The sequence below is a fragment of the Nerophis lumbriciformis genome, linkage group LG01, assembly GCF_033978685.3.
Source record: "Nerophis lumbriciformis linkage group LG01, RoL_Nlum_v2.1, whole genome shotgun sequence".
Lineage (NCBI taxonomy): Eukaryota > Metazoa > Chordata > Actinopteri > Syngnathiformes > Syngnathidae > Nerophis > Nerophis lumbriciformis.
This window is the reverse complement of record NC_084548.2, coordinates 76,712,362-76,784,145: the sequence shown is the minus strand read 5'-3', so window position 1 is coordinate 76,784,145 and position 71,784 is coordinate 76,712,362. Positions and strand designations below refer to the sequence as shown.

Here is a 71,784-nt window from a genome sequence, read left to right as displayed (position 1 = left end):
CACTTAACCAATAAGAACCCGTTTGTTTGTAGCAAACAGGTGTACTACTGACCACCCGGCCCGCCCTAGGGCTTTCCTGCCATCCTCATGAACAATCTGACGCAACACCAGAGCTTTGTGTTTCTCAAAGTCCTTTCTTCTTTGGTCTTCTTCCACACTCGTGTTGACGGTTGACAATGTTCAAATGTTGCCGGAAACTTTGCTTGCACAGTTAACTCATGATGGCAACAATGTGACCCTTTAGTTATTTTTGTTTAATTTGCATCTCTTACAGGAAAGACTGTTTTACTTTCTTCTAAAATGACAGCCAATGATAGTCTAAAGTTGTTACTAAGCCGGTTTTAGGAATGCTGTTATTAATCATAGCAGTGTGCATGTTCCAGATTGAGGTTGTCTTCAACCAGTTTCTAGGTACGACAGAGAATGAAACCTTTGGCCTTGATGGGTGTTATATTTATTTGGGGTGTGACGATATACTGATTTATATTCCTAAGATTCAACTACATCGATCTGTGCTTGGCAAGTTTGCCTTCCGGAAGATAGGTATCGATTGTTTTAGAAGGCAATCGATCGATTTGATCAATGCAAGAAAAAGGAAAACATTGGATTGAAGAACGGCGGACTTTGTGTGAAGTTTAACACTTTTAATGATAAGGACGTTAAACGTTACTCAAATCTGTCTGCAAAACAAGAATAGCTGATACCTACAGTGGCCGAGAAAGGTCACAACACGCCAGAAGACTATACCATACATTACAACACAACAACTTTCAGCTACAGCATGATTGCAAAAGCCACAACAAAGACAAACGCCGCAAGGGTCTGTCTTGTCTCTTCATCACTTACCTTCCCCCCCTTGGCCATATCTTCCGTAAATTTAACATTCACTTTCACTGCTACGCTGATGACACCTAGCTCAACCTCTCCACCAAGCCCAATGCCACACCTCCTGCTTATTTGGAAAACATCCTGGTTCACCTCAATCTCCCTCAAATTAAACAGGAATACAACCAAAAGCCACTCTTTCCACAGTACACTGTTTCACCCGAACCATGGACAACTCCCCAGTGATGCCCTACCCTCAGGTTAAGAGTCTGGGTGTCATCCTGGATAGCATGCTCTCATTCCAGTCTCACATCAAAAACATCACTCACTCTGCCTATTTTCACCTTCCTATTACTAACCGGCTCCGCCCTTCTCTTACTGTCCATGATGCCTCCATCCTCCTTCTCTTTGGCCTCCCCCAGAAGTCCTTCCACAAGCTCCAACGAGTCTATAACTCTGCTGCTTGAATCATAACCAAAACCCCCTCATTCCATCATATCACACCCATCCTACAAAAACTTCACCGGCTTCCGGTCAGGCAAAGAATCAACTACAACTTCACCCCTCCTTATTTCCCGGACCTCCTCCACATCGTTGCTCCAGCCCATTCCCTCAGATCCTCCTCTTCCGTACACCTTGCTGTGCCATCAACCCGCCTCATCACCATGGGCAGTAGAGCTTTTAGTCACTATGCTCCCCAACTATGGAACTCTCTCCCACCTGACATTCGCAATATTAGCCACGTTTCCATTACCCCTAGAAATGCGCAGAACTTAAATATCACCATAAGAAACTGTTAACGGAAACACCCAGATTTTGAAAAACCTCTTAAATATTGCTCAAACATTTTTGCACTCTCATCAGGTGGTTTTGAAAAGCTTCGATATTGAAGTGTTTCGCAAAAGCATGACGGAAACACTTATTTTGGCATTCAGAGGTCACAAAAACACCGTGTCGGCGAGGAATATAGGGCAGACAGGTCGGCGGCGGGGGGGACTGAGGCGGCTCCACCGCACCGGGTTGTCTCGCAGGTTCCTTCCCGGCAATACAGGCCGACTCGTAGACTTGAAGGGACCCACTTGCCCAAACATGTGTCGAGGGGGCCGCAAGTCTCCGATCGGTTGGTTGTGAGAGGACCTTCCGACAACCGAACCCGCAGGCTCAGAGAGACCTACTGAACAAGTCTGAAGAGTAATGTCAAGGTGGCTGTAAGGACCTTGCCTTTAAGCAATCACTCGCTGCGTTCGCCTTCTATTGTCATCACGGCGACTGCCATGGCGGCAATACATTCCTCAAAGTGGAGTCTCGCGGGTTGAGATTTTTTTACGAGAATTACGCCTCATGACGTAAAACACTTTTAATTGGAACACCTACAAGTTGCAAATGTGCTTTGTCGAAATGTTAGAAATACCGCTTTTATTTTGTGAAAAACTCCAATAGAAACGCAGCTAGTGACTCCCTTCATGCATCCATCCATCCATCCATCTTCTTCTGCTTATCCGAGGTCGGGTCGCGGGGGCAGCAGCCTAAGCAGGGAAGCCCAGACTTCCCTCTCCCCAGCCACTTCGTCTAGCTCTTCCTGTGGGACCCCGAGGCGTTCCCAGGCCAGCCAGGAGACATAGTCTTCCCAACGTGTCCTGGGTCTTCCCCGCGGCCTCCTACCGGTCGGACGTGCCCTAAACACCTCCCTAGGGAGGCGCTCGGGTGGCATCCTGACCAGATGCCCGAACCACCTCATCTGGCTCCTTTTGATGTGAAGGAGCAGCGGCTTTACTTTGAGCTCCTCCCGGATGGCAGAGCTTCTCACCCTATCTCTAAGGGAGAGCCCCGCCACCTGGCGGAGGAAACTCATTTCGGCCGCTTGTACCCGTGATCTTGTCCTTTCGGTCATAACCCAAAGCTCATGACCATAGGTGAGGATGGGAACGTAGATCGACCGGTAAATAGAGAGCTTTGCCTTCCGGCTCAGCTCCTTCTTCACCACAACGGATCGATACAGCGTCCGCATTACTGAAGACGCCGCACCGATCCGCCTGTCGATCTCACGATCCACTCTTCCCTCACTCGTGAACAAGACTCCGAGGTACTTGAACTCCTCCACTTGGGGCAAGATCTCCTCCCCAACCCGGAGATGGCACTCCACCCTTTTACGGGCGACAACCATGGACTCGGACTTGGAGGTGCTGATTCTCATCCCAGTGGCTTCACACTCGGCTGCGAACCGATCCAGTGAGAGCTGAAGATCCTGGCCAGATGAAGCCATCAGGACCACATCATGTTTAAAAAGCAGAGACCTAATCCTGCAGCCACCAAACCAGATCCCCTCAACGCCTTGACTGCGCCTAGAAATTCTGTCCATAAAAATTATGAACAGAATCGGTGACAAAGGGCAGCCTTGGCGGAGTCCAACCCTCACTGGAAACATGTCCGACTTACTACCGGCAATGCGGACCAAGCTCTGACACTGATCGTACAGGGAGTGGACAGCCACAATCAGACAGTCCGATACCCCATACTCTCTGAGCACTCCCCACAGGACTTCCCTTCATGCATTCCAATTCAAATCACAATTGCATACTCGCTGTAACTGCATGCCGCGACACTGTCCGATGTTTGTCACATGTTGATTTCATCATTATTTATTACTTAATTTATCTGATATAAATGATCTTATCTGTATATTGTAAAGTGTTCTTGTTTTTTTGAAAGGCACTTATAAATGAAATGTGTTCTTATTATCGTTATTATATGAAGCCGCAACACAACTTTAAGCAACAAAGGACACGATGGGAGTGAAAAGCGGACGGACTAACTTCAACAAAGTATGATAGTATTATTGAAAAAAGTTACAAAAGTTTTTTATGACTGAAAAAGTGCTCACACTTAAGCTACTTTTCCAATCTCGCACATTGCAGCTTCCGTCCCAGGAAGTCGGTCCGTCGCCGAAACTTGTCCCTTGTCGCTTAAGTTGTATTTATATTGCAATGTTTTGCCTTCTCGTTGTTGTGTTACGGCTTTAGTTTGTTGTGTTTGCATTTGTTGTGACTCTTTCGGCCACTAGAGGTTGATTCAAATGAGCATACTGCAGGTCAAATAACCTGAAAACATTTGCTTGCACTTCATTTCTCAGGTAAATCTATTGTTAATTCAACCTGACGAGTCTTTGGTTGCATTTTATTTTTGATATGAATATTATGTTGAAAAACAAACGCAGAGGCAGCAGGTATTACTGTAATTTTATTGAAAAACTCTTGAATGCTGTTCTTGTTCTTGTTAAGTCAACCTAAAATGTTGGTTGCACTTTATTCAAATAAAACCTGAATTCATTGGCCATTAATTGTTGTTTGCTGGCTTGTTTGTACCCATAATTCATTTACAGGTAAAAGCCAGTAAATTAGAATATTTTGAAAAACTTGATTTATTTCAGTAATTGCATTCAAAAGGTGTAACTTGTACATTATATTTATTCATTGCACACAGACTGATGCACTCAAATGTGTATTTCATTTAATTTTGATGATTTGAAGTGGCAACAAATGAAAATCCAAAATTCCGTGTGTCACAAAATTAGAATATTACTTAAGGCTAATACAAAAAAGGGATTTTTAGAAATGTTGGCCAACTGAAAAGTATGAAAATGAAAAATATGAGCATGTACAATACTCAATACTTGGTTGGAGCTCCTTTTGCCTCAATTACTGCGTTAATGCGGCGTGGCATGGAGTCGATGAGTTTCTGGCATTGCTCAGGTGTTATGAGAGCCCAGGTTGCTCTGATAGTGGCCTTCAACTCTTCTGCGTTTTTGGGTCTGGCATTCTGCATCTTCCTTTTCACAATACCCCACAGATTTTCTATGGGGCTAAGGTCAGGGGAGTTGGCGGGCCAATTTAGAACAGAAATACCATGGTCCGTAAACCAGGCATGGGTAGATTTTGCGCTGTATGCAGGCGCCAAGTCCTGTTGGAACTTGAAATCTCCATCTCCATAGAGCAGGTCAGCAGCAGGAAGCATGAAGTGCTCTAAAACTTGCTGGTAGACGGCTGCGTTGACCCTGGATCTCAGGAAACAGAGTGGACCGACACCAGCAGATGACATGGCACCCCAAACCATCTCTGATGGTGGAAACTTTACACTAGACTTCAGGCAACGTGGATCCTGTGCCTCTCCTGTCTTCCTCCAGACTCTGGGACCTCGATTTCCAAAGGAAATGCAAAATGTGCATGGTTGGGTGATGGTTTGGTGTGCCATGTCATCTGCTGGTGTCGGTCCACTCTGTTTCCTGAGATCCAGGGTCAACGCAGCCGTCTACCAGCAAGTTTTAGAGCACTTCATGCTTCCTGCTGCTGACCTGCTCTATGGAGATGGAGATTTCAAGTTCCAACAGGACTTGGCGCCTGCACACAGCGCAAAATCTACCCGTGCCTGGTTTACGGACCATGGTATTTCTGTTCTAAATTGGCCCGCCAACTCCCCTGACCTTAGCCCCATAGAAAATCTGTGGGGTATTGTGAAAAGGAAGATGCAGAATGCCAGACCCAAAAACGCAGAAGAGTTGAAGGCCACTATCAGAGCAACCTGGGCTCTCATAACACCTGAGCAGTGCCAGAAACTCATCGACTCCATGCCACGCCGCATTAACGCAGTAATTGAGGCAAAAGGAGCTCCAACCAAGTATTGAGTATTGTACATGCTCATATTTTTCATTTTCATACTTTTCAGTTGGCCAACATTTCTAAAAATCCCTTTTTTGTATTAGCCTTAAGTAATATTATAATTTTGTGACACACAGAATTTTGGATTTTCATTTGTTGCCACTTCAAATCATCAAAATTAAAATAAATAAACATTTGAATGCATCAGTCTGTGTGCAATGAATAAATATAATGTACAAGTTACACCTTTTGAATGCAATTACTGAAATAAATCAAGTTTTTCAAAATATTCTAATTTACTGGCTTTTACCTGTATACCCAATACCCTGACAAGAAAGCGCGAGAGTGTCCAGTTTTGTAATGAGGATGTCCGGTATTATTGTATTAAAGGCAGAACTGTAATCCACAAAGAGCATCCGGACGTAGTTCTGCTGTTGCTCCAGGTGGTGTTGGGCAAAGTGGAGAGCCACGGAGATGGCATCCTCAGTGGATCTGTCCGCCCGATATGGAACTGGTAGGGCTTGAAATATTGGGGGAGATAGTCCTTAATGTGCTGTAGAACCAACCTCTCGAAGCACTTCATGATTACCGGGGTGAGGGCCACCGGGCGGTAATCAGTCAGGGGGATGACGGGAGACTTCTTTGGCATCGGGATTATTATAACTGATTTCAGGCAGGACGGGATGACTGCCTGGGCCAGGGAGAGATTGAAGATCTTGGTAAAGGTGGAGGTGAGCTGGTGGGTGTATGCTCTTAGCACCCTGCCAGGAACTCCGTCTGGGCCAGCAGCTTTCCTGGGGTTCACTGCTAGGAGCACCCCTCTGACATCATGCTCCTGTAAAGTCAGTGGGGTGGTGGAGGAGCCTGGTGGAGATGGGGGCTGGGCTGGAACAGATGAGTGCTGCTGTGGTGTCTCGAAGTGAGCAAAGAAGCTATTTACCTCCTCTGCTAGCGGCGCACTCAGGTCTGCTGTTGATACATCACAGCCGCTGAAGTTGATGTGGTGTATGCCCCGCCACACCTCTCGTGAGTTGTTGCTGAACAGGTGGGACCTTAACTTTTTTAATTCATTTCTTCAGGCCAGCTCGAGCAGCCCTGTACAGAGCTCTGTCACCTGACCTGAAAGCGGCGTCGCGGGCCCTAAGGAGTGAGCGGACCTGGCTGGTCATCCAGGGTTTCTCGTTAATGATTTAATCGACAGTCACATTCCCAATGCAGAACTTGATATAGTCCAGTACCGTTCCTTTGTAAGTCTCCAGATCCTGGTGTTCAAATAAGTCCCAGTCTGTTCGGCTGAAACAGTCCTGTAGGTCTGACAGAGCATTTACAGGCCAGGTTGTAATTGTCTTTATGGTGGGTCTGACTCTGCGTCTGAGGGGGGAGTAGGCTGGAGAGAGCAGGAGGGAAAGATGGTCTGAACGGCCGAGATGGGGGAAGAGTATACTCTGTATGCGTGCCTGATATTGTTGTCAACATGATCCAGAGTGTTCTCTCCCCTAGTAGAACACTTTACTTGTTGGTAAAACTTTGGCAGTAGTCTTTAAATTGGCCTTAATAAAGTCCCCTGCGATAACGTGAACACCATCGGGGTGGACCCGCTGCTGTTCATTTACGGCATTCAGCAGGAGAGAGAGCGCTGTGTTCACGTTGGCGTCGGGTGGGATGTAAACACAAGTTTTACATAGGAAACCACGTCAATCAAAATAATCTGTTCTACACCCAATTATGTTAGCATAAACACTTTTATGATAGAACAGTTGCAATAATGGATTAGATTAATATTGTGATTTTCATGACACTCAAAGCGCTTCACACAGAACTGAGATCCCATCATTCATTTACTTATTGATGGTGGTAAGCTACATTTGTAGCCACAGCTGCCCTGGTGTGGACTGGCGGAAGCCTGACTGCCACCACCAAATAAAGGAGATAATTCACATAAAAAGCACCACTTTCCACCAAAATCTACCTCTTTACCATTCACAAAAACAATACATTTCTTCAGTAGGTCTGTAGCCACACACCACATCATCAAACATGCTCCCAAAGAAAGCCATTAGAATTGTCAACCAAGCAGACTATTACTGACCAATCAATCCACTCTTCATCAAACTCAACACCTTCAAAGTTCCCGACCTGGTCGAGCTAAACACGGCGATTGCCATGTTTGATAAAGAACTTCTGATTCTGATTCTGATTCTGATTAAGGCACACAATCACATGCTTCCAAACTGTATCTACGAAATGTGCAAGCCAAGAGAGAGTCAACACAGTTTAAGAGGTGCTGCAATTTTCCAAAAAACACAAATACGGACTACCCCAAAAAGCATGCGTATTTCAGTTAAAGAAGTTTTGATTGATTGATTGATTGAGACTTTTATTAGTAGGTTGCACAGTGAAGTACATATTCCCTACAATTGACCACTAAATGGTAACACCCCAATAAGTTTTTACACTTGTTTAAGTCGGGGTCCACTTAAATTGATTCATGATACAGATATATACTATCATCATAATACAGTCATCACACAAGATAATCATCAGGGTGTATGCATTGAATAATTTACATTATTTACAATTCGGAGTGGGGGGTAGGTTGGGTTGATATCATCATTCATCAACAATTGAGAACAGAGAAATGGATATTGAAACAGTGTAGGTCTGACTTGGTAGGATATGTACAGCAAGTAGTGGACACAGAGAGAGAGAGAGAGATCAGAAGGCATAAGAAAAGTATCTACATTTGATTGTTTACATTTGATTATTAACAATCCGGGGAGGGTGTTAGTCAAGGGTTGAAGTTGCCTGGAGGTGTACTTTTATTGCGGTTTTGAAGGAGGATAGAGATGCCCTTTCTTTTATACCTGTTGGGAGTGCATTCCACATTGATGTGGCATAGAAAGAGAATGAGTTAAGACCTTTGTTAGATGGGAATCTGGGTTTAACGTGGTTAGTGGAGCTCCCCCTGGTGTTGTGGTTATGGCGGTCATTTACGTTAAGGAAGTAGTTTGACATGTACTTGGGTATCAGGGAGGTGTAGCGGATTTCATAGACTAGGCTCAGTGCAAGTTGTTTTACTCTGTCCTCCACCCTGAGCCAGCCCACTTTGGAGAAGTGGGTAGGAGTGAGGTGTGATCTGGGGTGGAGGTCTAGAAGTAATCTGACTAGCTTGTTCTGGGATGTTTGGAGTCTAGATTTGAGGGTTTTGGAGGTGCTAGGGTACCAGGAGGTGCATGCGTAATGGAAAAAGGTTTGAACGAGAGTTCCCGCTAGAATCCTCATGGTGCTTTTGTTGACCAGAGAGGAGATTCTGTAGAGAAATCTTGTTCGTTGGTTGACCTTTTTGATGACCTTGGTTGCCATTTTATCACAGGAAAGATTAGCCTCTAGAATGGAACCTAGGTAGGTGACCTCATCTTTCCTGGTGATAACAATGTCACCAACTTTTATAGTGAAGTCATTGACTTTCTTAAGGTTGATGTGGGACCCAAATAGGGTGAATTCAGTTTTACCCAAGTGTATGGATAGCTTGTTGTCAGCGAGCCAGGTGCAAGTTCTACAGAGTTCAGCACTGAGGATTTTCTCCACCTGTGACTTGTCCTTGTCTGATACCAGCAGGGCCGAGTCATCCGCAAACAGGAACAATTCACAGTCGCATGCTGATGACATGTCGTTTATGTATACTAGGAACAGTAAAGGCCCCAATATACTGTGGGGGGGCACGGTGCCGTTCACCTCTACCACCTGTTCCCTCCCCCCCAAGTAAGATTGCATCCAGCTTGATGAGGTTTTGTTAAATCCGATTGCTCTGAGCTTATCCAACAGTATAACGTGGTCAACGGTGTCAAAAGCCTTCTGAAGGTCCAGCATGACCATGCCGCAGTCCACCTCATGTTTGATGTGGTCGCTCAGATAGAGAAGGCATGTGTCAGTGGAGTGGTTAGTTCTGAAGTCAGATAGAGAAGGCATGTGTCAGTGGAGTGGTTAGTTCTGAAGTCAGATAGAGAAGGCATGTGTCAGTGGAGTGGTTAGTTCTGAAGTCAGACAGAGAAGGCATGTGTCAGTGGAGTGGTTAGTTCTGAAGCCGGATTGGAATTTGTACATGAGTTTATTGGTGGCAAGGTAACCATCAACCTATGGAACAGTCTGGATGTTTTCCACAATTATGCATTATTAATTGACTTAAGTGATGTTGGTGATAATGTTATGTATTGATCACATTTTTGAGTTGCATTGTTGGGATAATGAGTGGGACTTTGGGATGAACGTGACTCAGTCTGGCCTTCTCTGGGCTTCTGCCTGGTTGTTGGGGGGTTTGGTCCTTTCTGCATGTTTCGCTGTACCCTGGTTGGAGGCTGGGCGGCCAGGCATCAACTGCCTGCTGGTGGTGCTAAATGGAGCTCTGGGCTTAGTAGCCATTTACCCCTGGGAGAGGTCGGGCTGGGCCCTTGTAATGGCGAGGAACTGAATATGGATCTTGGTCACGGCATGTCAAGATGTGACCGACACGACAAACAGTGCTGTTTGAAGTGTCAATACTAACAGAGCTAGCAGTTTTCTTGGACCAGTCATGGTATGCACACCTTGAGGTGTTTACATGGAGGCTTGGAGGCAGTGGGATATGTGGGGGGCGCTGGGCAATGGAATTTTGGACATGTGTGGCTGGGGTTTGGGTTTGAGTTCATTTGTGAAGGCGGGGCTGCACTCACGTTCCGTCCCAAAGGTTTGCTTTGAAAGCCAATGTGTAAAAACTTTTATACTGAACACAAGAATTGAATAAACCTAGATTTATATATTGTGCTTGCTGATGTTCTCAACGTTCATGAAAACACGGCATTCCGTTGGAAACGTGGTCTCCCACAAGCTAGCTTTGATCCAACAAAGACATTTCTGGTAGTTTTTCTTCGGTTTTGGAAATGGGTTGGGAATCTCTTTGAATATCGTATGTCCAAATTACAAGCACACCCTGAGCATAATACTACCACCACCATGCTTGATGGTAGGGATAGTGTACGTGGGATTAAAGGCCTCACCTTTTCAACCTCCGAACATATTCCTGGGTATTGTGGCCGAACAGCTCAATTTCTTATCTTTCTCCATGTGATGTCAGATGAAACAACAATTGAGCTGTTTGGCCACCATGATATGATGATGGGTGTATGTGTATTGTGCATGTATGTAGTATAACTAAATATTGAGAAATCATAGAAGATATAGATAATAGTCTTTGTTAAATGTCCTCCTTAGAGCCCTCATCACTCCTTTTACAGGGCACATGAGTTAATTATGGTTGACCATGGTTAACTTTGGATCACAGTCGTAGAAACATGGCTGGCACGAAGGCTGAGCCAATACTCAAGTCGACTCAAACATACAAAGATCAAGACTTGAAGAAGTCATGACAGTCTGAGGAAATGCTACAAGACAGAGCCAAATGGTATGACGATAAGGATGTTCGAGGTTGGCCGATCGCCAAAGACCCCTGCCGATCAAAGCTTGCTTCAGACTACATGAGAGGTGCGGAGACTGAGAGAGAACATACTTCATCATGCTGACCGACTGCTTGGTTTGTTTGCTGATAATGTCTCCTTCTATTCTTTTTTCACTCAATCTCATTGTGAAATAAATCTAAGACGGCGAGTCTGAAAATTGACAACGACTTGGTGAGCTTTATTATAGATCAAACGAACACGCGGAGGATAAAAAGTTCTCCCTTCAGGTGCCAGTTTTTGGTTTTTTTTAGAAATACTTTATTAATCCCTTCCATGATGAACTACATTCCTCCATAGAATAGATGAACAGCTGTCATAGATTTCTATATGACTTCAAAGAAAACTGGTTTTGTTTGATAAAATGCTACCCAAACATTTGATAAAAACAAATACAAACACGGCAACAAATATCCAACTCTTCTCTTTTCTAAAGTAAATCTGTACAGCAGATACAGATCATCAGCAACAATATGGTTTTCCTGAGTGGCTGGACAGGACAGTGTCAGGTTTAAGCACCAAACTATATATTAAACAGAACAAGAAGCAAGGAATCAGGCAGAGACAGAGTTCAATTTTGCTCATGAGGAGAACGCATGGATCTGTACTCAGTTACAGTCTCCCCCTACGCTCTGAGGAACAGACCACGCTCCCCCCATTTTATTCATGACTTCTCTAGTTACATCGCTGAGGCTGCTTCCAAGAGGGGTCACACATTATGCAAGCAGCTCAGTACGCACAATACGTGATTATTCAGAACGGAAATGTGCTGGGGGCCTTGTGATTGCGCCCTGTCTCTGCTTTGTCTGCCTGCTATTGCCTTATCTTCGTTGAGGTGCTTGAGGTCCGTCCTTGGCTGTTAGCAGGCTGAAAGACAGAAACATCTGCGGCGAGGCAACTCCTAACTTGCAGTGGAAGATAACAAGTTGTGTGCCTTTGCACAAAAATAAAAGTGCAGCTTGAGCACCATAGATAACTAGAGCAACGGCCTTTAAGCATAAGAGTTGTGTGATAACTTATATAGAATTATTCTAACAGTTTGGGTTTTTTTTATAAATTTTTTATTTTTAAATTTTTTTTAAATCGATTTAGAATCGTTGCATTATTTAAAAAAACAATACACTGACAATAAATATGTTGTACTAATGTATTGTTGGTCGATACACAGATAGTCCATATGGGTCCAGAGTAGTTGGCTCGGTCCTGATGACGCCCACTTTTCTGATTTTGATCGTCAGAAGTTGCTATTTTTGTAACCAATTACAGCAAATAACAACTTAATTGTCCTAATTAATAACGTACGTAAGCAAATAGCATGGAATCGTCACTCTTTGTAGCCGGCAGAGTTTTTATCTCTTTGTTTTTCTTACCTTATTTTCCTTCACACCTTTCACCAGCTTGGGTCAACTGTTGACTCGTGGCTCAGAAGTATTCAATCTGATCATAATTCGGAGTAGAACGTTACAAAAATGTCCTTCCAATATTTTTGTATTCAATGTAAACATGATAGACGTACTGGATGGTCTGATGTACTCTGTCTATATGTACTTCAAAGAGCAACTTGTTATGTGGACATAATCAGTCTCTTCACTTCACACGTCTCCACCAACAAAGAAGACCAAAGAGCTGTCAAAGGACCTCATGAACAAGATTGTAGACCTGCACAAGACTGGAATGGGCTCTACAAAGACAATCAACAAGTAGCTTTCACCTCGTGGGGTGAAAATGATTCTAAGAAAAGTGAGGGATCAGCGGATGCAACTAGTCCATGTGGGTCCAAAGCAGATGGGTTTTTCCCACCGATCACAACGTCCTTGATTCTGAGGGTTAGAAGTTGGCATTTCTGCAACTAATCAAAACAAACAACTTAATTGTCCTAATTAATGACACACCCAGCCAACGGCCTGGGACCATCCAGCTCAGTGGCCCTGTTTACTTTTTGTTATTGTTACCTGACCTACCTTTACACCTTTCACCAGCTTGGATCAACTGTTGACTATTTCCAGCCAGTGGCTCAGAAGCCACGTGGACACGGGAAACATTTATTAAATCTGATCATAATTTGGAGTAGAATGTTACTGTGTGCATAGACCCTGAAAAAATAATCAGATTTTGAGGTGCATTTTAATGCATTACAGTTTAAATCAGAATACTTTGTATTGACATGCGCAGTACGTTGTGTAAACAGAAGTAGAATAAGAAGAAGCAGTGACTTCTGCTGTAAACAAACATGGCTCTGTGCATTTTTTGCTTGTTCGACGTTATTTATCTATAAATTGTTCCTACTACTACATTTGTTTTACCTCTCTTTTTCAAGCGGAGCTGTTCTGTGCCCTCCATATTGTGATATGCGTGGGTTGTTTTCATGTTATGACACTCTGTGTACGTGCCTGAGGCTAGCAGTTAGCACTTGAAACAGCTTGTTGAGACGACAATTGGATCCCTCCTATTATTGTTACATCCACACATGACACCAAAGACCATACTTTAGTTTGTGCTAGTCTTGGATTTAGAGCAACAAACTCAACAGTATATAACGCTACTTCTGTACACTTTGAATGGGGGGTTTCAGCATCAAAACAATCACTTCATTCCGAGAATATTCAATTTAGTGCCCCTCCCCCACTAAAGAACAGCTGACATCACAGACATGTAAGGATAATTTTGACCCGGACTTTGGCAGAAGTGTTGTCATGCGCTATAAATGACTCAGTGGCGGGCCGTGCGTTTCCCACCTAGGCCTTCAGGGATGTCCGACTTCAATGATGACCTCTCAAAATACCATAAATGATGTCCTCACATGACCAAGGCTGGAGAAATACTATACAGGAACACATTTACGCACTACTGCGCATTGAACCACCACCAACAGTGTACAAAACGGGTTATTTTCTGGCGCATTTAAAAATCAATAAACCCGCATCAGCAATTACAACATATCTTATGTGGTGCTGTCAAAATTAAAATTGTAAAAAAAGTGAAAAAATAAAGAAATACAATATTTACCCTCACAATTTGTAGCACCCATTCGACGCCATATAGCCCCTCGTAGTCGGTTGATTCGAGTGGAAATGGCGGGCGTTTCCCCATTTCATCGCCGACATTGTCTCACAGGATGTAGCTTCTCTTTAAATATCCTTCTTGAAAATGGCCTTGCAAATACATATCGGCCACCTAATCAGCGTTTTTGTTCTCCTTCTTTGTGGGTCAACACTTCCCGCTTCCTGCTAAATTGCAACTTGTGATTGGATACTCACTTTGGAGTGACAAGTGCGTATCCAATCCCAGTCTCGTTGACATCAGGCTACGCTTGTTGCGTTTTGGACCAGTTGTTCCTCCCAGGGAATTCAAGTCACAAGTCGCTCCCAAGCTCTTTACGACACTTAAAGCTGAGTTGAAAAACCACCAGAGACAGAATAGGTATTTTGTAATATATTGGCAAAGCTTTGCAGATATACATTTGAGACCAGTCCAGCATAGAACATTCTATCGCGCCGCCAAAATGGTCTGTCTTTCCGACCCCAAAACCCTCTCTCCTCTCTCCTCTCTCTAGTCAAAACACATGCTAGTCAAAACACATTCCAAAGATTTCAAGGTTAACACACACAGTTTACTTGCAGAGAAACAGAAAGAACACGAGCTGTTTTCAAATATGACTATGAAAGAAAATAAGTAACACTAAAATTCGGATATATGTAAATATCTGCCTCCGACACTACCTAGATAGCCTACTGTCAACAACTTGTGATCTGATTGGCTATCACAACTGTCTATCAACTGTATGTGCTCTCAAATGTATCCGCTAACGGTCCCGGTGAGTATCCAATCACAGGATACACAAATGTCATGTTCAAGGTGAGGCCAGCTAGAAGACCTTACTGACAACAACTCGTGATCTGATTGGCGATGGCAATTATCTATCAAGTGTATGTGCCCGTTCACTTACAGTGCACAGACATTGTTGACTCTGATTGGATAAAAACTGTAAGCTAAAAACAACAGCACCGGAAGGAGAATAATATGACATGAAGAGAATATGAATACTTTTACATTGTTAGAGAAAGTCAATTAAAAATGACTTTTATCTTTAATTATGATGATGATTTCTGGTTATGTTAGGCCAGCAGAGAAGGTCTTGCTGGCCCTGACAACACACCACTGGAATGGCTGACTATTGGCATAAACCAACCGTTTGGATTGGAATGAAATTTTGATCCGGACCGTCGGGTCCAATCGGGTCAGAATATTCCAAATGCCGTGTTCACATGAAGCATTTTCATTCCGGTTCGGCTGTCAATCCAATGAATTGTGTCCATGTGTGCATAGCTTGTGTGCTCATGACCTTCTGCTGCTTATTTTATGACTACTGCAAAAATGTCTTTGCAATTATGGTTTTATTCAATGTAAACATGATAGACGTACTGGATGGTCTGATGTACTCGGTCTATATGTACTTGGAAGATCAACTTGTTATGGTCTCCACCAACAAGGAGAAGACCAAAGAGCTGACACTCACAAGCAACGTCCTTGATTCTGAGTGTCAGAAGTTGGCATTTCTGCAACTAATCAAAACAAACAACTTAATTGTCCTAATTAATGACACACCCAGCCAACGGCCTTAGGACCATCCAGCTCAGCGGCCCTGTTTACTTTTAGTTTTTGTTACCTGACGTACCTGTACACCTTTCACCAGCTTGGATCAGCTGAAACAGATTCTTTGTGTCTTTGTGACCTCTGTACTCAAAAAAGTCTCTCACACAGAAGTTTTTCAAGAAATCATCCAATGACTCAGCGTTGTTATGGTTTCTAATGTGACATACCAAAGCATATAAAAGGTGTCTCTTAGTTGTCCTCAGCAGAGAGCATCACAACTGCAAAGGTAACTCGACACAACTTTGCATCCTACGCGCCTAATTTTGTTGTTCTTATTTGTATGAAAGTGTTTGTCTGTCGTTGCACAGATGGCATACACTCGCGGCGTCTTCTTCCTCCTTTTTGGAATCAGTGGACTGTTGACTGGAGCCGTAAGTCCAAATCTAACATTTTTAAGTGTAGATTTTCAGTCATCCAGCTCATTAAAATCAATATCAATCTGGAGGTTGTGTCCTTGTTTTAAAAAAGTGCTTTTGTCTTTCAGTGGTCTTGGCCTCGTTTTAACGACAAAGGTTGGTAGACGTGGCTTATTTACTCTTTTCCAAGTGAAGTTTTCAGGTTTAGCCCATTTTAGACCCATTTCTGAGCTGCCTTTCCTCTCAAAGTTCTTGGAGCAGATTGTTTTTACCCAGTTAAACACTTTTTTAGAGGACTGTGATATTTTAGAAGTCTTTCAGTCTGGGTTTAAACCCCTCCATAGTACCGAGTCAGCTTTATTAAGGGTTTTTAATGACATCCTTCGAGCAACAGATTTAGAAGTCTTTCAGTCTGGGTTTAAACCCCTCCATAGTACTGAGTCTGCATTATTAAGGGTTTTTAATGACATCCTTCGAGCAACAGATTTAGGTGACCATGTGATTTTAGTTTTACTCGATCTAACAGCAGCATTTGATACGGTGAACCATAATATTTTAATTAGCCACCTACAGCATCAGGTGGGCATTTGTGGTACTGCTTTGAGTAGCTGAAGTCATATTTGACTAACAGGACCTTCTCTGTAAATGTTGCTGGTTCTCAATCCTCTGTTGCTCCCTTGACATGTGGGGTCCCACAGAGCTCAGTTTTAGGACCACTTCTCTTTTCTATTTATTTACTTCCCCTGGACTCAATCCTAAGAAAGCATGATATTTCTTTTCATGACTCTTCCGTTGAAGAGAAATCATGCCTCCTCAATGCAGCCACTACTTGCTTGTCTTGATGATACCAAAGCCTGGATGGCCCTAAACGTCTTACATTTCAATGGGAAGAAGACAGAAGTAATAGTGTTTGGACCTAGTGGTACCTGTGAGCTCCCCCTGTTGACTTTGACCTCTTAGCTTTGCATGTTAGACCATGGTCACCAACCTGGGCTTTGGTATTGACAGTGATTTTAACTTGGAGCGTCAGATTGGCACAGTGGTGAAAGCCAGCTTTTTTTTTTGTTTACGTCAGCTGGCCAAGGTTCAATCAATCAATCAATCAATCGATGTTTATTTATATAGCCCTAAATCACAAGTGTCTCAAAGGGCTGCACAAGCCACAACGACATCCTCGGTACAGAGCCCACAAGGTTAAAAAACTTCTTTCTAGGCAACAGTTCGAGACAGTAATTCATGCCTTTATCACATTTGGGCTGGATTACTGTAACTCTTTGTATTTTGGAATTAGTCGGTTCAACTGTTTTTAACGTTTTAACTGCTTTTTGTCTAACAAATAGATTTTAGGGTAATTTGTATTAGCTTTTTCAATGTGTTTATGTGTTATTTTTTAGTCTGTCCTTTGCCTCTATATCTTTGTGGTGTACAGCCCTTTGTTCTTCAACGGTGGTTGTTTTTAAAGGGCTTTATAAATAAAGTTGGTATGGTATGAAGAATTTCTTACTTTCAGTTTTTCTACCAAAAATATGAATTCAGCTGCAGGTGGCTGCTGTCCTAGTGGATGGACTTTGCTGGATCATCACTGTTACATCTTCCAAGGTGATCCCAGGACATTTGCAGATGCAGAGGTACGGTGTGCAGAAACCGACACAGAACAAAAACTTAAAGCCGCACCCTTTTGTTTTGCTTCCATTTATCATAAGCTGAACTCTTAACACCTGAAACATTTGTTGAGACAATCCACCTCACTGGTGTGGCATATCGAGAAGGGAATTCTGACGGGTGTGCTTTAGGTTAGCCACAATAAGAGGTCGAAAGTTGCAGTTTTTCTTTAATAGGGCACCGGAGAGGTCAGAAAACCAGTCTGGATTTGGTGTGACCGCCATTCATCTCATGCAGTGCAACATCTTTTCACATGGTCGATTTCAGATTATTGATTTTGGCCTGTGAAAATGTTGTCCTCTCTCTTGAATGGCGGTACAAAGTTGCAGGTTATTGACAGGAACTGGAACACCTGTGCGTTATAAAGTGATGGCTGTGGATGAATGGCACAACAATGGGCCTTACTTAGGTTCTCTTCACAGTATCTTTGTGTATACAAAATTCCATTAATACATTGCATGTGTCGGTGGCAAGGCCCCGGGGGTGGATGAGATCCGCCCGGAGTTCCTTAAGGCTCTGGATGTTGTGGGGCTGTCTTGGTTGACAAGACTCTGCAACTTCGCGTGGACATCGGGGGCGGTACCTCTGGATTGGCAGACCGGGGTGGTGGTTCCTCTCTTTAAGAAGGAGAACCGGAGGGTGTGTTCCAACTATCGTGGGATCACACTCCTCAGCCTTCCCGGTAAGGTCTATTCAGGTGTACTGGAGAGGAGGCTACGCCGGATAGTCGAACCTCGGATTCAGGAGGAACAGTGTGGTTTTCGTCCTGGTCGTGGAACTGTGGACCAGCTCTATACTCTCGGCAGGGTCCTTGAGGGTGCATGGGAGTTTGCCCAACCAGTCTACATGTGCTTTGTGGACTTGGAGAAGGCATTCGACCGTGTACCCCGGGAAGTCCTGTGGGGAGTGCTCAGAGAGTATGGGGTAACGGACTGTCTTATTGTGGCAGTTCGCTCCCTGTATAATCAGTGTCAGAGCTTGGTCCGCATTGCCGGCAGTAAGTCGGACACGTTTCCAGTGAGGGTTGGACTCCGCCAAGGCTGCCCTTTGTCACCGATTCTGTTCATAACCTTTATGGACAGAATTTCTAGGCGCAGTCAGGGCGTTGAGGGGATCTGGTTTGGTGGCTGCAGGATTAGGTCACTGCTATTTGCAGATGATGTGGTCCTGATGGCTTCCTCGGCCAAGATCTTCAGCTCTCACTGGATCGGTTCGCAGCCGAGTGTGAAGCGACTGGGATGGGAATCAGCACCTCCAAGTCCGAGTCCATGGTTCTCTCCCGGAAAAGGGTGGAGTGCCATCTCCGGGTTGGGGAGGAGATCTTGCCCCAAGTGGAGGAGTTCAAGTACCTCGGAGTCTTGTTCACGAGTGAGGGAAGAGTGGATCGTGAGATGGACAGGCGGATCGGTGCGGCGTCTTCAGTAATGCGGACGCTGTATCGATCCGTTGTGGTGAAGAAGGAGCTGAGCCGGAAGGCAAAGCTCTCGATTTACCGGTCGATCTACGTTCCCATCCTCACCTATGGTCATGAGCTTTGGGTCATGACCGAAAGGACAAGATCACGGGTACAAGCGGCCGAAATGAGTTTCCTCCGCCGGGTGGCGGGGCTCTCCCTTAGAGATAGGGTGAGAAGCTCTGTCATTCGGGGGGAGCTCAAAGTAAAGCCGCTGCTCCTCCACATGGAGAGGAGCCAGATGAGGTGGTTCGGGCATCTGGTCAGGATGCCACCCGAACGCCTCCTTAGGAAGGTGTTTCGGGCACGTCCGACCGGTAGGAGGCCACGGGGAAGACCCAGGACACGCTGGGAAGACTATCTCTCCCGGCTGGCCTGGGAACGCCTCGGGATCCCCCGGGAGGAGCTGGACGAAGTGGCTGGGGAGAGGGAAGTCTGGGCTTCCCTGCTTAAGCTGCTGCCCCCGCCACCCGACCTCGGATAAGCGGAAGAAGATGGATGGATGGATGGATGGCATTGCATGTGTTAATTGTCCATAATATACACCCGACATGACCCCACCGCCACCATAGGGCACTCTATCTGCAAGGTTGACATGCCAATCCTAGCCCACACATTGCCATACACGCTGCCTACAATCTGCCCTGAACACTGAAAACTGGAAATGATCCATGAAAACTCCTCTCAAAAGTGCCGGATGCCATCGAATGTGAGCATTTGCTCACTTAAGTCAGTTATGATGACAAAGTGCAGTAAGGTTGGGACCCGGGTGAGGACTACCAACATGCAGATGGTGTCTGACAGTTTGCATTGAAATGATTTGCTTATTAAAACCGATTGTTGCAGCGACTGCCCGGTTGGATGGTCTCAGATGATCTTGGAGTTTTAGATGCTAGTTGATGAGGTTCTGTGGTGATGTGGTGACACACAGTATGCGGTTGTGAGGATGGTTGAACTAACTGCCAAATCTCTGAAACACCTTTGGAGACGGATTTTGGTAAATAAATGTACTTTAAATTCACTGGTAACAGCTTTGGTGGACATTTATGCAGTTAACATGCCTTTTGCACACTCCCTACTGTATATAATTGTGACAGCTGTGTGATAATCTCGTCAAAGAAAAGTGTTCACTAACACAGGTTCAGAAACATTTGTCCAAAAAAAGCCTTTAGTGTACAAAAAAGTTTTAGATGTATTAGTTCACCTAATGAAAATGGTTGCAAAAACAAAAGTGTTAATATTTTTGTTTCGAGTCGCTCTATATCAGTTATTAGAGAAATATCATCTGTTCCATCTGCTGATCCATCCATCTGTTCATCCCATTAGAGCGTTTGCAACATTCTAGGTGGGAATCTGGTCTCCATCCGCAGTTACGTGGACAATTTGTTGGTTGTGGGACTGGTCAAAGAGGGCGGTGTGGACTTTGCCTGGATTGGACTGCATGATGCTATCCAGGTAATACTTTACTTGTAGCAAACGTCATCTTGTGCTCAGTGGAAATATTTGTTGTAATTGAATGTGTCCTCCAGACAACTAGACATTTAGTTCACATTGTAGTATCTTCAATTGTAATAACGGCCACCTAACTCATACTTGCCAACCCTTCCGATTTTCCCGGGAGAGTCCCAAATTTCAGTGCCCCTCCCGAAAATCTCCCGGGGCAACCATTCCCACGAATTTCTCCTGATTTCCACCCGGACAACAATATTGGGGGTGTGCCTTTAGTGGCCTCTCTCACCTGAAACCTTCATCCTTTAACGGCCGCATGCTGTCCTCAGTCACGTCCGCTTTTCCTCCATATAAACAGTCACATAACATCTATGGCTTTTGGAACTCAGTGCACACACAACAACCTATCTGGATTCCATAAGGAATCGGTTCGATAAGAGGATTCGTTAATGACATCGACATCGATAAAATTAACTAACTAACTTTAGATTCCAAGCTTGGAAGTTTGGAGGACAATGTAGTTTGACCAATCATCAGCACTTATATCATGGTATTGTAACATGTTGTGTTGTTGTTTTTAGGAGTGATTAGTTCAAAAAGTGACTTTGTCTTCCAGGAAGGAGATTTTCTTTGGACTGACGGCACAGACTTTGATTTCAATAATTTTCAAATTGGAGAGCCTGACGGCACTGGTGCCTGTGTGGAGCTTTATGCTGCTGGTATCAGTACAATCCATTATCCAACTTGCTGAATGATTAAATGTTGTATCAAAATTCATCATTTTTTTTCCCCTCACAGATGGAACTTTTTTCGATGAGGACTGCGCCGTCGAGCACGCTTATGTTTGCATCAGAGATAGGGGCTGTGACAGTCACTAATCAGCATCCGTCCTGTACCATCACGTCACCTTGAATGATGTCTTTTACTAATCTGGATCAATGTACTCAAACAATATCAAAATGGTGCGGTTTTATTTGGATCTCTGGTTTCACTACCATTTTCTTTTCTTCTCCTTTTACACTGTTCAGTTGTCACAGTTACCTGACAGTCAACATATTTGAAACCTCACATATCACCTCTCTACTAAATAAAGAAACATGTCTGCATCAAAGATGTCTTATTGTATTATATGCTTTTTTAGTATTCATTATCAAACTTGGGCAGTAACCAGTCAAATAAAGAAAGTGGAGGAAATAACAATTACACACTACATGGGCAACCAGTGGACAATTGTCTTCAATCAAAGAAGGTGGAGGAAAACAACATTGATGAATACGTTCAACTGTCCCGATGAAATTGCAACATCACATTAATCTGTATTAAGTTTAGCAACAAGACAAAACAGCAGAAGCTTGGGATTAAGTTAAAAGGAACAAATTGACAAACATTGAGAAGATTATGAACAGATTCACATTGAATCTTGGAGAAGAACCTCCTGGCCTCACACAGAACACTGAAGGTGGCCATAGGTGGGTCTTCCAATTCGAAAATGACCCGAAATACATGACCAGGGCAGCAAAGGTGTGCACCACCAGCATGCAGACGGTTTGACAGTTTGCTTAGAAATGGTTTGGTTATTAAAACCGATTGTTGCAGCAGCTGTCCGGGTAGATGGTCTCAGACGATATTTGAGTTCAAGATGCTGGTTGACTCCTCTCTGAGCTGCCACCTTACCGTGGTAGAGGAGTTTGCGTGTCCCAATGATCCTCGGAGCTATGTTGTCCAGGGGCTTTATGCCCCCTGGTAGGGTCTCCCAAGGCAAACTGGTCCGAGGTGAGGGATCAGACAAAGAGCAGCTCGAAGACCTCCATGAAGAATAAAAACAAAGGACCCAGATTTCCCTCGCCCGGACGCGGGTCACCGGGGCCCCCCTCTGGAGCCAGGCCCGGGGTGGGGCACGATGGCGAGCGCCTGGTGGCCGGGCCTGCCCCCATGGGGCCCGGCCGGGCACAGCCCGAAGAGGCAACGTGGATCCCCTCTCCAATGGGCTCACCACCCATAGCAGGGGCCATAGAGGTCAGGTGCAATGTGAGCTGGGCGGCAGCCGAAGGCAGTGCACTTGGCGGTCCGATCCTCGGCTACAGAAGCTAGCTCTTGGGACGTGGAACGTCATCTCGCTGGGGGGGAAGGAGCCTGAGCTAGTGCGCGAGGCGTAGAAGTTCCGGCTAGATATAGTCGAACTCACTTTGACGCACAGCAAGGGCTCTGGAACCAGTTCTCCTGGGAAGAGCTGGACAAAGTGACTGGGGAGAGGGAAGTCTGGGCTTCCCTGCTTAGGCTGCTGCCCCCGCGACCCAACCTCGGATAAGCGGAAGAAGATGGATGGATGGACGGATGGATGCTGGCTGATGAGGTTCTGTGGTAAAGTGGTGACACACGGGATGCGATTGTGAGGATTGTTGAACTAACTGCCAAGTTCTCTGAAACACCTTTGGAGACGGATTTGTGTAAATAAATGTACTTTTAGTTCACAGGTAACAGCTATTGTGGACATTCATGCAGTTAACATGACAGTCAATCCTATTTGCTTATAATTGAGAGTAACAACATTCTTAGAACTTTTTCCTTACGCTCCTAAAATCTGGACTAGTCTTCTTGAGGATGTGAGACATCCTGTAAAGCAGTTTGAATTGCCTGGTGTACCAATTGTGCTCTATAAATACAATTGCATTGCCTTTTTGTTGGTAAATAGTTTGTTAACAGTCACATGTTTTTAATCACTGATACTTGCTGCTGTGGCAGACACCTCAACACGTTCTATAACAACTAGAGTATCGATCTTATTCATCTCAATCACTCCACGTAGACAATATTAAACCAACTGTCACTCAAACATATTTCAAACCTCAAATATCTAAATTCCTAGATCCCTTTTAACTAGAGGAACATGGTGGAGTTACACTGCAACTCATCTTCTATGCAGTTTACAATAACCACAAAACAAGACAATAAAGTTACCAGGAGGTGGCTTCTTCTTCCTTCAAAGTATTACTGATGCACTTGTACTGGAAAACACAATACAATAACACTGAAATAATTCACAACCAGAAAAATACTTCCTTTTAAACATTTATCCAGTTTTACCCACATACGATCGCAAAAAGCCGCTGCCTGACCAGGGTTTTGTAAATCTGCAAAGACTCCTGCCACCCCCCACCAAGGACTGTTTTCACTGCTGGACTCTAGAAGGAGGTTCCGCAGCCTCCGAAGCAGAACCTCCAGGTTCTGTAACAGCTTCTTCCCTCAGGCCGTAAGACTCTTGAACGCATCATAATTAAATTAAATTATCACCTCAACTCCCCCCAAAATGGATTAACTGGCTGGAATAAAAAAGACAATATAACATACATCCATAAAGGTGGACGCATGTGAAAAAGTGCAATATATTTATCTGTACAGTAATCTATTTATTTATTTACATATATTTATTTATTTTATATATATTGTTTATATATATTTATTTATTTATATATGCACGTCTTCCTATGAGGAAGCAGTGCCTGGGGAGTCTGTGGTGGGCTCTCCTATTTCTGGGGCTGAGGTTGCTGAGGTAGTTAAAAAGCTCCTCGGTGGCAAGGCCCCAAGGGTAGATGAGATCCGCCCGGAGTTCCTTAAGGCTCTGGATGCTGTGGGGCTGTCTTGGTTGACAAGACTCTGCAGCATCGCGTGGACATCGGGGGCGGTACCACTGGATTGGCAGACCGGGGTGGTGGTTCCTCTCTTTAAGAAGGGGAACCGGAGGGTGTGTTCTAACTATCGTGGGATCACACTCCTCAGCCTTCCCGGTAAGGTCTATTCAGGTGTACTGGAGAGGAGGCTATGCCGGATAGTCGAACCTCGGATTCAGGAGGAACAGTGTGGTTTTTGTCCTGGTCATGGAACTGTGGACCAGCTCTATACTCTCGGCAGGGTCCTTGAGGGTGCATGGGAGTTTGCCCAACCAGTCTACATGTGTTTTGTGGACTTGGAGAAGGCATTCGACCGTGTCCCTCGGGAAGTCCTGTGGGGAGTGCTCAGAGAGTATGGGGTATCGGACTGTCTGATTGTGGCAGTTCGCTCCCTGTATGATCAGTGCCAGAGCTTGGTCCGCATTGCCGGTAGTAAGTCGGACACGTTTCCAGTGAGGGTTGGACTCCGCCAAGGCTGCCCTTTGTCACCCATTCTGTTCATAACTTTTATGGACAGAATTACTAGGCGCAGTCAAGGCGTTGAGGGGATCTGATTTGGTGGCTGCAGGATTAGGTCTCTGCTTTTTGCAGATGATGTGGTCCTGATGGCTTCATCTGGCCAGGATCTTCAGCTCTCACTGGATCGGTTCGCAGCCGAGTGTGAAGCGACTGGGATGAGAATCAGCACCTCCAAGTCCGAGTCCATGGTTCTCGCCCGGAAAAGGGTGGAGTGCAATCTCCGGGTTGGGGAGGAGATCTTGCCCCAAGTGGAGGAGTTCAAGTACCTCGGAGTCTTGTTCACGAGTGAGGGAAGAGTGGATCGTGAGATCGACAGGCGGATCTATGTCTCCCGGCTGGCCTGGGAACGCCTCGGGGTCCCACAGGAAGAGCTGGACGAAGTGGCTGGGGAAAGGGAAGTCTGGGCTTCCCTGCTTAGGCTGCTTCCCCCGCGACCCGACCTTGGATAAGCGGAAGAAGATGGATGGATGGATGGATCTTGCACTACCATGAGCTTATGTAACCAAATTTCTTTCTTATCTGTGCTGTAAAGTTCACATTTGAATGACAATAAAAAGGAAGTCGAAGTCTAAGTCTACTCCATCTTTATAAATCCACATTTTAAAATACATTGACAAATCCCCAAATGAGCTAAAAAATACTGTGCTATTGTGCTTTTAACCATTTTTTCATTGACTGTTTTATCCTATTTTCTACTACTCTTCTGAACTGTATTCAATAAACTAAATCTATTTCAAACCAATGTTTCTTACTATTGTCCTATTCCTGAAATGAAATGATGATGTTTTACACATCATCTTCCACTCACTTTCTGACACTCGCTTCAGGATGCGTGTTATTTACGTGCCTCCACTTCGACAGCGTCGTCTCCCCGTCATCTTTGTTGTAGCGGTGTAGCGTGCAAGGACGGGAGTGTAAGAAGTGTCAAAAGATTGCGCTAACTGTTTTAATGACATTCAGACTTTAATTCAATCAATAACGGAGCAGCATCTCCTCATCTGTGGCTCACGAGTGCGACAACAACACCCGAGATGTGTACAATGAAAAAAACGTCCGACCGGAACTCTCTAATAAGTAAAGTTCCTTGGGTGAATAATGTAAAGTCACTACATGGGTATGTTTTAGTGCTTTCATGGTGAGTTTACTGACAGATATAAGTAAGAACTTTACACTATTTTATATTAGAAATGGCAACAGTGGAGGATGAATGTCACATAACAAGAAGAAGCTTATCCACGACGAGGTCGTCACGGACTACAAAGGCGGACACGCGCACATTTTCAGGATTTGTGCAGATCCAAAATACAGATCAGCAGGTACCAGAAGGTAAGAAAAGTTGCTTTTGCATAATGTTGTGAAACAAAAGGCCAGATAAAATGTCTTACCTTATACACACAGCATAATAATACTCCTATGTTGAAGCACAGTACAATCCATCAAGCGGTGTGGCTTCATAGCTTACCAAAGTCCAACTAAAACATTTTGATAGATTTTTGAGCGCCGTGTGTAATGTTCTATACTTTCAATGGAACATTTACAATTTTGGTGTTGTTTACTTGAGTCATATTGCCATCATATTGCAGTCTACACGCATCTCTTATGCTTGACTGGTCACAATTATCATTACACCATGTACCAAATAAAATAGCTTTGAGGTCGGTAAGCAAAACCAGAATTATTCCGTACATTAGGCGCACCGGGTTATAAGGCGCACTGTCGAGTTTTGAGAAAATGAAAGGATTTTAAGTGCGCTTTATAGTCCGGAAAATACGGTAATCCGCTATTTTTGGTATAACAAAGAAACAGGTCACTTTAACGAGAGGTACCAGGTGTCCTCTGCTGGTGAAAACATATATTGCATTATACAAAATAGACCCTGCGACCCGCGAATTGGACAAGTGGTAGAAAACGGATGGATGGACAGTACGCTCTTGGATCAATCATCAAAATGGTAAGACCAGTTGAAAAATTGCGAAAAATATTCTTATTTTGCAGTGATGGAACTAAAGAAGGTTCCAAGTAGAGCCTCAAAGTGCATGGCGGAGGTCCGCTGTGACTATGCACACACCTGTTGAAAAACTTATTTGGGTGTTACCATTTAGTGGTCAATTGTACGAAATATGTACTTCACTGTGCAATCTGCTAATAAAAGTCTCATTCAATCAATCAAAATGTAAAAGTATGTTTGGGCATTAAGACAAGAGGCCTCAGCTTTAAGATGAATTCATTCTGCAGCTTAAAGACACTTCACAGAAACAATCTCCTCCATGTACCGTATTTTCCGCACCATAAGGCGCCCTGGGTTAAAAGCCGCGCCTTCAATGAACGGCATATTTCAAAACTTTGTCCACCTATAAGCCGCCCCGTGTTATAAGCCGCATCTAACTGCGCTAAAGGAATGTCAAAAAAACAGTCAGATAGGTCAGTCAAACTTTAATAATATATTAAAAACCAGCGTTCTAACAACTCTGTTCACTCCCAAAATGTACGCAAATGTGCAATCACAAACATACGTATATCAACATGGACAGAGCTGCGTGAAAAAAGCCACCCGGCCTCTTCGCGTAAACTTAAACTTACCTTAACCACTCGCTCATCTTTTCTTCATCCATCCCTTCGAGGTAGCTTTTATGATGACGCCGGCTGGAAAGGTCTCTTTTGGCAAGGTCTTCCTTTTGAATATCACCATGGGTGGAAGTTTCTGGCCATTAGCATGGCAAGCTAGAACCACAGTGAAGGATGACTTCTCATTCCCTGTGGTGCGAATATTCACCGTACGTGCTCCCGTTGTATCCACAGTGCGGTTCACAGGAATATCAGTTGCTGTGAAATAGTACCGGTAATCCGTGTGCAGATGGAGAGATTGCGTCTTTTCATGAACCGGATCCCTGTCGTTTAGTAGGAGCCATTTTGTGGTCTTTACAGATGTAAACACACAAAGGAAATGAAACGTACGGTGATATCCGCGCGCTTTTTCTTCTTCTACGCAGGCGGGTGGTTGCTTACAGTAGAAGAAGAAGCGCTTCCTGTTCTAGCGCTTCCTGTTCTATGGGGGCGGGTGCTTACTGCTTACCTTGGCGGTTGCTTGCGTAGAAGAAGAAGCGCTTCCTGTTCTACCGGGAAAAAAGATGGCGGCTGTTTACCGAAGTTGCGAGATCGAAACTTTATGAAAATGAATCTTAATATTTATCCATATATAAAGCGCACCGGGTTAAAAGGCGCACTGTCAGCTTTTGAGAAAATGTGTGGTTTTTAGGTGCGGCTAATAGTGCGGAAAATACGGTAAACCTCTCCACCACAAGACCAAAAGATTATAGACCTGCAGAAGACTGTTTCGAGCGCCAAGACCATCAACAAAAAGCTCATAAAGAAAGAGACAATAACTGTAAAAATGGAACAAATACAAGATCAGTCAATCACTGTCACTCTGCAGGGTTCTGACCTCGTAAAGATGATTCTAAGAAAGTTGAGGAACAATTAGTGAATATGGCTCCAAAGCACACTTCTTTGATTCTGATTGTCAGAAGTTACTCCAACTAATTAAAGCCAAACAGGCAAACGGTCCTGATTAAAGATGCACTAGGTGAATGGTCTGGAACTATTACTTCTCATGGCCTACTTAGCTCCAACTCTTTGTTTGTGTCACTTTAATTTCCCTGGCACCTTTCACCCGCTTAGATCATCTGATGCTGGTTTGTAGCCAGTGTCTACGTCACCGCTGCATTTGTTTGAAGGAAATCCACTTTTAAATACATTTTCCAACACGTCGGTGCAGTTATATCATGTGACATGAATATATTCAACAGTCAAGTTAGCATATAAAAGGATGTCTCTGGGTTGCATGGAGCATCACAACTTTAGTTTGTGCTATTCTAATTCCATTGGGACATTTCAAATATAACATAGTTTGTCTATCATTGCACAGATGGCATTTGCTCTTCACGTGTTCTTCCTCCTTTGTGGGATCAATGGACTGATGACTGGAGCTGTAAGTCACCATCTCAGTTGCTAACAAAAACTTGTAACTTCTCAGCCTTCCAGGTCATGGTAGTCAGTATGTCTCTGCTGGTTGTTTCCTCATTTTAAACACGTGCTTTTCTTCTTCTTCTTCACAGAGGTCTTGGCCTAGTGGTGAGGACAAAGGTTGGTAATTGTTGCATACTCACACTTTTTTCTTTCTTTAGTTTATTTGGAACATGAACACACTTACAGTATAATACATCACACAATTTCATATCATTTCATTTTACATCATGCCCGAAAAGGAGTAGGAAGAAGCAAAGCTTATTTAATGCTACCCCTTTCCCACTTCAGAGCGTTTACAAATATATAGAATCATTTACTGACCTTTTTATATAATAAAATAACATCTGTGAATTAGTATACACAACAGTTTTGTAATATTTAATTCATTAATTCAGTCATTATTAACATACTGAGATGAAGAATATCTTATTTCCAATAAGGTTGGAAATATGTCTCATAATTCTTCTTCTTTGTACTTTGTAAGCACTATTATTTTGAACAAGTGGATCATATCAGTACAATTTTTCACTTCTTTACTTCATCCATTCCATCATTTAATTCCACATACTGATATGCTAAAGGTTCTAAGTGTTGTACGTGCATATAAATGTTTTCAATTATTATTTCCTCTAAGGTTATATTTCTCCTCTTTAGTTGAGAATTGTTGTACATTATTGGCTAGCAGGTTATAGTTTGCTTTGTACATCATTTTAGCTCTTTGCAATTTGACCAAATCACCCAACTTTAATATTTTTGACTCAATAAATAAAGTGTTTGTATGTTCTCTATATCCAACATGATGTATTATTATAACTGATCTTTTTTGTAACACGGTTAGCGAATGTAGCGCACATTTGTAGTTATTTCCCATATTTCTGCACAATAAGTCAGATATGTAACACTAGCGAGCAGTAGACAATATGAAGTCATTTTTGGCCCAGGACATATTTTGCTTTATTCATTATTTAAAAATGTGTTGCCACCTTATGTTGTATGTTTTGTATATAAGATTTCCAGTTCATTTGATCATCTATTAATACTCCCAAAAATCTGCTTTCTTTTACCCTTTCGATGTCTTCTCCGTCTATTTGTATTTGTGTATGATGCTCTTTTCTACTGCTACCAAATAGCATTATTTTACTTTTACTGAGACTCAAAGATAGTCTGTTTTTGTCAAAGCATCTTTTTAATTTGTTCATTTCTTCTGTTATTATTGGTATGATCTTCTGTGTGTTCTCTCCTGAACAGAAAGCAGTTGTGTCGTCCGCAAATAAAACTAACTTTAAGTCCTTTGTTACTTTACAAATGTGGTTTATATAAAGATGAAACAATCTTGGTCCCAGTATTGATCCCTGGGGTACACCACAGGATATATCTAGCCGTGTTGACATATTTTCGCCCATCTTCACATATTGCTTCCTGTTGGTTAAAGGGGAACATTATCAGCAGACCTATGTAAGCGTCAATATATACCTTGATGTTGCAGAAAAAAGACCATATATTTTTTTAACCGATTTCCAAACTCTAAATGGGTGAATTTTGGCGAATTAAACGCCTTTCTATTATTCGTTCTCGGAGCGATGACGTCACATCGGGAAGCAATCCGCCATTTTCTCAAACACCGAGTCAAATCAGCTCTGTTATTTTCCGTTTTTTCGACTGTTTTCCGTACCTTGGAGACATCATGCCTCGTCGGTGTGTTGTCGGAGGGTGTAACAACACAAACAGGGACGGATTCAAGTTGCACCAGTGGCCCAAAGATGCGAAATTGGACGTTTGTTCCGCACACTTTACCGACGAAAGCTATGCTACGACAGAGATGGCAAGAATGTGTGGATATCCTGCGACACTCAAAGCAGATGCATTTCCAACCATAAAGTCAAAGAAATCTGCCGCCAGACCCCCATTGAATCTGCCGCAGTGTGTGAGCAATTCAGGGACAAAGGACCTCGGTAGCACGGCAAGCAATGGCGGCAGTTTGTTCCCGCAGACGAGCGAGCTAAACCCCCTATCGACCCTAGCTTCCCTGGCCTGCTGACATCAACTCCAAAACTGGACAGATCAGCTTTCAGGAAAAGAGCGCGGATGAGGGTATGTCTACAGAATATATTAATTGATGAAAATTGGGCTGTCTGCACTCTCAAAGTGTATGTATGTTGTTGCCAAATGTATTTCATATGCTGTAAACCTAGTTCATAGTTGTTAGTTTCCTTTAATGCCAAACAAACACATACCAATCGTTGGTTAGAAGGCGATCGCCGAATTCGTCCTCGCTTTCTCCCGTGTCGCTGGCTGTCGTGTCGTTTTCGTTTGCATACGGTTCAAACCGATATGGCTCAATAGCTTCAGTTTCTTCTTCAATTTGGTTTTCGCTACCTGCCTCCACACTACAACCATCCGTTTCAATACATGCGTAATCTGTTGAATCGCTTAAGTCGCTGAAATCCGAGTCTGAATCCGAGCTAATGTCGCTATAGCTTGCTGCTCTTTCCGCCATGTTTGTTTGTGTTGGCTTCACTATGTGACGTCACAGGAAAATGGACGGGTGTTTATAACGATGGTTAAAATCAGGCACTTTGAAGCTTTTTTTTAGGGATATTGCGTGATGGGTAAAATTTTGAAAAAAACTTCGAAAAATATAATAAGCCACTGGGAACTGATTTTTAATGGTTTTAACAATTCTGAAGTTGTGATAATGTTCCCCTTTAAACAGCTTCTTACCCAATTCAAGACCAAACCTCTGATGCCATATCGTTCTAATTTTCGTATGAAAATATCATGATTAATTGTGTCAAATGCTTTAGTTAAGTCCATGAATGCTGCGGCCGCACATTCTTTACCATCTATTGCATTGCTCATTTCCTCTGTTATTTGGATTAATGCTATTGATATTTGCTTGGAATCCATATTGGTTCTCCACGAGTGTCACACTTTTGTTAATAAATCAATCTAATCGACTCTTGAATATTTTTTCCATGATTTTGGAGAATTGAAGAAGTGAACAATTTCTTAGTGTTTTGCTAGTAAAGTGGAAAAAAAAAATGGTGTTGCAGATGGTTGCTGTCCTAAGGACTGGACTCAGTTTGATGACCACTGTTACATTTTCCAAGATGATACCAGAACTTTTGCAGATGCAGAGGTATGGTATATGTAGCTGTGATGTAGCTCTAAACCATCTGGATGCTATTAGAACCAGTGAATTATTATTATTGTTATTTTCTTCCATTAAGAGCGTTTGCAACAATCTTGGTGGGAATCTGGCCTCCATCCGCAGTTATGTGGAAAATCTGGCCATTGTGGGACTGGTTAAAGATGGCGGTGCGGAGTTCACCTGGATTGGACTCCATGATGCCATTGAGGTGAAACTTTACTAGTAGAAAAGTTGTTTTGTGCTTAGTGGATGGAAAGTTAATCCTGTAAATATTCTCATCAATTTGAAGTAGGCTGTGTAGAGTTGAGTGTCATCAAACAAGGTGGACTCAAACATATCCTCTGGCTCCACCTACAGACTGACATGTGTTACTACCCTTGGTTAAAGTTTGTCAAGAAACTTTTCTGCCAGGATAAATTGTAACATTTGTTTTATGACCACCTGACTTGGTCCTCCCAACTTTTAGCTCAGAACTAAAACATAACATTTGTAATTATTTCATGATGTTGTAACATCTGGTCTTGTTGTGTGTAGGTGTGATTCATTTCAAAATAAATGTGTCTTCCAGAAAGGAGACTTCATTTGGACTGATGGTACAGACTTTGATTTTGATCATTTTGCCCTCGGAGAACCCGACGACACGGGCGACTGTGTTGATCTAAGTGCAGCTGGTATGAGAATAACCAAAGCATGAATCTACCTTGCTGAACTGTTGAATGTATCACAAGTCATGATATTTTTCCCTCACAGATGGAACTTTCTTTGATGAAGACTGCACCTTGGAAAAGCCATATGTTTGCATCAGAGACACTTTCTACTGTGGCGGACACTAATTAGCCCTCTTACCGTAATATGTCAAGTGAAGTGAATTATATTTATATAGCGCTTTTTCTCTAGTGACTCAAAGCGCTTTACATAGTGAAAGCCAATATCTAAGTTCCATTTAAAGCAGTGTGGGTGGCACTGGGAGCAGGTGGGTAAAGTGTCTTGCCCAAGGACACAACGGCAGTGACTAGGATGGCGGAAGCGGGGATCGAACCTGGAACTCTCAAGTTGCTGGCACGGCCGCTCTACCAACCGAGCTATACCGCCCCATATATATATGTATATATATATATATATATATATATATATATATATATATATATATATATATACACATATATATATATATATATATATATATATATATATATATATATATATATATATATATATATATATATATATATATATATATACATATGTATATATATATATATATATATATATATAGTCTGATGGTGTTTTTAAACATCATATATATATATATATATATATATATATATATATATATATATATATATATACATATATATATATATATATGTCTTAATTAGATTATCAAAAAAAATAGTGCTCGATACCGTGGTAGAGCGTAATATATGTATGTGTGTGAAAAAATAAATAAAAATAGTCTTGTGATTTTTTCCCACACATATATATATATATATATATATATATATATATATATATATATATATACCGTATTTTCCGCACTATTAGCCGCACCTAAAAACCACAAATTTACTCAAAAGCTGACAGTGCGGCTTATAACCCGGTGCGCTTTATATATGGATTAATATTAAGATTCATTTTCATAAAGTTTCGGTCTCGCAACTACGGTAAACAGCCGCCATCTTTTTTCCCCGTAGAAGAGGAAGTGCTTCTTCTTCTACGCAAGCAACCGCCAAGGTAAGCACCCGCCCCCATAGAACAGGAAGCGCTTCTTCTTCTACTGTAAGCAACCACCCGCCCGCGTAGAAGAAGAAGAAGCGCGCGGATATTACGTTTCATTTCCTTTGTGTGTTTACATCTGTAAAGACCACAAAATGGCTCCTACTAAGCGACAGGTTTCCGGTTCATGAAAAGACGCAATCTCTCCATCCGCACACGGACTACTATTTCACAGCAACTGCCTAAAGACTTTCAAGAAAAGCTGGCTACTTTCCGTGCATATTGTAAAAACAAGATAGCTGAAAAAAAGATCCGGCCAGAGAACATTATCAACATGGACGAGGTTCCACTGACTTTTGATATTCCTGTGAACCGCACTGTGGATACAACGGGAGCACGTACGGTGAATATTCGCACCACAGGGAATGAGAAGTCATCCTTCACTGTGGTTCTAGCTTGCCATGCTAATGGCCAGAAACTTCCACCCATGGTGATATTCAAAAGGAAGACCTTGCCAAAAGAGACCTTTCCAGCCGGCGTCATCATAAAAGCTAACTCGAAGGGATGGATGGATGAAGAAAAGATGAGCGAGTGGTTAAGGTAAGTTTACGTGAAGAGGCCGGGTGGCTTTTTTCACGCAGCTCCGTCCATGTTGATATACGACTCCATGCGCGCCCACATCACGCTGGTTTTTAATATATTATTAAAGTTTGACTGACCTATCTGACTGTTTTTTTGACATTCCTTTAGCGCAGTTAGATGCGGCTTATAACACGGGGCGGCTTATAGGTGGACAAAGTTTTGAAATATGCCGTTCATTGAAGGCGCGGCTTATAACCCAGGGCGCCTTATGGTGCGGAAAATACGGTGTATGTATATATATATATATATATATATATTGTTGCGTTTGGCCCAGTTGTTCCTCCCAGGGAATTCAAGCCGCTGGTCGCTCCCAAACTCTTTACGACAGTACAGCTGAGTAGAAGAACCACCAGAGACAGAATAGGTATTTTGTCATTTTATCTCCAAAGCTTTGGAAATATAACGAGACCAGTCCAGCGTAGAACATTCAATCGCGCAGCTAAGATGGTCTGATCTAAAATATGGAAACCTTCTATTCTATAAAGTCTCTCTCCCTCCCACCCTCGCTGTCTTGTCTTTCCAGCCCAAACACATGCCCATTGTCCTCCGCAGCTGGACACAAGAAGAGATAAGGAGAAGGAGTATCTCTCCTCCTTACATTCCATAGTCAAGGTTAGCACACAGTATTTGCAGACAACCAAAAGACCACAATTGGAAGAAAAACACTAGCTGTTTTGTAATATGATTAGGAAAATAAAGAAGTAACACTTAAATACGGATATATGTAAATATCTGCCTCCAACTGTCTTTTCCCAATCATGCTGAATCTACTCAGACAATATCAAACCTTAGTAGTGTCTTTGTATCTCTGGGTTGACTAGCAATTGGGGATGTCCGATAATGGCTTTTTGCGATATCCGATATTGTCCAACTCTTTAATTACCGATACCGATATCAACCGATACAGATATCAACCGATATATACAGTCGTGGAATTAACACATTATTATGCCTAATTTGGACAACCAGGTATGGTGAAGATAAGGTACTTTTAAAAAAATTAAATAAGATAAATAAATTAAAAAAAATTTCTTGAATAAAAAAGAAAGTAAAACAATATAAAAACAGTTACATAGAAACTAGTAATTAATAAAAATGAGTAAAATGAAGTGTTAAAGGTTAGTACTATTAGTGGACCAGCAGCACGCACAATCATGTGTGCTTACGGACTGTATCCCTGCAGACTGTATTGATATATATTGATATATAATGTAGGAACCTACCACAATATTAATAACAGAAAGAAACAACCCTTTTGTGTGAATGAGCGTAAATGGGGGAGGGAGGTTTTTTGGGTTGGTGCACTAATTGTAAGTGTATCTTGTGTTTTTGATGATGATTTAATTAAAAAAAATTTATAAAAAAAAAAAAAACTCCAAAAAACCCGATACTGATAATAAAAAAAACGATACCGGACCAGAACACAGCAATCGTATTTAACTTTACTCTGTGGCATCATTGTACATTTGATATTGTTTGTGTTTATTTTACATTTGTGGATAAAGTAGCAGTCAAACAAAACAGTACATCAACTAATAAATAAATAATTTGTATTTGATTCATATACAGCATATATATTGCATCCAATACAAAAGCTACCAAGCCTAATGACCCCCACAGACCGGTTATGCTTTCATGAAGAACACAGATTTGTCTTGTCCCTTCAAGAACGTTTTTGTGGAACTTCCAATAACAAACCCCTCGCCATCACAATTGAACAGTTGTTGTATCTTTATGTCTGGCAGGCTCTTATAGCAACACTGTGTGTTTATATAATTAGTGCAGATTAAGGGCCCAATCTGTTTCCTGTAGCTTCAAACATCAACATGGCTCCGTCACGACCCCTGGTGGCAGCACGAGTAATTACAATGACAGTGTAATAACTCGTCACCTTGTAGCGCCCCGACAGAGTCTGATGGTGTTTTTAAACTTGATTAGTAACCTTAACAAAAATCCCAAGTCCCAGCAATGTTTACATGCTTCTTCTCCACACCAACTTTTCTTCTATGTCCACCTTGCACAGTACTAAGGAGCTTTCAAGAACACCAGAATTTTGGACAACAAACTGTCATAATAATACTCTTCCTTCATGATGAAGGGAATGTGAGGTTGGCTGAAGAACATCTAGCGTCCTATGCTGGGCTCCTTCCCAGATAAAGCAGTGGCTAGTGTAAAGCTTCACAGTTTGCTTACGTTTTAAAAGTGAGCAAGTTTACAACTTAAGACCATCCACCCTTTGAGGTGAAGTGGGGTATACTCAGGATGTGAAATGGTGGAGGGAATATTTCAAAGACCTCTTGGATATCACCAGAAGTCTTGCAGTGAGGAAGTGCTGCCAGGGCACCCTACGTTGGACTCTCCCATATCTGGGGTGAGGTTGGTTAAAAAGTTTGCTGGCAGGATCCCAGGGGGTGCGCAAGATCCGCCCCAAAACTAATGAAGACCCTGGATGCTGTGGGCAGTCTTGGTTGACATGACACAGCATCTCGTGAAGATCGGAGGCAATGCCTTTGGATTGGCAGAGAATAGTTGAACTTGTCATATGCTCAGCAGCGTCCTGTTCAGTTTTCAGCTGAATAAGGGCCGGATAGCAATTAGCTCCAAATCTGAGGACATGGTTACTGCCTGGAAAAGTATGACGTGCAATGTCCGGGATGTGATCCTGCCCAAAGTGGAGAACTTCGGATATATTTTCTGAGAAAAGTATAAAGCACGAGATTGGTACGACATCCATAGTGATGCACACTCTGCATTGTTTTGTCATGATACAAAGGGAAGGTAAATCTCTCACTTTACAAGTAGATTTAGGTTCCTATCCTCACCCATAGTCATGACCTTTGGGTGGGGATCAAAAGGACAAGATCACGGGTATGAGCAGCTAAAATGAGTTTTTTCCATAGGGTTGCTGGGCTCTGTCTTAGAGGCATCATCATCAGTCATTTGGGAGGAAATGTGTCTGATAAAATGTTTTAAATATTGTATTTCAAGTGTTGCTGCTCTTGGGGAATCATCTTCAAATAATAAAAAAATCAATCACAGGGCAAAAACAAATGATGGCGTTATTCTGCTCTGAATGTGTTATCCTATTTATATTCCACTCTGCATCGGGTCTGCAAATAGCCCACAATAAAATGATACATACACTTGCTGTTTCATGATTCCTTTTAATTGCCAGAAATGCTCTTAAATAATGAAATGACAGACTGAATGAGCGCATTACGTTAAGACAAAGTAGTTTACACCAATCACATTTCATTTAGACGTCTTAAAGATGGAGTTACTTAACACTGTGTTCTGGTTAATGATATACATTACCTCACTACTAAAGAATCAAAAGTATCCATATTTTGATCTTACAATCAATATTAGCGCATAAAGATCTGGTATTGTCTGTATCAATATGTCATTATCGATCTGTGCGACACTCGTTCAGGGGTACTTGGCTGAAAACAATGTCGCAGAAGGGGGTACTTCAATGAAAATGTTGAGAACCACTGTTTATTGTATATTGGAGTTTATTCTATTCTTTGGTTTGTTTTATGTGCGGCTAGTTTATACGAGTCCAAAACAGTTGGGCAACTTCTCTAATGTTGAAAGTTGGCATTTCAGCAACTAATTAAAACAAACAACAAAAACGTAATTGTCTTAATTAATCACACACCCAAGCAAATGCTCAATCAACCTCTGCAAACTTAATTTTCAACTCTTTGTGTTTTTACCTTAAGTTCCCTCACATTTCACTGGCTTGTATCATCTTATGACGAATCCCAGCCACCGCCCCAGAGTCTACGTGACCTCTGCTGCTACAGCAAAAGTGGAATTTTTCACAAACAGAATAGACTTGTTAAATTGTTTGATGTTGTCTGTCTCTATATCTATCAGTTTATGCTGTTTTCTGTACTTTGAAACTCAACTCATTGAAAAAAGACACAGAAACAGTCTTCTCCAGACTGCAGGCAAGACTTGACTGGATGACAAGAGTGTCAGCAAGAGGTTTGGTAAGTAAAAGACCAGTGTTGGCTCGATAACCTCAAAATAGCAATCATTTGCCCTCGCTGTTGAGTTCCAAGCAAGCTATTACCTTGATGATTTTAAGAAAGGTGAGATACCGACAGATACAAGTAGTTCATATAGGTCCAAAGATGCTAAATTGTACCCTTAACCCCAACTTTATTGATTGTGATTGTCTAAAGTTGGCATTTTTTTAACTAATTAAATCAAACAAGAAAAATGTAATTGTCCTAATTAGTAACACACCCAAGCAAACATTCAATCTATGTGGGCTGCTTAGTCGCCAACTCATTGTTTTTGTTACTTTGTTTCCTCACACCTTTTACGGACTTGGTTGAGCGTAGGCCGATTCCCAGCCAGCGCCCCGAGTGCCTATGTGACTTCTTCTAAAGAAATCAGGCCCACACAGAAAGTATTCAACTACTCAGTGTTGTTCTGATGTGTCATGTTGCATTAATATGAGTGACACAGTCAATAGTGGAGGGCTGTCAAGATAGCATATAAAAGGTTGGCTCCTGGTTGTTCTGAGCATCAAGCATCACCACTGCAAAGGTGAAACGACACAACTTTACAGTCGACTTTCCTCACTTTGTGATGTTTTTAATATAACAGTGTTTTTTTGCACAGATGGCATTTTCTCTCAGTGTATTCGTCCTCCTTTGTGGGATCAGTGGAGTGTTGACTGCCGGTGTAAGTCCAGATATATTTAAAACAGTGTTCCATGTACTGAGTTCTTCATATTTGTCAGTGTCTAGCAGTGTGTTTTCAACAAAGTGTTTTTCTTCCTCACAGGGGTCTCCGTCTAACCTTTATGATTATGGTAGGTAGCTGTGATTTAATGACACTTTTTCAAATGAAAACATTCTTTATTCAACACATGTTTTGCAGCTGGCTGCTGTCCTAAGGGCTGGACTCAGTATAATGACCACTGTTACAGCCTCAAACAGCCCAAGACGTTCGAATTTGCAGAGGTATGCAAGGATTTTGCACAGTGGTTGGGGTTACGATTCATATGACTTCATATGTCCACTCTGTTTATCCCATTAGCTTGTATGCAGCACTCTTGGTGGCCACCTGGTCTCTATTCACAGTTACCTGGAAAATCAGGTGGTTCGCGGACTGCTAGCAGAAGCGGATGCAAAGTTTGCCTGGATTGGACTCCATGATCCTGCTGCGGTAAAACCTGTAGCAGTAGCAAAGTTGTCTTGTACTCAGTAGAATATTTATTTGCACATAAAAAATGAATGTGTCCCAATATTCATCGATTTAAAAGAAGAAAAATATCTATATATATATATATTTGCTACACATCCACTTCAGTTATAGTTTGTACAGAAATCCACTTTTTCTGTTAGGATAAATCTTAATTATTTTATTGACCGCCGTACTTTTTCCTCCACACTCATATCTAATAATCTAGTAGGGCCTCAAACATCAGCTCTAACTTTATGATGATAATGTTAATGATTTGTAGGTCTTTTTATTCCTATGTTAAAAATTAGTTTTATGCTTTTGCTTTGATGCTTTGCTTTATTTGTACTCGTTTGTGGGGTGCATCCCTTTGTTTTGATCAACTCTGGTTGTTTAGAATAAAAAGTTGGTTTGGTAATATTTAACATCATCAAGATTATGTTATGTTTGTCTGTCGGAGTGACTCCTTCAAATGTGACTGTCTTCCAGGATGGAGACTATAAATGGACTGACGGCACAAACGTTGATTTTCTCAAGTTTGCCAAGCGACAGCCGGATCATAATGGTGGCTGTGTGGGCATTTATGCAGCTGGTATAAGTATAATCAGTGAATCTGTTTACTTGTGACTGTAATGTTATTCTTAAAACTTGTTTTTGTTCTAGGTTCATGGTTTGTTCATGACTGCAACACCAAGGAGCCATACGTTTGCATCAGAGATGCACAGTGCTGTGGCATCCACTAATCAGCCCTCATATAACCATGTCTTTCCTTACTGACAATGACAATGTTAAATTTTATTGGGGTCTCTACATCTCTGGGTTTACTTATCAAGTCTTTGTTTCCTCCTCTTTCACAAACCTCAAAGATCATCTCTAAATAAAAGAACATCCCTGCATCAAAAACATATCTTTGTCTGGTCATTTCTCCTTCAAGATTAGTTTCCGACTTGGGAAGTGCATTGATCAGTTAAAGAACCAACAACAGTATAGAGGGACATAATTACATACACTCTTGTAAAATATTGTTTATGCTACCATACTCAACTTTATGACATCACTTTACATAGGATAGACTGTATTGATCCCATTTCTACTTACAGCTAAAAAGCAAAAAATTAGCAAAAAATAAGAAATACTGTCCACATACGATTGTACTATGCATAGACATATAATAAAACAAAAACACCATTTCAACATCCACATACTGTACACCGCGGTAGCCTGTGCAGTACTACACACCATTGTCTGCTGAGGTTTGGGGCAGCACGGCTGGAGACAGGAACAGACCCAACAATGCAACTAAGAAAGCCTCCCCATTAAGGTCAAGCTGGTCCCAATCGACAGTCCAGCTATGTTCCGACGATGCCATCCTCACCTCCAGTGGGTCTTCCGACGACGCCACTTACGCCTCAAGTGGGTTTTCCAACAACGCCTACGGCTCTTCCAGCAGGTCTTCCAATGACAGCAACAGAGCTTCCAATGGGACTTCTGAAAACATCACCAGCTCTTCCATTAGTTCTTCCGATGACGCCATCAGCTCTTCCTCCAGTCTTGTCCCCAGCTTCAGCCCAGCAGCCTGTTTGACCTCCAGCCTAGCAGCTTTCTCACCTGGCGTGGAAGCGCCCGTCAAGTGCTGGCGGCCTTACTCCTCATCAGCTGCAAGGATGACCGTTACATGGACGCCCCCCGTGCCATCAGCATCCATGCCCAGAATTTGGGATTTGGTCCTGCTCACGTCTGCGTCCTTGTCGGATAGGAATGTGGCCAGTCCATGGACTAGAAGAGAAGGTCTTTTAGACTTCGATGAGGACTGTTTCAGTGCTGAGGTGGGAAGTGAAACCAAACTGGAATGGCTTGTAGAGGTGTGTTGCTATGTGGCTAGCCAATGCACGATCCATTATTTTTACAAAGAAAGGGAAGTTTTAAAATTGGATGAACGTTGCAGATGGCTTCAGTGTCAAGTCCAGGTTTCTTGGAGATGGGTGTGACTGAGACAATTTTGAATGAGGGGGCAACTCAGCCGGTGGTAGGTACGAGTTTTAATTATATTAGTGATCAGTGGGTGATGGACAAGAGGCGGTTTAGGGATGAGGTCAAGGGTGCATTTGCAGTGCTTGAATTTGTTTATGAGGTTTACTTTATCAGTCTAGGACATCGGTGCGAAGTGTGGTAAAGGCGGACAGTTGATGAGTGGGGTGGGAGTTGTAGATCAGGGACGTGCGGTCAGGGTAGGCAGGTGAGCCTGTTTGATGTTTTTAATGTAATGTATTCTTGATCATCTAAAATGGAAAAAAAAGGGAATTTGCAGGCTTAGGTCTTCCAATGTCTAAGACGTACTGTGTTTTACCAAACTGTGAGAAGTGGGCGCGCTTGAGCTAGCAGACGCATGTCTCTACAATGTTTAACCAGTGAGGAAGCCAGCGTTTTTTATTTAAAAAACAATATGGCATTTGTAACTGGGTATTGTGGCCAATTGTTGTTTCATCTGACCACAGAATCATCAGCCCGGAGGTTGGGTCTTGGGCGCAGTTGGGTGTTCCAACAGGACAATAACCACAAACACACCTCAAAAGTGGTAAAGGAATGGCTAAATCAGGCTAGAATGAAGGTTTTAGAATGGCCTTCCCAAAGTCCTGACTTAACAATGTGGACAATGCTGAAGAAACAAGTCCATGTCAGAAAAGCAACACATTTAGCTGAACTGCAGCAATTTAGTGGTCAAGTGGTCAAGCAGAAGCTTGTGGATGGCTACCAAAAGCGCCTTATTGCAGGTAAACTTGCCAAGGGACATGTAAGCAAATATTAACATTGCTGTATGTATACTTTTCACCCTCACATTTTCAGTAGAGCCATAATAAATTCATAAAAGAAGCAAACTTCATGAATGTTTTTTGTGACCAACAAGTATGTGCTCCAATCACTCTACCACAAAAAATAAGAGTTGTAGAAATGATTGGAAACTCAAGACAGCCATGACATGATGTTCTTTACACGTGCAAATACTTCTCTAAACTGGACTTAAAGACAAAAAAATGTGTATGTTTTTACCGGCTAAGTGAGTGCTGCTTTTAATACAAATACAGAAAGGTAAGAAACACCCCAATTATTGTATTTATTTCATCAAAGCAAATGGGACTAAAGAGAATTTGATAACCACGTCATACTCAAAGAGTCAAGGAATTGGTTAAAGAAAAGAAAAGAAAAAAAAACTCTAAAGGTATTTATGCCTCACCTGGGGTAAAGGTCGGTGTACACCACTGTGCTGGATGGAACTGACAGAAATGAAGTGCGTTCATCAGTTGTGGATGAGACTGTGGATACGTTTGAGGAGATGGTTTCATTGTTCCCAAGAGAGTCCAGAGTTTGGAGGAGTTTGAGTAAATGGGATTGGAATTGGAAGGGTTGATATTTGTATCTTTTGACATAAATCAAGCACCCTTGCTCTGGTGCGCCATGGAAGCAGTTGGGTTGGTCTCGCTGACCCCAACTTCCCTGAATGGGATTGTTCAAAATTGGCATTTTTGCAACTAATTAAAGCAAACCACCTAATTGACCCGATTAATGACACACTTAGGCAAACTGTCTGTAGCCATGAATAGTGGTGGCCTACTTAGTCTTTGTTGTTGTTGTTGTTCCCTCACACCTTTGACCAGCTTGGATCAGCTGATGCCCAGCCTGTGCCCCTGTGCCCTGCATTCATTTATTTTCACCAAAATCAGTTGAGAGGCTTGCAAAGAAAATTTCCAATGTGTCATTGCTGTTGATGCGTCATGTGACTTCAATATGGGTGACATGTTCAACATTCCAGGGCTGTCGAGCTAGCATATAAAGGATGTCTTTTTGTTGTCTCGGCACAGAGCATCACTACTGCAAAGGTAACGCGACACAACTTTTACATTTGACCTTTCTAGTTACGTTTCATGTAGCATTTTTTTAAATGACAGCATCTGTCTATCATTGCACAGATGACATCCACTCGAAGCGTGTTCTTCCTCCTTTGTGGGATCAGTGGACTGATGACTGGAGCTGTAAGTTGAGATATCATTTGTATATAAAAACTTGTCAATTCTCAGTCATGGTCGTCGGTATGTCTCTGGTGGTTGTGTCCTGATTTTAAAAAGTGATGTTCTTCTTCACAGTGGTCCTGGCCAAGCGGCAAGAACAAAGGTTGGTAATTGTCTCGTATTGACACTTTTTAAGTGAACGATGTTTTGCTACTAAAAGTAAAACATGTGTTGCAGATGGTTGCTGTCCAAAGGGCTGGACTCAGTTGGAGGATCAATGTTACATCTTCCAAGAGGACCTCAGAACTTTTGCAGATGCAGAGGTATGGAATGTTTTCAGTCTGTGGCTCTAAACCAGTTTGCTGCTATTGGAACCAGTAAATTATTATTATTGTTTGTTTCTTCCATGTAGAGCGTTTGCAACGTTCTTGGTGGGAATCTGGTCTCCATCCACAATTATGTGGAAAATCTGGTCGTTGTCGGACTGGCTAAAGAGGGGGATGTGGAGTTCACCTGGATTGGACTACATGATGCCATTGAGGTGAAACTTTACTAGTAGAAATGTTGACTTGTGAAAGTATATACTGGCACATAGATCTGTCCTCCCGACTAAATCTTCTCAACTTAAAGGAAGGCGGTGTAGAGCTGAGTGTTGAGTGCATAGCAGGAGAACTAGGTGGACTAGAATATACAGTACACTCAAGCTCTACTTAGAAGTTGGCATTTGAACATCGCCACTGGAAGGACTTTGGTTAAAGTTTGCCAAGAAAATTACTTTTCTGTCAGGATCATTTATAATATTTTTCTACAACCAGCTGATATTGGTCTCCAAACTCTTAGCTCAGAATCAAGCTTGACCTCAAACATTATCACTTATTTCATGATATTGTAACATGTTGTTTTGTTGTATAAGGAAGTGACTAATTGAATGTTGTTTTCCAGAAAGGAGACTTTATTTGGACTGACGGCACAGACTTTGATTTTGATAATTTTGCCAATGACGAGCCTGACTTCGATGGCGCCTGTGTTGAACTCTCCGTGACTGGTATGAGTTTCACCCTTAATCAAACCTGCTAATTAATTGAATGCTGTATCAAAATTCATTCTTTTTTTTTCCACAGATGGAACTTTTTTCGATAAAGACTGCACCTTCCAGCAGTCCTTTGTCTGCATCACAGATACGTTCTTCTGTGGCAGCCACTAATCAACCCTGTACCGGTATCTCTTCTGTTGCAATGTATACTCCTAATCATGAGGACTATACTCAGATAATATCAAACTTTAGTGGTGTCGTTGTACCTCTGGGTTTACTCAAGTCTTCCAGTCACACTCATGATTGAAACCTCAATGATAATCTCTCTAATTAATAAAGGAACACGTCTGCATCAAAAAGGTGTCTTTGTCTGGTAATTGCTTTTAAATGTGTATTGCATTGGTGTGGTATATGCCAACATTCTACAATTGATCTTGTCTATACAAGGAATTTCAGTGGTAACGATACTCCACCTTCTGTTTGTCATGATCGGTTAAAGCGCACCTGCCCTTGTTTAGTAATTAGTGTTCCCACCAGCTGTTTTGGTTAATCACTCCCCTTTATAGTTTCCAGTCACCCAGCACAAGTTGCTAGGTCAATGCTCGCTCTTGGCGACGCTTGCGTTACATCCTGTTTTCGCCACGTTTAAGCGTTTTTTTCACGTACTCTAGAATCCCCCGCTGTTCACCCTTGGTGACAATTTGACTTTTGGCTACATGCTTGATGAGTGCCGGAGTTTTTTTTTCATTTTTGTCCTGCGTTGAATAATGAAAACACAATCCTAGCGGCACGCTGCTCCTGCTTGTCTTTCTGGATTGGAGGGAAGACGACCATCGCAGCCATGCTTTCCAAACGCAACACTGTTTTTGTTAGAAGTCTTTTCTAAAGTGTCCATTAAACCCTAAAAGTAAAGATCTTATTATTCCATTCAAGACACCCAAAAATGTCAAGACATAGTTTAGTATATTTTGTTTTACATCCAAAAATGCTAAATACATATAAATGAGGAATAACATTTATAAATGAAAACTGATGTATGTTACTGTTAGGTAGATGCTGTTGCGTTTTGGACCAGTTGTTCCTCCCAGGGAATTCAAGTCACAATTCGCTCCCAAGTTCTTTCCGACACTTAAAGCTGAGTTGAAAAACCACCAGAGACAGAATAGGTATTTTGTTGTATATTCTCAAAGCTTTGCCAATATACATTTTGATTGAGACCAGTCTAACCCTATCAATCAATCAATCAATCTTTATTTATATAGCCCTAAATCACAAGTGTCTCAAAGGGCTGCACAAGCCACAACGACATCCTCGGTACAAAGCCCACATACGGGCAAGGAAAAACTCACCCCAGTGGGACGTCGATGTGAATGACTATGAGAAACCTTGGAGAGGACCGCATATGTGGGTAACCCCCCCCCTCTAGGGTAGACCGAAAGCAATGGATGTCGAGTGGGTCTGACATAATATTGTGAGAGTCCAGTCCATAGTGGATCCAACATAATAGTAAGAGTCCAGTCCATAGTGGGGCCAGCAGGACACCATCCCGAGCGGAGACGGGTCAGCAGCGTAGAGATGTTCCCAGCCGATGCACAGGCGAGCGGTCCACCCCGGGTCCCGACTCTGGACAGCCAGCACTTCATCCATGGCCACCGGACCTGTGCCCCCCCCCCTCAAGGAAAAGGGGAGCAGAGGAGAAAAGAAAAGAAACGGCAGATCAACTGGTCCAACAGGGGGGCTATTTAAAGGCTAGAGTATACAAATGAGTTTTAAGATGGGACTTAAATGCTTCTACTGAGGTAGCATCTCTAATTGTTACCGGGAGGGCATTCCATAGTACTGGAGCCCGAATAGAAAACGCTCTATAGCCCGCAGACTTTTTTTGGGCTCTGGGAATCACTAATAAGCCGGAGTTCTTTGAACGCAGATTTCTTGCCGGGACATATGGTACAATACAATACAATCGACAAGATAGGACGGAGCTAGACCGTGTAGTATTTTATACGTAAGTAGTAAAACCTTAGAACATTCTATCGCGCCTCCCCAAAATGGTCTGTCTTCCCAACGCCCAAAAACCTCTCTTTCCTTCCCCCTCCCTAGCCATAACACAAGCACAACGTCTCCCTAGCCATAATACATTCCAAAGAACCCAAGGTTAACACACACAGTTTGCTTGCTGACAGAGCATCAAGAGAAGAAGTGGAAAACACGAGCTGTTTTCAAATATGACAAAGAAATGGAAGAAGTACAACTTAAATTCGGATATATGTAAATATCTGCCTCCGACAATGCTTATAGGGTACTCAATCAATGAATGAAATCAATCAATCAAAGTTGACTTACATAGCCCTTAACCACAAGTGTCTCAAAGGGCTGCACAAGCCACAACAACATCCTCAGATCCCACATCAGGGCATGAAAAATCTCAAGCCAATGGGTTGACAATGAGAAACCTTGGAAGGGACCGCAGATGTGGAGTGGATCTAGTTAATAGTCCATAGTGGGACCAGCAGGGGAAACTCTTACATGTAGACACGTCGCGGCGCAAACACGTCCCCAACTGATGCACATATGAGTGGTCCTGACTTTGAACAGCTAGCGGAACATCTGTGGTCACCTAATAACCTCTCCACGCAGGAGAGGGGGCAGAGCAGAAAAGAGAGACGGCAGATCCACTGGTCGAAACAGGGTCTATTTAAAGGTTAGAGTATACCAATCAGTTTTAAGATGGGACTTCAATGCTTCTACTGAGGTAGCATCTCTAACTGTTACTGCTAGAACATTCCATAGTACTGGAGCCCCAATAGAAAACGCTCTATAGCCCGCAGACTTTTTTAGGGCTCTGGGAATCACTAATAAGCCGGAGTTCTTTGAACACAGATTTCTTGCCGGGACATATGGTACAATGCAATCAGCAAGATAGACCGTGTAGTATTTTATACGTAAGTAGTAAAACCTTAAAGTCACATCTTAAGTGCACAGGAAGCCAGTGCAGGTGAGCCAGTATATATATGTATATAAAGGTATATACAGTATAGGTATATATATATATATATATATATATATATATATATATATATATATATATATATATATATATATATATATGTATATATGTATATAAAGGTGTATATACAGTATAGGCGTAATATGATCAAACTTTCTTGTTCTTGTCAAAAGTCTAGCAGCCGCATTTTGTAATCTTTTAATACTAGACATAGGGAGACCCAAAAATAATATGTTACAGTAGTCGAGACGAGACGTAACGAACGCATGAATAATGATCTCAGCGTCGCTAGTGGATAAAATAAAACGAACTTTAGTGATATTATGGAGATGAAAGAAGGCCGTTTTAGTAACACTCTTAATGTGTGACTCAAAGGAGAGAGTTGGGTGGAAGATAATACCCAGATTCTTTACTGATTCGCCTTGTGTAATTGTTTGGTTGTCAAATGTTAAGGTGGTATTTTTAAATAAATGTCGGTGTTTAGCAGGACCGATAATCAGCATTTCCCTTTTCTTGGCGTTGAGTTGCAAGAAGTTAGCGGACATCCATTGTTTAATTTCATTAAGACACGCCTCCAGCTGACTACAATCCGGCGTGTTGGTCAGCTTTAGGGGCATGTAGAGTTGGCTGTCATCAGCATAACAATGAAAGCTAACACCGTATTTGCGTATGATGTCGCCTAGCGGCAGCATGTAAATACTAAAGAGTGCAGGGCCAAGAACCGAACCCTGAGGAACTCCGCACGTTACCTTAACATAGTCCGAGGTCACATTATTATGGGAGACGCATTGCATCCTGTCAGTAAGATGAGAGTTAAACCACGACAAGGCTAAGTCTGACATACCAATACGTGTTTTGATACGCTCTAATAAAATATTATGATGGACGCTATGGAAAGCAGCGCTAAGATGAAGAAGCAGCAACATAGATGACATCCATGTTAGCAGTAGATCATTAGTCATTTTTGCGAGGGCTGTCTCCGTAGAGTGATTTGCCCTGAAACCGGATTGAAAAGGTTCACAGAGATGTGTTGTAGTCCGGTAATTACAGTGGTAAGTAAAGTGATTCTTGTGCAATTGTGATAAAGTGTTAATCAGCGGTGCAGTTGAGCAGTCTGATGGCTTGGGGATAGAAGCTCCTCCTGTGTCTCTCCGTGTTGGCCATGAGACTTGCCTGACTGCAGCAGTGAGAAGCTTGGGTGGCTAGAGTCCCTCACTATCCTCTTGGCCTTGGATCTACACCGCCTGGTGTAGATGTTGCAGATGGTTGGGAGCACACCTCCGATGGTGCGCTCGGCTGAATTGGCCACTCTCTGCAGTCTGTTGCACTCGTGTGCGGTGCTATTCCCAAACCAGGAGGTGATGTTTCCAGTCAGTCAGTCAGACTATGTACCACAGTCAGCAAAATATGTTTACTTTAAATTGGTTCAGTTGTATTGATTTCCGTTCATGTAAAGATGAAGTTTGTTAAAGGGAAACTGCACTTTTTTGATGTTCACAATCATTATGACATGACAACGGACGTTTTGTTTGCAGGAGGGTGTGCCTGGGCAAAGATGGTTTCGCGCTATCAGAGTGAGGAAAATACCAGCAAACAATTGCTTGTTTGCATAAAACTGTTATGATCCATTGCCCGGTTTATATCTTGTTCAGTTAGTTTGACTCCCTCAGTTCGGTTTTCAGCACTCCTGGGTGTGTGTTTTGGTTACCATGGGTGCTGATGAGTTTCACCTGCATCTGATTAGTGTTCGGGACGCTCACCTGCTTCCGGGCACTAATCAGAGTGCTGCTTATTCCTGTTTCCCCCACAATCAACCTGGCTGTCTTGTTTGCACTATGCAACAAGTTACGCATCTTACCTTTTTGTTTCCTATGCCTGTTTATATACTCAGCTTTCGCACTAGCCTTTTCCTTAGCTTCCCATGCTATCGGCACGCTTGTTTTGTTTGTGGGTATCGTGAATGATTTATGAGAAAAAAATCACCATCTTACCTTCACCTTGCCTCTGGAGTTTCCATCTGCATCTTGGGTGAACGATCCGTGCATAAAAATGTGACCACGACATAACAAAAACAGTTGTTTTTTCTTACTACGATAGGGTGAAACAATTCTTGCCAAAGCACACCCTCCTGGTTTTTTGGGGTATAAATATTTGGGGTTTTGGCTCCAACTGTTTGGACTAAATGTGACCAATCTAAGTCTCAGACTAGATGTGACCAAACTAAGTCTCAGACTAGATGTGACCAATCTAAGTCTCAGACTCGATGTGACCAATCTAAGTCTCAGACTTGATGTGACCAAACTAAGTCTCAGACTAGATGTGACCAATCTAAATCCAAGACTAGATGTGACCAATCTAAATCTAAGACTAGATGTGACCAATCTAAGTCTAAGACTTGATGTGACCAAACTAAGTCTCAGACTAGATGTGACCAATCTAAGTCTCAGACGAGATGTGACCAATCTAAGTCTCAGACTTGATGTGACCAAACTAAGTCTCAGACTAGATGTGACCAATCTAAATCTAAGACGAGATGTGACCAATCTAAGTCTCAGACTCGATGTGACCAATCTAAGTCTCAGACTTGATGTGACCAATCTAAGTCTCAGACTTGATGTGACCAAACTAAGTCTCAGACTAGATGTGACCAATCTAAGTCTCAGACGAGATGTGACCAATCTAAGTCTCAGACTCGATGTGACCAATCTAAGTCTCAGACTTGATGTGACCAAACTAAGTCTCAGACTAGATGTGACCAATCTAAGTCTAAGACTAGATGTGACCAATTTAAGTCTCAGACTTGATGTGACCAATCTAAGTCTATGACCATGAACTGATGAAGTCTACTCGGATAAGCGGCGAAACGTCTCCCAAGACAAACCAAGCAGTCCAGTTGCGGATGATTGAACGCCCTGAGATACAGTATAACTCGGTGATTCTCAAACTGCGGTACGTAATGGAATCACTTAATTAAGTCTTCAAACACAGTGTTACTGTTCAAACTGTGTGTAATGGTACAGAAGCCAAATATATCAAATGTACCAAAGTAAAAACCTCTGCCTTGTTTTAACGAATATTTAGGCCTACTAAGCTAATGTATTTTAATGTTGGTCATTATGGTGGAACTTGGAGAGCCGAGTGTTTTCTGAGGTGGTACTCTGTGAAAAAAGTCTGAGAACCACGAATCTAACTGTTAAAAAAAATATTACTGCAGATAAGTCCTTTGCCTTTGAGTGCAGTTAAATAATCCTCCACTAGATGGCAGCAGTTAGCTAAGGACCTCTTAGTCACACAATAAGCAACACCTGGATGCCCACAAGCTCCTCCCATCCACAGTTAAATAATCCTCCACTAGATGGCAGCAGTTAGCTAAGGACCTCATTAGTCACACAATAAGCAACACCTGGATGCCCACAAGCTCCTCCCATCCACAGGAAACCGCTGCCAGTAAATTGTAAGTGTAACAAAGAGAAGTTAATCTTAAACACAGAAAGTTGAAAAGGAAAATCTGAGACACAAAAAAACCTGTCAAACATATGAAGATTGGCAAAATAATATCCACTCAAAATATATTTTTTTCAATGTTTGTATTTATTTTGATATTTCAACATGTCACAATGCCAAAACTTGTTTCAGTGTCAATACCACTTTATTTTTTCAATAACAAAATGTACAAGCAGTGTTCTAGCTCCGGAGATTTAAATCTTGACAGCAACGTAATAGACGTCTCTGTGCTGCTGACCTGTCTCCACTCAAGATGATCTCCTGCTGGTCCCACTATGGACTGGACTCTCACACTATTAACTAGATCCAGTATGGACTGGACTCTCACCCTATTATATTAGTTCCACTATGGACTGGACTCTCACACTATTAACCAGATCCACTCTAGCTGGTCCCACTATGGACTGGACTCTCACACTATTAACTAGATCCACTATGGACTGGACTCTCACACTATTAACTAGATCCACTATGGACTGGACTCTCACACTATTAACTAGATCCACTATGGACTGGACTCTCACACTATTATGTTAGATCCACTATGGACTGGACTCTCACATAATATTAACTAGATCCACTATGGACTGGACTCTCACACTATTAACCAGATCCACTCTTGCTGGTCCCAATATGGACTGGACTCTCACACTATTAACTAGATCCACTATGGATTGGACTCTCACACTATTAACTAGATCCACTATGGACTGGACTCTCACACTATTATGTTAGATCCACTATGGACTGGACTCTCACACTATTATGTTAAATCCACTATGGACTGGACTCTCACAATATTAATGAGATCCACTATGGACAGGAAGTGACGTGGTCTTCGTGCATGTGTGGACCGATTGTGTCGTCCGGTACCGATCGAGTATGACTGTCACTACCCGGAAGACCCAATCGGTCCACACATGCACGAAGACCACGTCACTTCTGTCACCTTTTTTTAGAGGACTTACGTTGGTGCTTGCTTTTTGTCCTCTTTATTTCAATAACAATGTCACAGAAAAGACGACATACCAAACAACATCACAGACGTTATATAAAGTATAGTATTTACTTGGATCCGTACAGAAACCGGAACAATGTGTTCAGCAGCATTAGAGTAGCAGTAGAGTGTCAACACAAGTTGACTTCATACGCTTAATTGTGTTTCATTGTATCATTAAACCATATTTAATTGTATTTGCAATCCGCAAAGTTTGTGAAAATACTCTCTAAACATCACAAAATGCCACAAATTCAGTCAACCATTTTGAAGATTCCGTTCCGAACGTCTTGGGTCATTTCCCTAGATTGACGTCACTGGAGTAACGCTTCTCCACTCTGACCATATTATTAGGTCAGTCATACTGGAAATACGCAAACATTAGAGAAAGATGTGCTGTTTATCATTCATAATCCTTATCAAGACATGAACATTGATGTTTTTCTTTTTTTAATGCATTTTAAGTTGTAATTAAATAAATACGTAAATAGTCCATCAATGGGGGCTCTCTAATCCATCTACAAAATCCTCTAAATAACCATCCAACATATCGTTTATGAATATTAACCAAATATTAGCAATGTTATTATAAGCGCTAACACAGACAAACTATTTTTAGCGGCAAATTGATAGCACACAGCTAAGTAGCCCTCTGCAGCTTCACTGCTAGCTGGCCACAATGTCCTGCTGCTCCCGCATCATCAAAGTTGTTCTAGATTATAAATAATGTGTTACGGCTCAGGCTCCTGCCAACGCCGCTCATCCGTCTGTGCGCACCTCGGGACACGCCCACGGGTGCGCACATCCAGGGACGCGCCGCGCGCGTCCCCGCCCTGCAGCAGCCACCAGCTGCAATCAATCACCGGCAATCATCACACCTGAAACTGATGAGGGCGAGCTGGTTAAAAGACCAGTGGACCCTAGGATCGGCGCGAGAACTTAGCTTTCTCTTTGTGTACCGTAAGCCTTATGTGCTCTTACTGTGTTGTGTTTCCCTCCTGACGTCTGTTGCTCTTCCGCAGTGTCTTCCCGAGTCTTCCCTCCTCGAGATCTCCCGTTGTTTCCCCGGTGTTTTGGACTGCCTTCTTCCTTCCCGACTCCTCACTCGCCCCTGGACTCTGACGTCTCTCTCTGCCCCACGGACCCCTCGCTGATCTTGGACCCCTTTTGCCTTGCCCTCTTTGGACTTGTCTGCCTTTTCTCATCAACACTTGGTAACACACTTCAGATATCCACACACATAGTCTTACACCACACACACGCTCTTGTATTTTAGTCACACACTCTATTTCTATAGTTTAGTTGTATTGTTTATTATTATATATATTTATTATATATAATAAATTATTGTATATACTGCCCCCTGGTGTCTGAGCCGTCACCACCTCTCTCAGTAAACACAACATAATGCCTCTCATCTGGATATTAGATCTAGAAGTTGTTCATCAGTGACATTCAATTCATACGTGTAGATGGAGTTAAACACACAACCAATTACAGTGTCTGCAGGGAGACTTTTCCTTGTTCACCCTTTGTGCACATCATGAGTATTTCTTCATCTGAACGGGAAAATACGGACATCCTATCAGTCGTCATCGAAGTGAGAGCAGACATTGTACAGTAAACTGTTGTTTTATTATGTTTGTATTAGCACTTAGTAATACTGCTATATGATGCTTAATGTTTCACTCAAGCTGGATCTGTTTAGCAGAGCTTCTAAAACCAGCTCATCGGGACCAAAAATATACGTTTCTGGATCATAATTCTTCCCAAAGTAATCGTTGTCACAAAGTCTGCATGATTTGCATTGTTGTTGGTGGGGAAGGGATCTGCGGTTCCTGCCTATATGTCACGGATCACGTGACTGGCTCGCTCATTATCTCTTGAAATGGCTCGGGAATCTCTGAGATTGAAACTATTTTGATCATATCTATTTAATCGCAAACGTTATAAGTCTCTCAGCGTCATACGTCAGATAAATATGATACTAGCTTCAATATAGATGTTTTTCCACTAAATGGCAAATAAATAGACTTATTTTACTAGTTTTTTACAGCACTACTTATTTATTTAAAAGAATTTTGTTTGCTAGGCGTTGGATATAGATCAGTGGTTCTTAACCTGGGTTGGATGGAACCCTAGGGGTTCGGTGAGTCGGCCTCAGGGGTTCGGCGGAGGTCGAGACACACCCGACTCATCGTGTAAATACAAACTTCTCCCTATCGGCGTATTACGGATACGACAACAGCAGACTGATTTGCAGGTGTGTAGTTTGTTGTGAGTTTATGCACTGTGTTGGTTTTGTTCTTTGAACAAGGTGATGTTCATGCACGCTTCATTTTGTGCACCAGTAAAAAAACATGGTAACACTTTAGTATGGGGAACATATTCACCATTAATTAGTTGCTTATTAACATGCAAATTAGTAACATATTGGCTCTTAACTAGTCATTATTAAGTACTTATTAATGCCTTATTCGGCATGGCCTTATTATAACCCTAACCCTGACCCTAACCCTAACCAAATATCTCTAAATTAAGTCTTTATTACTTAGAATATGTTCCCCACACTAAAGTGTTACCAAAAACATATAACTTTGTCTTGAATTTGAAAAAAAAAACATTTAATTTTTCACTAAAGAAGGGTTGGGTGAATGCGCCTATAAAACTGCTGGGGTTCGGTACCTCCAACAAGGTTAAGAACCACTGATCTAGATTTATGTTAGTGCCTCGTTTAAAAAGAAATCAACATTTACAACATAAAGGATTGAGTAGGCATTGGACCGTGTCCCTCGGGAAGTCCTGTGGGGAGTGCTCAGAGAGTATGGGGTATTGGACTGTCTGATTGTGGCGGTCCGCTCCCTGTATGATCAGTGTCAGAGCTTGGTCCGCATTGCCGGCAGTAAGTCGGACACGTTTCCAGTGAGGGTTACTCCGCCAAGGCTGCCCTTTGTCACCCATTCTGTTCTGAACTTTTATGGACAGAATTTCTAGGCGCAGTCAAGGCGTTGAGGGGATCCGGTTTGGTGGCTGCAGGATTAGGTCTCTGCTTTTTTAACATGATGTGGTCCTGATGGCTTCATCTGGCCAGGATCTTCAGCTCTCATTGGATCGGTTCGCAGCTGAGTGTGAAGCGACTGGGATGAGAATCAGCACCTCCAAGTCCCAGTCCATGGTTCTCGCCCGGAAAAGGGTGGAGTGCCATCTCCGGGTTGGGGAGGAGATCTTGCCCCAAGTGGAGGAGTTCAAGTATCTCGGAGTCTTGTTCACGAGTGAGGGAAGAGTGGATGGTGAGATCGACAGGCAGATCGGTGCGGCGTCTTCAGTAATGCGGACGCTGTATCGATCTGTTGTGGTGAAGAAGGAACTGAGCCGGAAGGCAAAGCTCTCAATTTAGCGGTCGATCTACGTTCTCATACTCACCTATGGTCATGAGCTTTGGGTTATGACTGAAAGGACAAGATCACGGGTACAAGTGGCCGAAATGAGTTTCCTCCGCCGGGTGGCGGGGCTCTCCCTTAGAGATAGGGTGAGAAGCTCTGTCATCCAGGAGGAGCTCAAAGTAAAGCCGCTGCTCCTCCACATGGAGAGGAGCCAGATGAGGTGGTTCGGGCATCTGGTCAGGATGCCACCCGAACGCCTCCCTAGGGAGGTGTTTAGGGCACGTCCGACCGGTAGGAGGCCGCGGGGAAGACCCAGGACACGTTGGGAAGACTATGTCTCCCGGCTGGCCTGGGAACGCCTCGGGGTCCCACAAGAAGAGCTGGACGAAGTGGCTGGGGAGAGGGAAGTCTGGGCTTCCCTGCTTAGGCTGCTGCCCCCGCGACCCGACCTCGGATAAGCGGAAGAAGATGGATGGATGGATAGATTGAGTAGCGCCCTCATTAGTCATTTACTGCAATGACAGAGGAGTGAAAGTGGTTAAAATTGTGGCGATAATGCTCACTGTTTTTTTTTGTACAAAACATTCAAATATCAAAGAATGTGACGTCGCAGAAGCTCCTTTGTAAAATATTGCATGTTTGGTTGGTATCAGCACTTCAGTCATCAACAATTGAGAACAGAGAAATGGACATTGTAACAGTGTAGGACTGACTTGGTAGGATATGTACAGCAAGTAGTGGACATAGAGAGAGAGATCAGAAAGCATAAGAATAAGTATCTACATTTGATTATTTACAATCCGGGGCGGTGGGATGTGGAAGGCGGAGGGTGTTAGTACGCTGATTCATGTTTTGTGGATGTTTGGCAATAAAAGTTAAAAAGAGTCCGTGACTTCTTATGGACACAACAACACAACAAGCTGAAAAACGAGACTTTCAGTAATTATGAGATATAAAGTAGACAATATTTGTGTTCATGCCAATATTTCATCCCTGTTACTTTATTTCATACAAGGCGAATCAGTAAAGAATCTGGGTATTATCTTCCACCCAACTCTCTCCTTTGAGTCACACATTAAGAGTGTTACTAAAACAACTCTCTCCTTTGAGTCACACATTAAGAGTGTTACTAAAACAACTCTCTCCTTTGAGTCACGCATTAAGAGTGTTACTAAAACAACTCTCTCCTTTGAGTCACACATTAAGAGTGTTACTAAAACAACTCTCTTGTTTGAGTCACACATTAAGAGTGTTACTAAAACAACTCTCTCCTTTGAGTCACACATTAAGAGTGTTACTAAAACAACTCTCTCCTTTGAATCACACATTAAGAGTGTTACTAAAACAACTCTCTCCTTTGAGTCACACATTAAGAGTGTTACTAAAACAACTCTCTCGTTTGAGTCACACATTAAGAGTGTTACTAAAACAACTCTCTCCTTTGAGTCACACATTAAGAGTGTTACTAAAACGGCCTTCTTTCATCTCCGTAATATCGCTAAAATTCGTTCTATTTTATCCACTAGCGACGCTGAGATCATTATTCATGTGTTCGTTACGTCTCGTCTCGACTACTGTAACGTATTATTTTGGGGTCTCCCTATGTCTAGCATTAAAAGATTACAGTTGGTACAAAATGCGGCTGCTAGACTTTTGACAAGAACAAGAAAGTTTGATCATATTACGCCTATACTGGCTCACCTGCACTGGCTTCCTGTGCACTTAAGATGTGACTTTAAGGTTTTACTACTTACGTATAAAATACTACACGGTCTAGCTCCGTCCTATCTTGTCGATTGCATTGTACCATATGTCCCGGCAAGAAATCTGCGTTCAAAGAACTCCGGCTTATTAGTGATTCCCAGAGCCCAAAAAAAGTCTGCGGGCTATAGAGCGTTTTCTATTGGGGCTCCAGTACTATGGAATGTTCTAGCAGTAACAGTTAGAGATGCTACCTCAGTAGAAGCATTTAAGTCCCATCTTAAAACTCATTTGTATACTCTAGCCTTTAAATAGACCCCCCTTTTAGACCAGTTGATCTGCCGTTTCTTTTCTTTTCTCCTCTGCTCCCCTCTTCCTTGTGGACGGCGGGGGGCACAGGTCCTGTGGCCATGGATAAAGTGCTGGCTGTCCAGAGTTGGGATCCGGGGTGGACCGCTCGCCTGTGCATCGGTTGGGAACATCTCTGCGCTGCTGACCCGTCTCCGCTCGGGATGGTTTCCTGCTGGCCCCACTATGGACTGGACTTTTACTATTATGTTGGATCCACTATGGACTGGACTCTTACTGTTATGTTGGATCCACTATGGACTGGACTCTCACACTATTATGTAAGATCCACTATGGACTGGACTCTTACTATTATGTTGGATCCACTATGGACTGGAGACTCTCACAATATTATGTCAGACCCACTCGACATCCATTGCATTCAGTCTCCCCTAGAGGGAGGGAGTTACCCACATATGCGGTCCTCTCCAAGGTTTCTCATAGTCATTCACATCGACGTCCCACTGGGGTGAGTTTTTCCTTGCCCTTATGTGGGCTTTGTACCGAGGATGTCGTTGTGGCTTGTGCAGCCCTTTGAGACACTTGTGATTTAGGGCTATATAAATAAACATTGATTGATTGATTGATCATGTGTGCGTTTCAAACACAAAGTTGTCTCCCAACAGGTGTAAAAGAAAGTGCATCTCTATCCTCCTTCAAAACCACACTAAAAGAACACCTCCAGGCAACTACAATCCTCAACTCACACCCTCCCCCCACCACATCCCACCTCCCCGGATTGTAAATAATCAAATGTATATACTTGTTCTTATGCTATCTGAACTCACTATGTTCTCTGCTCGCTGTACATATCCTACCAAGTCACACCTACACTGTTTCAATGTCCATTTCTCTGATGATGCAATTGTTGATGACTGAAGTGTTGATATCAACCAAACCCTCCTCATCCCACCCCCCATATTGTAAATAATGTAAATAATTCAATGTATATACTGTTGCGTTTTGGACCAGTTGTTCCTCCCAGGGAATTCAAGTCACAAGTCGCTCCCAAGCTCTTTACGACACTTAAAGCTGAGTTGAAAAACCACCAGAGACAGAATAGGTATTTTGTAATATATTGGCAAAGCTTTGCAGACATATTTTTGAGACCAGTCCAGCATAGAACATTCTATCGCGCCGCCAAAATGGTCTGTCTCTCCCGATCAAAACCCCTCTCCTCTTCTTCCCCCCCTGGCAGTCATGTCTCTCTTAGCCAAAACAAATGCTTATTATCGCTCTCTCTAACATTCCTCACTTCAAGGTTAAGCACACAGTTTTGCAGACAACCAAAAGACCACAATTGTAAGAACACGAGCTGTTTTCAAATATGACTATGAAATAAAAGTAGTAACACTTAAATTCGGATATATGTAATAATCTGCCTCCGACAATTCCCCCTTCAGATCTTCTAAAAAGATCTTTATCACTAGTACAACACTTCTAAAATACGCCCCTCTCTGAGCAAGCTAGTAAAAAATTAAAAGCATAGTTACATGGGAGATAAACGGATGGAATCTATGTCAATGTCGTCACTGTCAGGGAAGGAAACGAGCATTTCTCGAAAGTCACCACTTTGCTTGACCCCCTTCAGTGACATAGCAAACCCAGGTTGTTCAGCAAGCCCCTCAACAGCATCACGAGTCAGGTTGGTCAGTCTCAACAGATTATAAAAAACATAGTTAATGCGTTTTTACATTTTTAGTGTGATGACTGTATTATGATGATAGTATATATTTGTACCATGAATCGATTAACGTGGACTTAAACAAGTATAAAAACTTATTGGGGTGTTACCATTTAGTGGTCTAATGTACGGAATATGTACTGTACTGTGCAATCTACTAATAAAAGTTCCAATCAATCAATCAAAAACTCTCCTGTGCTCGGGGACGCTCCTCTTCTTCAAAGGTGGACCAATCACAGCTCTGCGGTCCGCGTCGCCGCCGACGACTACGATGTTTGGGAGGAGCATGGCAGGCTTGCGGGAAGTTGTGCAGGGGTTAGGGGGGAGGAGCGAGACGGTGTCGTTACGCAAGTTACGTGACGCAAGAGTATACACCAGGTCTAAAATCACAGGCGTCAACCTCAAGGCCCCGGGGCCACATCCAGCCTGCCACGTCATTTAATGGCCCTCAGAAGCCTGGAAATAAAGTATGACATTTTCATCTTTCTTCATTAACTATTTCAATTTTGACAGAAAAAAATGCAAGGCATGCAAATGCAGTTCTTACCTCGAGGTTATTTCACACAACAAGCTTTTATTTTGTAATTGAAACTTTTTTTGAGTTGAATTCTACACTAACTGAACTACAATATCTACCAGGTCAGCAATAATATTCAAATCAAGGCCCAATTGTGTAATCGTCAATCTCTCCAAGATTTTGCGGGACTTTTTTTTTTTGTGTGTGTGATTATTGCAGCCCAAAATTTTGTTATTATTCTTATTCCATCCATCCATCCATCCATCCATCTTCTTCCGCTTATCCGAGGTCGGGTCGTGGGGGCAGCAGCCTAAGCAGGGAAGCCCAGACTTCCCTCTCCCCAGCCACTTCGTCCAGCTCTTCCCGGGGGATCCCGAGGCGTTCCCAGGCCAGCCGGGATATATAGTCTTCCCAACGTGTCCTGGGTCTTCCCCGTGGCCTCCTACCGGTCGGACGTGTCCTAAACACCTCTCTAGGGAGGCATTCGGGTGGCATCCTGACCAGATGCCCGAACCACCTCATCTGGCTCCTCTCCATGTGGAGGAGCAGCGGCTTTACTTTGAGCTCCCCCCGGATGACAGAGCTTTTCCCCCTATCTCTAAGGGAGAGACCCGCCACCCAGCGGAGGAAACTCATTTCGGCCGCTTGTACCCGTGATCTTGTCCTTTCGGTCATGACCCAAAGCTCATGACCATAGGAGAAGATGGGAACGTAGATCGACCGGTAAATCGAGAGCTTTGCCTTCCGGCTCAGCTCCTTCTTCACCACAACGGATCGATACAGCGTCCGCATTACTGAAGACGCCGCACCGATCCACCTGTCGATCTCACGATCCACTCTTCCCTCACTCGTGAACAAGACTCCGAGGTACTTGAACTCCTCCACTTGGGGCAAGATCTCCTCCCCAACCCGGAGATGGCACTCCACCCTTTTCCGGGCGAGAACCATGGACTCGGACTTGGAGGTGCTGATTCCCATCCCAGTCGCTTCACACTCGGCTGCGAACCGATCCAGTGAGAGCTGAAGATCTTGGCCAGATGAAGCCATCAGGACCACATCATCTGCAAAAAGCAGAGACCTAATCCTGCAGCCACCAAACCAGATCCCCTCAACGCCTTGACTGCGCCTAGAAATTCTGTCCATAAAGGTTATGAACAGAATGGGTGATAAAGGGCAGCCTTGGCGGAGACCAACCCTCACTGGAAACGGGTCCGACTTACTGCCGGCAATGCGGACCAAGCTCTGACACTGATCATACAGGGAGCGAACCGCCACAATAAGACAGTCCGATACCCCATACTCTCTGAGCACTCCCCACAGGACTTCCCGGGGTACACGGTCGAATGCCTTCTCCAAGTCCACAAAGCACATGTAGACTGGTTGGGCAAACTCCCATGCACCTTCAAGGACCCTGCCGAGAGTATAGAGCTGGTCCACAGTTCCACGACCAGGACGAAAACCACACTGTTCCTCCTGAATCCGAGGTTCGACTATCCGGCGTAGCCTCTTCTCCAGTACACCTGAATAGACCTTACCGGGAAGGTAAGGTCTATTCTTATTCCCTTTTTGAAAAATAAATCCCAATTTTTGTATGGCAAAAACAAAATATATTTAGTTTTATCAAATATTTGAAGTAATTGGAGCCTTAAATAGGTCAATCATTCAAAACAACAGTGATTTGATCCACAATAATGTTTTTTGTTTTTTATATAAACAACATTATAAGACCCTTGGGCCCTTGAGGATCCCACTCATAAAAGTGTTAAAGGTCATTTTATATATATTTTTGTTTTACTTTGAATGCTTAATACTCAAAATCTATCCGTTGATATTTAGTTTTTGTTCATCTTTTATGTTTTTATATGTTGTATCCCCTTTTTGTCAAAGAAAACATTGTTTTTTCATAGAACAAAATGTGCAATTGTAACAGGAAATGTCCACTATGCGGTTAAAAAGGGTAAGGGGCCACTTGCGGGACCTCTTCCTGCAGGAGTAGGTGGAACAAGGGCTTTAGGTGGAACAAACCTGTGAAAAAGATTAGATGACATCATGCGACAAACATTTATTTTAATATAAACTTTGACAAACACAAAAACAATTAGAACAATTTCCCTTGTGGATTAATATACATAGTTTGTCTAACTCTAAAACAGAATATTCGATTGGTTTCAAAGAATCATAATAAGTGCCGGCATTCTGGATCTGCCTCCCGGGAGCCTTTTGGCCATGGACACCAGCTGCTGGGTCTCTGCCACACCAGAGTCCGTTTGGAGAGACTGGAGGAGATGCGGATGAAGAGACAGGGCTGCAGAGTTTGGAAAGACTGGAGGAGATGCGGATGAAGGGACAGGACTGCAGAGTTTGAAGAGACTGGAGGAGATGCAGATGAAGAGACAGGACTGCAGAGTTTGGAGAGACTGGAGGAGATGCGGATGAAGAGACAGGGCTGCAGAGTTTGGAGAGACTGGAGGAGATGTGGATGAAGAGACAGGACTGCAGAGTTTGAAGAGACTGGAGGAGATGCAGATGAAGAGACAGGACTGCAGAGTTTGGAGAGACTGGAGGAGATGTGGATGAAGAGACAAGGCTGCAGAGTTTGGAGAGACTGGAGGAGATGCGGATGAAAAGACAGGACTGAAGAGTTTGGAGAGACTGGAGGAGATGTGGATGAAGAGACAGGACTGCAGAGTTTGGAGAGACTGGAGGAGATGTGGATGAAGAGACAAGGCTGCAGAGTTTGGAGAGACTGGAGGAGATGTGGATGAAGAGACAGGGCTGCAGAGTTTGGAGAGACTGGAGGAGATGTGGATGAAGAGACAGGGCTGCAGAGTTTGGAGAGACTGGAGGAGATGTGGATGAAGAGACAGGGCTGCAGAGTTTGGAGACACTGGAGGAGATGTGGATGAAGAGACAGGGCTGCAGAGTTTGGAGAGACTGGAGGAGATGTGGATGAAGAGACAGGACTGCGGAGCTGGTGCTGAGCGCCTGGACGGACGGGCTTCACAGTGTCTTGGCTGAATGAGCAGGTATCGGACACCTCAGTCTCCTTAGACGCATCCGCTCATCCATGCGGACTGGACACTGGCCGAGAGTTAGTGGGCGGCTATGGGTGGAGTCGGCTCTCTTGGTTGCTTTGTTGGGTCCGCTCCTGTCTCTGGCCACCCCAGCAGACGATGGCGTGGAACACCGCAGAGGCCACTACAGTGTATATGTTTTTTTTCTGATTCTGATTCTCATGTGTTCAATACCAAAATGTAAATATGAATGTCCAATGGGAATTATACCAACAATATGCAAAATTGTGCTTACCTGGTGGATTTTTCTTCCCCATGTATCTTGAACCTCTGGCGAGTGTTCAGGTTGCACGACTCTGGCCGCTGTCATGGTAACATGGCTGCAAACTTTGCAGCCGATTGGCAAACTTCAAACACGCAGTAGATCATTTCTGATCTGCAGATCAAACGGGCTGTCTGGACTTGGTTGATTTGCACAAAATATGATTATATTTGAACGTATTTGCAAGGTTTACATTGATGATTGCATAAACTTGCAGCTTTGTACACACGACGTCCTGCATGTCTGTATGAGATTCCAATGTGTCAGTGTGCCATTATATGTAACCACAACCACACAACTCACTAACATTGTTTATATTGCATACAATTTGTAGGCAGGTCTTTGATTTTCAAAGCAACTATCCGCCAATCAAGGTTTATTTAAACACCTTACAACATCACAGCGGTGCTTGTCAGGACGAATACGTTACAAGCAAGTAAAACCACACATACTAAAACAGTAATAATAAATACTTATAGCAATTGTTTGTTGAAAGCCAATTTAAAGAAATGTGTTTTTAGTTGAAAATTAAAAGCTTCTAGCTCCGTGATGGCTCGCAACTCAGGTGCTAGGGAGTTCCATAAATTGAGAAGAACGATCACCACATTTTTTAACTCTAGTCCTTGGGACCTCCAAAGATGTGTGTAAAGATGAGCACATATTCCTTGGCCAACTATGCGTTTAAGTATGAACATATGGTACTCTACGGTACTCTGATTGTATCGAGTGGTTGAGCAATCAAATTACACCTTCAATCGGATTTGCACGTATTTCAAAGGGAAATGCTTGGATTCATGGGCAAGCAGTATAAAATAACAGGTTTACAGTGTATCAAAAATGGAAGTCAATAGGGGACAAAAGGGTCCTCAGGCCTATAATGTAGTCCAACTGTATAGCTCATGCTAAAAATAACTCAGCAAAAAACGGACAATGCAAATTTCAAGATGAATCCCTTTACAACTCCCGTGTCCATATTTAATCCCGTTAAGTTTCAAGCATGATGTCATCTTCAAAAGCAAAAAAAATGACCCGAAGAGGTTCTGGGTTGCCTTGAGGGTTAAAAGCCTTTTGGTTCACAAAAGTTTACAACTGCTGATGCTTTTAATATTTGGTATTTTAACTCTCTCAAATACTTACTTTAAGTTGTTTCTAGTGTAGCACTTTGAGAATGAAATGTTTTCAATTAAAGGTATTACTAATATTAATTATGTGTCGCGATAAATCATGACATGGAGGGAAGTCAACAGCGACAAAGCAACACATTAAAGTCATTGACACACCTTGGAAAATGTTTGACATTCATATCTGGGTGGAACTTTACTGACATAATGAGTGGCACACCCAAGAAGACAAATTACCTGTAATGATTGCTTATCAGTCGGTATGCAAAGAGCGTACCGTAATTATGTGTTGTTAGAGACTCCACCGCTTCTTTTGTTGAACAGTCTGCGGTTGAGTCTTCTGGGAGATTTCACAATCATTTATTAAAACATGTCACAAAGTGAGAGATGTTACAGTCTTACTGCTGCAAAAGGCTGTTGGTACCGCTACCTGGACACGGGAAAAGTTGTTCTTCACTCTCGTTATCGTCAAAAAGCAGACAAGTCCACTCGGTCAAAGAGTCCATGGTATCACGACGGTGTGGAACTATAGCAGACTTTTCCACATCAGCTAATAGTCGCATCTCCACCAATCCTTTATACAATTTTAAACATTTCCTAAAGGTTTTACCAAATTCCACCTATAACGTTTTGAGTTGTGTTGCTAACTAACAAACAAATGTACAAATGTCGTGGCGGAGATAATAAATCATTCGGTCTTTAATGGCTCACGTTTGGACAAGACAGAGTTCTCTACTCAATTATTTCCAGAGGTGGGTAGAGTAGCCAGAAATTGTACTCAAGTAAGAGTACTGTTACTTTAGAGATTTATTACTCAAGTAAAAGTAAGGAGTAGTCACCCAAATATTTACTTAAGTAAAAAGTAAACTACTCAAGTACTGAGTAACTGATGAGTAACCTGTTCGTTTAATGATGACGGCAACAAATAATGCACAAAAACATCAAAATAGCAATGAGCAAATTCAGAGCCAGGAACATCTCTTAAGCAACTAAAACAATAATATATATTCAATAATAATACATTAACATAAAAGAAATAAAGGCAAATTGAGCCACAATAACGTAACAGCACCATAGGCTCAATAGGCATTAATTGATTGATTGATTGATTGATTGATTGATTGATTGATTGATTGATTGAAACTTGTATTAGTAGATTGCACAGTACAGTACATATTCCCTACAATTGACCACTAAATGGTAACACCCCATACGTTTTTCAACGGTAATCAATTACTTAATAAATGACCAAGTCGAGGTGATAGATACATATACATACACACACATATCATATATATATATTTATATACATACATTTATATATACAGTATATCATTTATATTTATTTATTTTGCAGTTTTGTTCACATGTTAAAGGTGTTTTAATGAATATACAAACATGTTTAACATATAGATTCCTTTCTTTCATGAAGACAAGAATATAAGTTGGTGTATTACCTGATTCTGATGACTTGCATTGATTGTAATCAGACAGTAGTGATGATAACGTCCACGTTTTCAAATGGAGGAGAAAAAAAAGTTCCTCCTTTCTGTCTAATACCACATGAAAGTGGTTGGTTTTTGGCATCTTATTTGTCCAGCTTTCATATTCCTTTGTATACACTTTACAAGAAATACATTGGCGGCAAAGTCCGTAGCTTGCTGGCTTGTTTGCGCTGGCTTTCTGAGACTCTTATTTTGTTAGCGCAGGCGCGATGGAGCGGCACTTTTATTGTGAAGACAGGAACTGTGCGGTCAGTCTTTAGGCTTTTGAGAGAGGTAGGTTGAAATAAAAAAGTGTCTTTTTTCCTTCACACTTTTGATTGATTGATTGATTGAAACTTTTATTAGTAGATTACACAGTACAGTTCATATTCCGTACAATTGACCACTAAATGGTAACACCCCAATAAGTTTTTACAATTTTTTAAGTCGGGGTCCACATGTGACGGTCATGTGACCGCCTGGCTCTGTTTGATTGGTCCAACGTCACCAGTGACTGCATGTGATTGGTGAAACGGAGTCAAACGTCACCAGTGACGGCATTTGATTGGTGAAACGGAGTCAAACGTCACCGGTGACCGCATTTGATTGGTGAAACGGAGTCAAACGTCACCAGTGACTGTATTTGATTGGTGAAACGGAGTCAAATGTCACCAGTGACTGTATTTGATTGGTGAAACGGAGTCAAACGTCACCAGTGACGGCATTTGATTGGTGAAACAGAGTCAAACGTCACCAGTGACTGTATGTGATTGGTGAAACGGAGTCAAACGTCACCAGTGACTGTATTTGATTGGTGAAACGGAGTCAAACGTCACCAGTGACTGTATTTGATTGGTGAAACGGAGTCAAACGTCACCAGTGACTGTATTTGATTGGTGAAACGGAGTCAAACGTCACCGGTGACTGCATTTGATTGGTGAAACAGAGTCAAACGTCACCAGTGACTGTATTTGATTGGTGAAACGGAGTCAAACGTCACCAGTGACGGCATTTGATTGGTGAAACGGAGTCAAACGTCACCAGTGACCGCATTTGATTGGTGAAACGGAGTCTAACGTCACCAGTGACTGTATTTGATTGGTGAAACGGAGTCAAATGTCACCAGTGACTGTATTTGATTGGTGAAACGGAGTCAAACGTCACCAGTGACGGCATTTGATTGGTGAAACGGAGTCAAACGTCACCAGTGACTGTATGTGATTGGTGAAACGGAGTCAAACGTCACCAGTGACTGTATTTGATTGGTGAAACGGAGTCAAACGTCACCAGTGACTGTATTTGATTGGTGAAACGGAGTCAAACGTCACCAGTGACTGTATTTGATTGGTGAAACGGAGTCAAACGTCACCGGTGACTGCATTTGATTGGTGAAATGGAGTCAAACGTCACCAGTGACTGCATCTGATTGGTGAAACGGAGTCAAACGTCACCAGTGACTGCATTTGATTGGTGAAACGGAGTCAAACGTCACCAATGACTGCATGTGATTGGTGAAACAGAGTCAAACGTCACCAGTGACTGCATTTGATTGGTGAAACGGAGTCAAACATCACCGGTGACCGCATTTGATTGGTGAAACGGAGTCAAACGTCACCAGTGACTGTATTTGATTGGAGAAACAGAGTCAAACGTCACCAGTGACTGCATTTGATTGGTGAAACAGAGTCAAACGTCAACAGTGACCGCATTTGATTGGTGAAACGGAGTCAAACGTCACCAGTGACTGTATTTGATTGGTGAAACGGAGTCAAACGTCACCAGTGACTGCATTTGATTGGTGAAACGGAGTCAAATGTCCCCAGTGACTGCATTTTAATGGTGAAACAGAGTCAAACGTCACCAGTGACCGCATTTGATTGGTGAAACGGAGTCAAACGTCACCAGTGACTGCATTTGATTAGTGAAACGGAGTCAAACGTCACCAGTGACTGCATTTGATTGGTGAAACGGAGTCAAACGTCACCGGTGACCGCATTTGATTGGTGAAACGAAGTCAAACGTCACCAGTGACTGCATTTGATTGGTGAAACAGACTCAAACGTCACCAGTGACTGCATTTGATTGGTGAAACGGAGTCAAACGTCACCAGTGACTGCATTTGATTGGTGAAACGGAGTCAAACGTTACCAGTGACTGTATTTGATTGGTGAAACGGAGTCAAACGTCACCAGTGACTGCATTTGATTGGTGAAACAGAGTCAAACGTCACCAGTGACTGCATTTGATTGGTGAAACGGAGTCAAACGTCACCAGTGACTGTATTTGATTGGTGAAACGGAGTCAAACGTCACCAGTGACTGTATTTGATTGGTGAAACGGAGTCAAACGTCACCAGTGACTGCATTTGATTGGTGAAACAGAGTCAAACGTCACCAGTGACTGTATTTGATTGGTGAAATGGAGTCAAACGTCACCAGTGACTGCATCTGATTGGTGAAACGGAGTCAAACGTCACCAGTGACTGCATTTGATTGGTGAAACGGAGTCAAACGTCACCGGTGACCGCATTTGATTGGTGAAACGGAGTCAAACGTCACCAGTGACTGTATTTGATTGGTGAAACGAAGTCAAACGTCACCAGTGACTGCATTTGATTGGTGAAACAGACTCAAACGTCACCAGTGACTGCATTTGATTGGTGAAACGGAGTCAAACGTCACCAGTGACTGCATTTGATTGGTGAAACGGAGTCAAACGTCACCAGTGACTGTATTTGATTGGTGAAACGGAGTCAAACGTCACCAGTGACTGCATTTGATTGGTGAAACAGAGTCAAACGTCACCAGTGACTGCATTTGATTGGTGAAACGGAGTCAAACGTCACCAGTGACTGTATTTGATTGGTGAAACGGAGTCAAACGTCACCAGTGACTGTATTTGATTGGTGAAACGGAGTCAAACGTCACCAGTGACTGCATTTGATTGGTGAAACAGAGTCAAACGTCACCAGTGACTGTATTTGATTGGTGAAATGGAGTCAAACGTCACCAGTGACTGCATCTGATTGGTGAAACGGAGTCAAACGTCACCAGTGACTGCATTTGATTGGTGAAACGGAGTCAAACGTCACCAATGACTGCATGTGATTGGTGAAACAGAGTCAAACGTCACCGGTGACCGCATTTGATTGGTGAAACGGAGTCAAACGTCACCGGTGACCGCATTTGATTGGTGAAACGGAGTCAAACGTCACCAGTGACTGCATTTGATTGGTGAAATGGAGTCAAACGTCACCGGTGACCGCATTTGATTGGTGAAACGGATTCAAACGTCACCAGTGACTGCATTTGATTGGTGAAATGGAGTCAAACGTCACCAGTGACTGCATTTGATTGGTGAAATGGAGTCAAACGTCACCGGTGACCGCATTTGATTGGTGAAACAGAGTCAAACGTCACCAGTGACTGCATTTGATTGGTGAAATGGAGTCAAACGTCACCGGTGACCGCATTTGATTGGTGAAACGGAGTCAAACGTCACCAGTGACTGCATTTGTCATATGACATCTATAAATGTTTATTATTGTCGCAATATGGTTGTTAAATTTAAGAATTTTTGTGATTTCAGATCCTTTGTGAGGTCATCAAAGGGATTTGTGTGTGTGTGCGCATGTTGGCAGAGCAGCGCATGCAGGACAGTTGGGCTTGTCATTCTTGTTTTGGCTTGTTTTTCAAGAGATAGAACCGAATAGAATAGAATGGACTTTATTGTCATTATATTTGCATATAACGAGCTTAAGGACTCCAATTTAAAGTGCGGTAGTGGGAACAAATATGGGGTACAAATAAATGACACAACAGGTAATAAATAAAAAACTAACAATTGAAATAAACAGACTACTATCCAATAAAAAATAATAAGCAATCCTGTACAATATACAAAACACTATAGAAATACAAAATACTGTACAATACAGAACAAGACAAGAGTATCGGAGTAATAAAGATAGTTGATCTATCTTATGTTTGTTTGATATATAGTACTGTATAGCACTTGTTCAAAGTGTACAAATTGAGGTTGGAACCCATTATTCCTATAAACGTTGTTTCTTATTATAGAAAATTGCTTCACTATAAGAACTTTTCTATTTACGAACCCTGTTCGAGTTCATAAATGGAAGTACCACTGTATATTAAAATAATCATAGGTCCCCTTTATTGACAAAATGTTATGGCTGGCTATTTTTCTTTAGAGTATTTTATTTAGTTTTTCTCGCTTGCTCTCACTAAAGGCGGACGCTTCCTTGTACCCTCCCTTATCTTTCCGTGCTTGGCTTCTTCATCTCATCTCCTCATGTCTTCATTTTCTAAGAGCCTATCTCTTTCAGACTTCTCCAAATCTGAATCATGGAATTGATCAACTTGTCTTTCAAAGCGATTGGCAAGATCTTCTTGACAAAAACCTTAGATTCGGGGAAACCTGTCCGTCCTGACGGAATGTTTTCTGCTGCATTTACGGTGGACTCGTGAGAGAAGTGTAGGGTGGTGTGCCTGGCAAATTGTTTTTCTGTTGAGGACATACTGTAAATGTTATCAGGCCACCTGCTAATTGGATTGAGCATTGCTCCCGTGGCAGCCGTTCAAGTTGCCCATAAACTGCCCATCACGATTGATAAGATGGGCAGGGCTGTGGGCACTCAAGAAGCTTTACGATCTACAAGGAAAAATGATGATCAATTTGAGAGCCATGACGGACAACTAGAGTAAAGGAATCTATTGGAATGCATTTGCTCGCCCTACCCAAAACCATCCTTCCCTAGAATTCTCCTCCCTCTGCAATGGTCTTGGCAAGGTCATGTTGTACATTGTTGCGTTTGGACCAGTTGTTCCTCCCAGGGAATTCAAGTCACAAGTCGCTCCCAAGCTCTTTACGACACATAAAGCTGAGTAATAGAACTACCAGAGACAGAATAGGTATTTTGTATATATTTGCAAAGCTTTGTAAATATCATGAGACCAGTCCAGCATAGAACATTCAATTGCGCCCCATAGGTGGTCTGATTTAAAAAATGGAAACCTTCTCTTCTATAAAGTCTCTCTCCCTCCCACCCTCGTTGTCTTGTCTTTCCAGCCTAAACACATGCCCATTGTCCTCCGCATCTAGACAGAAGAATAGATAAGAAGAAGGAGTATCTTTCTTTCTTACATTCCATACCCAAGGTTAGCACACAGTATTTGCAGACAACCAAAAGACCACAATTGGAAGAAAAACACTAGCTGTTTTGTAATATGATTATGAAATTAAAGAAGTAACACTTAAATACGGATATATGTAAATATCTGCCTCCGACAACATCCTTGGGTGGGATCATTGCAGTGAAAGATGCTCTGAAATCCTTCAAGGACGCCGGGGATGCTGACTTTGTTTGACGGCAAACGAAGCGACTTTCAGACTTTTGGACAGTCCTGCCTACTCCTGTCATATTTGTATTTCTGTTTCTTGGACACAAGTTTAATTGTACTTTTTTGGGGTTGCAATGACAAATGAAGCATTGTGTATCTTGTAAGACAAAAGTTTGTGGACAGGGTTTCTATGATCAAGCTCAGAATTGGGTGCATAGTAAATAAAACGCCAAAATTTCTTTCAATACAGACAGGTTCCTTTATTTAAGAGACAGATGATGTACCAGTTTCCAATGTGTTTAACCAACATTCAAAAACCGAACAATGTACTGTGGAAAAGGAATAAAGTTCTTGAGAGTAAGCCCAGATATAAAGTGACACCGCTAAAGTTTAATATTGTCTCATTACAGTCATTGTGATGAGTGAAAGATGTGACGGTGAAATGCATGATTATTTTGTCTGACATTTTGCCGCTCTGATGCAAACGTACGGCTCGTCGTCGCCGCATGGCTCACCTCCCCATTCGCCTACAAAAAAACAACCTTTTTTTAGGGACAACATTGTGTTTAATCACAAGCAAATTTGATTGGCTGATCATACCTTGAGTTCCAGCGACTTTAATCACCACACATGAATCAGCACCAGACGCTGCTGATGAGCCAAAGTTCTCAAAGACAAACTTGCTGCCATCAGTCCAAAGGTACTCTTCAGACTGAAAGTCAAAGTCTCATTTGAATGAATCACACCCAAAGATAACGACTGCGTGCAATTTCCCCGAATTCCTGTTTGTCACGACGTTCTACGTCTTGTGTTTGAATTATAAGTAGCGTCATGCAAAC

At 42.6% G+C, this 71,784-nt stretch overlaps 4 protein-coding genes across 5 annotated transcripts; all 4 read left to right on the top strand.

Annotated features, from left to right (window-relative positions):
* Positions 1-15,826: 15,826 nt before the first annotated feature.
* On the top strand, positions 15,827-21,650 carry LOC133612518 (lithostathine-1-beta-like). Its single transcript, XM_061969988.2, has 7 exons — positions 15,827-15,845; positions 15,928-15,990; positions 16,104-16,131; positions 17,512-17,603; positions 20,417-20,545; positions 21,156-21,258; positions 21,338-21,650. Exons 2-7 carry the CDS (start codon positions 15,928-15,930, stop codon positions 21,415-21,417), a joined length of 495 nt encoding a protein of 164 aa, XP_061825972.2. The 5' UTR covers positions 15,827-15,845; the 3' UTR covers positions 21,418-21,650.
* A 6,947-nt stretch (positions 21,651-28,597) lies between these two features.
* LOC133612511 (C-type lectin domain family 19 member A-like) lies at positions 28,598-32,736 on the top strand. Its single transcript, XM_072912245.1, has 6 exons — positions 28,598-28,714; positions 28,842-28,869; positions 31,806-31,891; positions 31,983-32,111; positions 32,472-32,574; positions 32,654-32,736. The coding sequence occupies exons 1-6, from the start codon at positions 28,652-28,654 to the stop codon at positions 32,734-32,736; spliced, it is 492 nt and encodes a 163-aa protein (XP_072768346.1). The 5' UTR covers positions 28,598-28,651.
* Positions 32,737-38,195: 5,459 nt separating this feature from the next.
* LOC133614636 (snaclec agglucetin subunit beta-2-like) lies at positions 38,196-40,352 on the top strand. Of its 2 annotated transcripts, none has more exons than XM_061972775.1 (7): positions 38,196-38,259; positions 38,900-38,962; positions 39,065-39,092; positions 39,161-39,243; positions 39,320-39,448; positions 39,953-40,055; positions 40,127-40,352. In XM_061972775.1, the coding sequence occupies exons 1-7, from the start codon at positions 38,233-38,235 to the stop codon at positions 40,204-40,206; spliced, it is 513 nt and encodes a 170-aa protein (XP_061828759.1). In that variant the 5' UTR covers positions 38,196-38,232; the 3' UTR covers positions 40,207-40,352. The 2 variants fall into 2 exon arrangements, with proteins under 2 accessions (XP_061828759.1, XP_061828766.1); XM_061972782.1 differs by lacking the exon at positions 38,196-38,259 and adding an exon at positions 38,775-38,824.
* Positions 40,353-43,331: 2,979 nt separating this feature from the next.
* LOC133614648 (galactose-specific lectin nattectin-like) lies at positions 43,332-44,859 on the top strand. The gene is made up of 7 exons (XM_061972795.2): positions 43,332-43,338; positions 43,429-43,491; positions 43,603-43,630; positions 43,705-43,790; positions 43,880-44,008; positions 44,410-44,512; positions 44,589-44,859. Exons 2-7 carry the CDS (start codon positions 43,429-43,431, stop codon positions 44,669-44,671), a joined length of 492 nt encoding a protein of 163 aa, XP_061828779.1. The 5' UTR covers positions 43,332-43,338; the 3' UTR covers positions 44,672-44,859.
* Positions 44,860-71,784: the final 26,925 nt, after the last annotated feature.

Excerpts from the sequence above, each read along its gene's own strand:
- LOC133612518 (XM_061969988.2), top strand. The coding sequence starts at position 15,928 with ATGGCATACACTCGCGGCGTCTTCTTCCTCCTTTTTGGAATCAGTGGA. Across the intron at positions 17,604-20,416 it reads GGACATTTGCAGATGCAGAG|AGCGTTTGCAACATTCTAGG; the intron begins GTACGGTGTGCA and ends TCATCCCATTAG. Across the intron at positions 21,259-21,337 it reads TGTGGAGCTTTATGCTGCTG|ATGGAACTTTTTTCGATGAG; the intron begins GTATCAGTACAA and ends TTCCCCTCACAG.
- LOC133612511 (XM_072912245.1), top strand. The coding sequence starts at position 28,652 with ATGGCATTTGCTCTTCACGTGTTCTTCCTCCTTTGTGGGATCAATGGA. Across the intron at positions 28,715-28,841 it reads ATGGACTGATGACTGGAGCT|AGGTCTTGGCCTAGTGGTGA; the intron begins GTAAGTCACCAT and ends TCTTCTTCACAG. Across the intron at positions 32,575-32,653 it reads TGTTGATCTAAGTGCAGCTG|ATGGAACTTTCTTTGATGAA; the intron begins GTATGAGAATAA and ends TTTCCCTCACAG.
- LOC133614636 (XM_061972775.1), top strand. The coding sequence starts at position 38,233 with ATGACAAGAGTGTCAGCAAGAGGTTTG. Across the intron at positions 38,260-38,899 it reads GAGTGTCAGCAAGAGGTTTG|ATGGCATTTTCTCTCAGTGT; the intron begins GTAAGTAAAAGA and ends TTTTTTGCACAG. Across the intron at positions 39,449-39,952 it reads GACTCCATGATCCTGCTGCG|GATGGAGACTATAAATGGAC; the intron begins GTAAAACCTGTA and ends ACTGTCTTCCAG.
- LOC133614648 (XM_061972795.2), top strand. The coding sequence starts at position 43,429 with ATGACATCCACTCGAAGCGTGTTCTTCCTCCTTTGTGGGATCAGTGGA. Across the intron at positions 43,791-43,879 it reads GAACTTTTGCAGATGCAGAG|AGCGTTTGCAACGTTCTTGG; the intron begins GTATGGAATGTT and ends TCTTCCATGTAG. Across the intron at positions 44,009-44,409 it reads GACTACATGATGCCATTGAG|AAAGGAGACTTTATTTGGAC; the intron begins GTGAAACTTTAC and ends GTTGTTTTCCAG.